We start from the raw sequence: 72089 nt of genomic DNA on the forward strand, positions 1-72089 counted from the left end.
TCTAAATATTATTAATATGTGTTATTAAAGCATAACATTAATACTTTGAAAAACCCCTAGTCAACAATAAACATAAATGAAATGTGAATTATTATCATCCATTATTAATTTTACCCCAGAGTTTTTAAGGTAGAAAGTAAAATTTTCAACATAATATTTAAAAGAACTACTCAAAGAATAATAGATTAGATCTATTGCTTTCTGTGGTATGTGGAAACTAGACCAAAATAAGGGGAACAAAAGAAATAAAAACTGGCTGGTGGAGGGGGGCATGGGCAGGGTGGATTCCATCAAAATAAGGAGAGATCATTGGAGTGGAGGAGAGGGATCAGGGGAGGAGGAAGGAGGGGAAATGGGAAGAACAGTGGAATGAATCTGACCAAATTTTCCTATGTACATACATGTGAATCTCACTTTTAGGTGAGATTAAAAAACCACCACCACCACCACCAACAACAACAACAAACCTACACATGGAAGAAAGATCAGTAGACTTGAAGAAAGGCAACAGGAGGAGAGAAAGGGGAGGAAAGAAGTCCTGGGCACTGAATTAGAGCAAATTATATGTCATGCTTATATAATGACAAAATGAATCCTAATATTACATATAACTAAAATGAACTAATAAAAATGCAAAAAGAATAATAAAATTAGATATTTACATTTGTTTGTTAAACCTTAGGTAAAACTGAATTAAAAAAAATATATAGAACATAAACTTGAGTAAAATAAAATATGCATTAAACATACAGATGTTTTTTGAGATTTGGAGGTGCAGTAGATGAATTTGAAAACCATTGTCTTAGTGCAACAATGTATAAAACATCACTCAGAACTTTTCCTATCATGTGAATTCTTAACACTACTCCTGTTTAAGACCTTTAAAGTTTCTGGGCTTCCATTTGCTGAAGTTATGTAAAAAATGAGGATCAAAATTTTTATTTATCTCATTTCTTTATGTATTCTCTTTTTGAGTTTTATTTTTATGACTGACAAGTTAGAATATAATAATGGAATACACAGGAGAGGGATTAAAGAATGCATTTACATTTCATTGACAGAAAATAGCATTGACCAATTTTAACTTTACTACTAATGTATTTTAAAGTCAATTATTTTCACTTGGTATTTACATGCAGAAAGGAATTTTGGATGAGATACTTTAAGGACTTCAATATATTCAAGTAACTATGAACAAATCTAAATTAGTGGATATCTAATTATGAAAAGAAAATACAGCATAAAATTCTGGAAATATTGAAAGCTAAATTTGACTTTCTTTTATTTATGATGAACTTGAAAATTTCCCTGCATTTCTACAACTTTGTGGAGGTCCCACGACATCTTGGGTTGAACTAGGGCTCTGAAGTGAAAGCTATGATGTATCTTATCCAGGCAAAGCTTGATTCTCTAGATCTGTTGATTTGCATATTATTATGTCAACACAATGAGGAGAGCAGCAAGCAAATAAATGGACTGGACCTTCCCTATCCTCTAGGACTTAAGCATGGGGAAACCTGGGTATGTACTCCTTCTGGTGCTCTAATATGGAATGACAATCTAGTTCACATCCTCTCCTTTATAGGAGAAAAAAACGCCTTTTGTGCTATCCATTCATAGTTAAGTCATGCTGTACCAATTGTACTTAAAACTCAAACATTAAAATATAATAATAACAACAACCTTAAGAATTCCAAATACCAAGACAAGAAAAGCAGTTAAAAGTAATACTGGGTATGGAAAACAGGTCTTGGTGTTCACAGGAAGCTACTTGACTAACAACAAGAAAAAGAAAGTTAGTAGATTAAAATGGAACACACACACTTATGTAATGCACTCATTTTAGAGCTAAGACATTTAAAATATGATTTCACAAATGAACAATTCAGTAAAAAATGGAAGAAGTAACCGTGGTTGAGACCAGAATTTTGGGCCTAAAAATTAAGTGAAACATCTTAAAGCACAAATGATAAGATAATTTGATAAGTCATGGACAAAAAACACTACAGGAATGTGAAAATGATATGCAGAGGCCATTCACAGAGGGACAATTCCAAATGGTCAATAAGAATATGAAAAGAAAGTCAAAATGGAAATTGAAGTAATATCAAATGGACAAGTTATGGCTGGCATTCCTGTAATCCCAAAGACACAGTAAGCTGATTCAGGAGAACTGCAATTTCAAAGCTAGACTCGGCAATTTAGTGAGGCCCTAAGCAATTTAGTGGGACTCTGTTCCAAAACAAACAAAAAAAAATTTAAAAGGGCTTGGAATGTGGTTCAGTGTTTAAGTATCACTGAATTCAATCCCTAGTACAAAATAAATGAATAATAAACAAATAAATAGCATCAGATATATACTAACAATACTATATGTCCCTTCCATAGTCACTCTTTGTGCTATTATTCACTTTATTGCCACCTACAGTTTGTAGGTACTATGAGGTTTGTATGTCTCTATATACATATATATTATATACTTTTTATTCTCTTTTTTTGGGGGGGGGTACTGAGGATTGAAATCAGAGCCACATCCCCAGCCCGATTTTGTCCTATTAGTAATGATCTGCCAATATTTGTTTAGAGCTTGTGCTGAGACATGTTCATATAGTATGGTTTACATTCTTATCTGATCAGTTTTCTTGTGTGTATTGAGGAATGATTCCAAGTTCATGCAGATTTCAGATTCCCTTAGTTTTACATGCTTGTGTCCAAAGTCTCACATTCAACTTGAGAAGACTAGCTCACTAGGCCATCTCCAAAAAATGTACAGTTTGTACATGATCACAGCCTTTCAGACCAGCCCAGCCTGGGTTAATACGATTGTAGCAAAACTCTGGATATTTGATACCCTGGATCTCCATGTTAAAATCCAGGTTTATTCAAAGTGTTTTTGCCCCTGCCTGTTTCATGACCTCAGGTGAGCTCCAACTGAAGCCCTCCTTTACTTTCATAACTGGAATTACTGTCATTTTCATCAGTGTCTTTGTGCATGGAATATGCAGGGTATTTCCCAAGTAAAGTCAATCTGCTCCTTCCAAGAGGGAGAACTACTTTTCTTTGGGGTCACACTGCCCTATTCTACTCTCCTGGGTGGAACATTTTGCCAAAGAGCAGAGAACAGGGGCAGAAATGGGATCAGTCCCTAACTAATATGCCACCACTACCGAATTTTCTTGAGTGAATGTCTCTTGATGTGTTGTATGCCATTGGTCAACATTCAGTATCTTTAAATGGTTGTTTTTTAAGTCTGTCAAATTTTGCATTTGTTTTTTAGTGAAACACTTTGCCAAGCTTCTCAATCAGCTATTCCAGGAGTTCTACTGTTAGTCATAAATTGTTATTTAATAAATTGGTTAAAGAAGCATATTTAAATGCTACATATATTGCCTCTAAAATCCAAATAACTCTACTGAGCAGGGTTGTATGGGTCCTTTATAGTGGCAGGAGTAATAAAGGGGTCATCCTGGTTCAACAACTCACTTCATATTGTAGGCAATATTGCTAGATATTTTAGTAATATCTAGCAATCTACAGGACCCTAGATAAACCTCTGAGATATTGAATAACTGAATTTGGTACTGGTGAAATGGTTAGTCTTTAACTCTCTGACCAATACATCTTACTAAGCTTCATATTTATTGCCAGGCATGGTGGTGTACACCTGTAATCCCAGCAACTTTGGGGAGTGAAGAAGGAGGATGGTAAGTTTGAAAACAGCCTGGGAACCTAAGTCTCTGTCTCAAAATTCCAAAAGGATGGGTATGTTGCTCAGTAGTAGTTTCCCTGAGCTCAATACTCGGTACCATAAACTACAACAACAACATGGTGTTTAATCGGCTTTCAACATAATAGATAAGTATATTCTTCGTGGTATGTAAAAATAATTAAAATTTCCAAAATTGTATAATGTTAGAAAGTAAACAACTGAAATGTCACTGAGGTAAGAACAGAGAAGTTGTTTCTTTCTGCTAGATGGGAATTAAAAGCTTCTGGTAGATTGTGCAAATATATGAATTTGGGTTCTTTCATGAATTTTAAGAATAAAGTCCATCAACACAAAGCTGAGAGCAAAGTAACAGATTTAAAAAAAAAAAAAAAAAAGAAAGCAGAGTTCCCAAAGAGGCAGGGGGTCCCAAGAGAGGGATACCCAAAGAGAGATCTATAGGTTTAAGGAAGACAGACCCTGCCCAATCATGGGTAAGGCATTCAGTGTTCATGAGGTAGACATACAGCCTTTAGTCCAATCAAACTATCAATCAGGTATTTTTCCTTCTTTGGAGCGGCATAAAACCCAGGCACGTAGACTTTTTGGAAGTTTTCAGCAAATATCTGCAGCTGCTGTTATATTCTGTTACCCAGGAGCCCATTTCCCTATCTACCCAGCCTTATCTCTTCCTCCTGACTTCACAACCTAGTGAAAAATACCACCAGTTCAAACGATATGCATTGGATAGATGGAACTGTATTGATTTGCTCCAGGAATAATTCTGGAGCATGAATTCCAGTTGGAATCACCACTTGATTAATTTTTGCAATGATTCACAATCATTCTCCAAAATCACTATGCCTTCTGAACAGGCCAAGCAGAGGTTAAATGGACATTTGATAGATCACTACTATGAATATTTGAACTTTTTATGATGTGCAACTAATCTCAACCATTTCCCCAGTTATGTGATGTTATATTTGCTTTACTATTTTGGTAAGTAGAAAAAGCTGTAGAGGCTTTTGTTGTTGTTGTTGTTCTTTCTATCATAAAAGTTCTCACTTTAAATGGTAAGTAATCAATGTGGAGATTCTGTGATTTTTCACATATTGGTATTTTAGTTAGTCATTCAGGACTATGGAGAATAAACCTGGTCATATGTAAGATAGATTCAATTCAAAATTCAGTTTATCATATGATCTTCATAAAACTCCACTTAGTTGAAATGTTATCTCACATACTTTGTATTTTTCCTTTTTCAGTGGATAGATGTAGTGAATTATCTGAAATATTAAAGAAGATTTAGAGGAAAACTTATAAGTAAATATCTGTGATAGCATTACAGATATTTTCCTACCTGAAACCATTATTTCTTCAATCTAGGCATTACGAGTCTATGACTTTATTAAAGTATATTCTCTGGTCATGAAAGGCAATGAATTTCAGTTTTAGCAACTCAATTCATATTCCTATCAAACATACCTAAAACTTGGAAAGCTGCCCAAGTATTTTCTACAAACATGCCAATTAGCTATTGCCAAATGCCTCTGAAGTCAAAACTTCAGATTGACACTTAATCCCTCTAGTCCCCGATACTAATTGTATACACCATGCCTCTTGTGATTAAGTGCTCCAACTTAGCCTGTGATACTCTGGGATCCCAAAGAAAACATTGAAATTAGGAAGCAGGTATCATTAGTGGTGTTTCACACTATCATTCCTGGACTACAGAGATCAATTTTCACAGACCTTTGTGAGAATACTAATATTCACATCAATAATTTGCACTCATAGGGAGGGAGATACATGCTTTTTCAAGACAACACTGATGTGCTTATTCAGGAAAAAAGCCACTTCAGGGTCAAATATGAGCAGTTGTATTTCTTGGTTCTCAAGATGGCACAAAACAATTTTAAGTATACACAGAAAAATGTTGCATCTAAATTTGTAATACTTTTAAGTAAGTTCTATGAGAAAAGTTAGGTCAAAGTTTTATTAGCAAGATTGACACCTCATTTTAAGATGTTATTTCCTTTTTTCTGTATATTCAGTATAGCTCAATTTGTGTATTAGTAAACCATGAAATAAAATTACTTGCTAATATTTTATATGCATAAACACTTCATTTTTTCCTGGATAAATTATAACTTCATGGCTTTTCTCATAACTTATTTGCACCATTGTCATTATATTAAGCATGGTCTCTTCGAAGCAGAGACCCCACACAACAATGAGAGTTAAGAGTACTTATATTCCATAAAATAGCACCTTTGGAAATAAATTATGGGACTGGGAATGGGACTCCATGGCAGAGCAGTTGCCTAGCATGTGTGAGACACTAGGTTTGATTCTCAGCACCACATACAAATAAATAAATAAAAAAGATCCATTGATAACTAAAAAAAAATTTAAAAACAGAAAATAAATTATAATAAAAAAGCACTGAAGTTTAGGAGCACATCTTCTATTGCTCAATAATGCAATCGATTAATATTCTGCATACATTTTTTTGTCATGAATCCATAGATTCACGACAGGAGCAGTGATTGAAGCATGAATTGGTACTTCCTCTCATATGTTTATGAAAACCTACGATTACTTTAAATTCTACTGTTCACGAATGTATGAAAATGTATTTATTTTATGATATAACACATTATCTTACAAAATATACTAATATATACTTAAGAATAGTCTTTTATTTAGATATCTGAAGTGAGGGAGTTCTGTTAAGAGTAGTTCAGTATGTTAAAGACAAAATTTTTTCATCAATTCTCTTATTATAAACAATTCAATTTATATATTTCATATAAAATATGTATCAAGAATTATAACAATTTATATATATTGTATGTAATATAAATTTCATCATGAATTTCCACTTCATTAACTTTTCTTCTTAGTTTATGTGAATAAGTGACCATTCTGAAAGCCGAAAATCACTCACTGACTTGCCACATATAGATAAGTTATGGAAGCAATTCTAAGATTTCTGATTACAATTTGGGGAAAATTTATCAATGAGGGGATTTTTGTTTAGGTTATCCGGTGTTTACTGGCAGCCTCTACAATAGTACCTGGAATATTATAATCATTTAATAAACATATCTAGTGCACACATATATAATACACAAATGTGTCTTATTTTTAATTTTTTATTATTTGGAAGCAATCTCAAAAAAAAAGTGTAATCAATGTATTTTTCCTTGAACCATTTGAGTTCCTGACATAATGCTTTGTCAATATTAAACAGTTTAGTATGTGTTTTCTACAGTGATATTCTCCTACATGGTCACAATACAACAATCAAGCTTCAAAAGTTAAGATTGAGTTGGGCTCTGTGATATACACCTGTAATTTCAAGCCAGTCTCAGCAATTTAGGGAGAATCTGTCTAAAAAAAAAAAAAAAAACACGCTGGTGATGTGGCTTAGTGGTTAAGGGGTTCCTGGGTTCAATCCCTGATACAATAAATAAATAAAAAAAAAATATATATATATATAAACATTGATACATTTTTGATAACAAAACTTGTGACTCCATTGTACATTTCCTGGTTGTACCTATGTTGTCCTATCTTACTCAAACATTTAGTTTACAATAATATATTGCATTTAGTTAAAATGTCATTTTTGTTTAGTTTTTTTTTTTTATTCTGAAATAGTTCTTCAATTTGTTCTTGGTATTTGTGACCTTGACAAGGTTTACAGATCAGTTATTTTACAGAATGTCCCTTCATTCTTCTCTTGTTTCTTTTTTGATTAGATTTAGATTGTTTATTGTTAGCAGGAACAACACAGGAGTGGAATGATATTCTCTATGTATCCTATCTAGTAGCACATGATTTAGATTTATCTGATTACTGACATAAATGTAATCAATTACAATGGTGTCTGTTAGGCTTCTCTTTTATAATATTACATTTTCCTTCTGAAGTTAATGAAATAACATGTAGGGAGATAATTTGATGTTCTTTAAATATTCCATGCTTTTTCAAATTCTAATTTGTATGTTTATTCATAACATCATGAAGTCATTAGTTCATTCAGTGGGTAATAATCTGTTTCTATCTGTACTAATTTCAAAAGGCTGATTTCCTAAGTACAAAAATCTAGGTGACCTAAAACAAGATATATTTATTTTCTCACAGTTTTGAAAGTTAAATTTTCCAAATAAAGCTATTAGCAGTGACATACTCACCATAAAGGGTAGGGAAAGTTTTTCCCTTCTTTCCAGCTTCAAAATGTTGTCAGTAATTCTCGGTGTTCTTTGGCTTTGTAGCTGCACTATTCCAACCTCTACCTTAATATGAACTTCTTCATTCATAGATCTTTGTTCATCCTCTTTTCATCCTATAAAGACACAGGCCATTAGATTTAGTGCCCACCTTTACCTGTTATGTCCTCAAGTTAACCTAACTATTACATCTACTGTCGGGGTCTTAAGCTCCCTTCTCTTCTCGACCAGCGACAAGGGAAGGGAGCACTCCCTAACAAGGTCAGACCGGGAAAGGGAGGTTCCACGGAGGGCCGACTGACCGCCTGCACCCAGCCTCCAGGCAGAGGACAATCAGGCGCATCAGGGAGACCAGTCACAGCATTTATTGAGGAAGTCACACAGCTTTTATGTAGGGTGGAGGCTAGGAGAGAACCAATCAGCTTAAAGGTCAGCAAGGCACAGGGGGTTCATGCAGGCGACAGTCCCATAAGACTATATGGCAAGCAGGAGCTGATCACGATGGCAGAACTGTTGTTAACCAATCCCTGACGGTGGTCCGATTTATCATCATTAACTTTTGAAACTGCCTTTGAGGCCTTGATCTTGCTCACTTGCCAGGGAGTAAGGAGTCAGCCTGAGTTAGTTAACGTGTCATTTGTCCCAACAATCTACAAAGACTATTTTGAAATTAGGGCAAGGTCTGAGGTAATGACCTTGGTCATTTACCCCACTTAACTGTTCTAATACAGGAACCCATCATTTCTTCCAGGAGCTCTGTTTCCTTTTCATAGAACACAGTATTTAGAAACTCAGATCTGACACTAGATAGGTTAATAGCTATTGAATATCATTGGCTTTTAGGCTCACTAAATGGTAATTAAATAAAAATGTGTGTGTGCGTGTGCACATGCCTGTGCTGGTGTGTTCATGAAGACACTCTCTTCCCTTAGCTTGTGTCAGGTGCACCCACCCTGTCTCCTCTAGTTTGCCATGGAGTAGGGACACTATTCACCAAGGAACTGCACCATCTCTCCATGTAGAGGCTGTCCCCACTACACAGGGCTCCGACAGGCTAGATGACCATCCCTCAGCAGAGACGACCTGCTCACAGTCTGGGCACTCCAGTACCTGCTCTGTGCACCACAGCTTCCTTCCTCCCTCGGCACAGAAAACTACCTTGCTCAGCCCCTCCTGATTCTGTTGAAAAGAATTGTTTAGGGAAAGCAGAAAAGGAAGAAAACAAATAGGAACATGCCTTTGTTTTAAAAAATCTCATTTTTTTCTATTTTATTGAAAATTTAAATGAATATTTAGTTTTGTAAGTCCTCTTGGTTTCCCCTTTTATTCCTATCACCTTATTTCCTCCCTTTGGATTATTTGCTTGTTTATTTTTCAGTAAATTTCTGTGGTTGTAAAATTCACTATTGTTGGCCTTTTTCTTATGAAAATACACATTTTATATAGGATATTTTCCTCTATCCCTATCTCAATCACATACTTTCATTATAAATTTTATTTTAAATACTTTATTGATTATATCAAAATTCCACCTTTTCACTATGGAGGGCCTGGGATTTTGGAAATTTTTTGTTTCTGTTTTTGTTTTTTTACTCTTTATTTTTCTTATGGACTTCTGATTTCATCTTATTATAATCAACGAACCTGTTCTAAAAACATGCTGATTCTTATGGAATTTATTGATTTGTATCAATGTGAAACTGAAAAGAATATTTTCAAATTGATGAAAATAGAATTCTGTATATGTCTCAGATCAGACCAATTAATTACATTATTCAAAGGCACTATTTTTCATTGATTTAATTATCAACAAATAAAATAATTTTATTGTAATTTTCTTAAATTTTACCTTTATATTAACTACTCTTTTTTTCTCTATTAAGTTTTTGTATTTTGATGTCTGTTTAGTTACATTAGGATTGCAACAGTTCTTTTGACTAATACTTATCTTTACACCTTATTCCACATTTTGATTTCAAATTATCTTGTATTTTGTCTTGTATTAACAGTTAAATTTCTTAAATGCTAATTTGATAATCTTCCTTTTTTATGCTTTTTAAAAATTAATACATATTATTTCTATGGAATGGTGAATTTCTTTGTGATGTATTTTTATATACATAAAAATGTAATTTAACCACTTGCATTCTCCAGTATTTCCTCTCCCTTTCCCATCTCCCTCGCCTATCCTCTTTACCCAAATTGTCACCCTTCTACTTGCATATATTCCCCATTTTTCCTATTCTATTCCCTCTAGCTTCCACATACAAGCAGAAACATATATTTTTCTCTCTGAATTTGACTTCTTTCACAAAAATTTATGGTCTCCAGTTCCATTGATTTTCCTGCACAAGGTAATTTCATTCTTCTTTATGACATTTTCCTTTTCCATTCATCTCTGGCTAAACACTTAGGCTAATTCCATAACTTGGTTATTGTGAATTGTGCTGTTATAAACATAGGTATGGGTTTATCTTTAAGTATGCTGACCTTAATTATTTGGGGTAAATACCAAGGAGATCACATGGTAGTTTTATTTCCAGCTTTTTTTAGGAAAATGTTGACTAATTTCTAGAGTGACTGTACCAATTCACTCTCCAGCCAAAAGGGAATGAAAATTCCTTTTTCCTTGCATCTTCACAAGTATTTATTGCTATTTGTATTCTTAGAGAATGCTATTCCAACTGGAGTGGGATTGAACTTTAGTGTCCTTGTGATTTGCGTTCTCCTGATGGCTAAACATGCTGAACATTTTTTTCCTATAATTGTGGCCATTCGTATTTTTGAGAAGTGTCTGTTCAGTTTGTTAATCAATTTATTGATTGGTTTTTGTTGTTGTTGTTGTTGTTGACTTTTTCATGTTCTTTATATATTCCTGATAATAATTCTCTGGCAATGACTTTCTCCTATTCTGTAGGTTCTCTTCACTCTGTTGTTTTCTTTGCTGTGCAGAAGCTTTTAAATTTGATGTCATCTTATTTATTGATTATTGCTCTTATTTCTTGAGCTACAGCAGTGCTATTTAGGAAGTTTTGACTGAGTATATACCCTGGAATATTTCCCCTCTTCTTTTTCTAATAGCTGAATAGATTGCTTTTTGTTTCAAAAAACAGCCTAAGTTGCTGAGGCTGGCCTTGAACTTGCAATCTTCGTGCTTCAGTGTCCTGAGTTTCTGGGATTATAGCAAGCACCATCACTCCCAGTTGATTTGCACATGATGAGGAATTGGGATCTAGTTTCATTATTTTTCATATTGATATTCAGTTCTTTAGGCGCTATTTGTTAAAGAGGTTATCTTTTCTCCAATTTATGTTGCCAACTTTGTCTAAAATTAACTGTAGATGCCTTTTTAAAAATTGAAATTAGTTGATTTGTCAAAAAGTAAACGCATTTTTTTCACCAATCACAGTATAAGACATAGAATTTACTTCTGTCCTTCTTATCACTACTCCTTCACTACTCAGTGCTACCCATGGAAGGGTGGTATTTTGGTATTTAACACTAAAGATTACTTTTGTACAACTTAAAATATTATAGAAACCAATTCAATCCATGCATAGTCTTTCTTCTGGCCTCCTTCTCCCAACATTGTTTATAGGATTTTGAAAACAAATGTTATTATGTGTACTTGAAATTGTCTGTCTTGCTGATAAATTGTATTTACTTGTATAAATATGCTACAATGTATTTATCTACTTTACCTCTGATGGACATTTGTGTAGTTTTGATTTCATTCACCCTGAAACATAATGTAAATTAAAACACTAACAATCAACATCATTCACCATGAAGAAAATACAAATTAAAACTATAATATTATAGCTTTATGCATTCAATAAATTAAGAATGAATGAAAGAATGAATGATTTAAAGATAGGCAATAGCATGTGCTACTTGTAGGATTGCATACTGATACAGTTGATTTGAAAATTTGCTTAGCATTATAATATCTACTAAAGTGGATTGTAATCATAGTCTATGAGTCAGCAGCTGTAGTTGAAGAATATATTTCAAAGAAAAGTATGTAGTCAACCCTGGGTATCTGTGAAGTCCATATCCATGTATCAAACTAAGAACAGGTAGAGCTGTTTAAAAAAAGAAATTGAACCACTATTGAATGTGTGAAGATTTTTTTCTCATCATTATTCCCTAAACAATATACTATAGCAATTGTTTGCATGACATTTACAATAAGTATTAGTAAACTAGAGGTGACTAATGTATACTAGAGAATGTACATAGGTTGTATTCAGATACTTCACCATTTTATAGAAGGGGTTTGCACATCTCTAGATTTGTTACCTTGGCAGAGTCCTAGAACCAATCTCCCCATGGCTACCAAGGGAAAACTGACTATACTTATACACAGCAAAACACATGGATAAGAAAAATAAGAATTAATATTTTATGAAATTCATATGTTTTTTACTATTTTCTAAAATTAACATCATTTCTTCCATCAGAAACCCCTTCTAGGGATCAAGTCACTAGGTTTCATATTCTGTAAGGATTGTTTTTTTCATAGTAGAGGGCTAGCCAGGATTTTTATCTGTCTTACTGTCAGAGGCAAGCAGTTGACTTTTGCTCTAATTACCTTTCCTGTATGGTTAACCTCTATTTTGTCTCTGGCTATTTTAAACATAATTAGTCTTTGATCTTCAAAGTATCTTAATATGACAATATAATATCTTTATTATTCTGCATAAGGTGAATCTTAGTCTATAGATTCATATATTAAATACTTTCTCAATAACATCTATTTCTTTTTCTTTTTCTGCACTGCTGAGCATCAAACCTAGTGACTTGTACCTGTGAAGCATACTCTTGACCACTGAACACGGTCCCCAACCGTCTATTATTCCTTAAACACTGACTTCTTCATTGTTTCCATTCTCTCTTGAGGACTTATATTCAAGTTATTTTTCTCATGTTCTTTTTAACATTTTCCAACTCATCTTTCCTAAACTGTACCTATTAGTTTACTTCTTTTTTGATATTTCTCTTCAAAACTTTTTGATATGTTGCATGTGTGTACATTTTAAAAAATACCAACAATTATTTTTCACTTCTTGTTATTGTCCATTTAAAGCTACTTGCTAATTCCTAACCAGGCCTCATTATCACTCAGCAAAATTACTTCATATTTAAGTACATACTTTATATATGTCATGCATTCAGTTACAAAATTTGCATCCAATAATTCCAAAATATACAGTTTGAGGTAAGGAAATAGAACTTTCATTTGTTTTGGCTGACTAGCTCAAATAATACATTATCTTATGGCTATTGACTATATTTTTCAACTTTTGCTTTATTACAATTGGTGAGTATCCTGTGTACCTAAATGAGGACCAATGGTCTTAGTCCCCGGGAGTGTCTCCACTCATTGCAGAAGTTCCACAGTCTGTTTCTCCACTCAGCAATTGGTACAGTGCTGGGCATCAGGATATTGGGAATGCTGTTCACATCAGTAGTTGTGGTAATGCTACTTCTTTGTGCAGTTTCAGTGATAATTTTGTTGTTGACACTGGTGTGCACTAGTGTAGATGGTGTGTGTGTGTGTGTGTGTGTGTGTGTGAAGAAAAGTCAGTCTGTGGAGAATTCTCTCTCTTTTAATGCTTGCAGTATCTAAAAATATGTGTTCACCAATTAAAAAAAATAAGACTGATAAGGCAATCTTCCAAATAAACAAATGTGAATCAAGGTTGAGTAAAGATTATATATTTAAACAATAAGAGAACAGGTGGCATGTAACAGGAAAATAAACATGAAGATTGTCCATAAAGGATGGAATATTGGTAAGTATTACCCTAATTCAGGCTCATTTCTCCCTCCATGAGAATGTCTTGTATATCACATATGTCCTCTTTATTCTGGTAATTAGTGATTAACTTTACCCTTACCCATTTATTCATACAAATTTAGTTTTTATGGTCTATATAAATCAATGTCAAGTAGGATAATGCAGATTATGTCTGAATGTCTCAGGGCCTATCACTGTTCTTGCCTCTGAAAGCATGAATACTCATGCACTTGACTATCATGCATATTTTCCTCACAAAGTAATTTTATATTGGGTCTTTCACCCCTAGAGTTTATAGTTGTAGACAGAGTTAATCATTGTTGTTTCCCATACACATCCACACAAGGTCAGCTATTTCAGATTAAATAGAAAAGTCTGAGAAATTAAATTATTTTCAGTTATTAAAGATGGGACACATTGCTTCCCTCATGACTTACTTGTTGATAACATTAAATGTCTGGGTAATTTGTTGGTTTGTTTTGTTTCTTTTTTTGTTTATTTGTGAATGAATAACCTTTTGCAGGCTGGAAAACTGGACACTGTCTTTGGCATGATTGTATTGTCATTACTGGCAGACAAATGATTCTATCTCATTAAAAAATTATCATTTTGATGTATGTCCTTTATTTCCATGCTGATTATATTGTACATTATATTCATTTATTTTCCTAAGAGAAAATATCAAATATGGGTTTGGATGTGCTCTACTGTTTAGAGTCAGTTATCTCATGGTCTGAATTCTTTATGTTTGTTTTGTATCATGGGTTTTCTGGATTGTAATATTCTAAGTCTTGGAATTGTTCTACAATGATTTGTGGAGAACATTTCATGATTAATTCAAAGAACAAGTAATGCTATTTTGGTTCAGAACTGATGAATATGTTGCAGCTTTTATCTACTCTCATAAATCAAATCTAAGAGGAAGAAAAAATATAGTCTTCTAGATTTAATCCTAAATTTTTAAATCCTTTACTATTCATACACAGTTTAATTTTTTTTCTTTTAAAGATCATAATTAAATTCATTTATATTAATAGACATGGGCATGGTTATGAGTGATAATATGATGATTCTGAATATATTGAAATAAATCTATGGGCAAGTTTCAAATGTGAAGTTATTTTTATAGATGAGTTTTCACTATAAATATTATAAAGATAAACTTTAAGCCATTATGATTAGTAAATAAACTTCCATATCTTCAATATGATAATTTTTGTAAAGGATTCTAAATGATGTTTTCTATAAAAAAAGTTCCTGAAAAAAGATTTCATTTTCCTAATTTGGGAAAAAGTATTTGTTGTTTTATTTATGTTTTTATTTTTGTCTTTTTTTTTTTATCCATTTATTTTTGTAGTTCTACGTATCAAACCTAGAGTGAATGCTGGAGAAGAATTCTACCACTAAGCTATCATCCCAATCCAAATTTTTCTTTTAATATATTAAAAATTAACCAACTTAGACATGTGAAAATATCCTATTTAATGAATATAGACAGAAAATCATCTTTTAGTACTGGGAGTTGGTTGAGAGTCATTGTAAGTCAAAAGATGAGTCAAATATGTGACAATTGAATGTATTAACTTATCATTAGTAATAGAAAAAATGGTCCGTGTGAACTATTTGTTTGATTTTATGTTTTTGGGGATTTTTTTTTTTTTTTTTGGTATTGGGGATTGAACTCAGGGACACTAAACCACTGTGCCATATCCCCAGCACTTTTTTGTATTTTACTTAGAAACAGTGTCTCACTGTGTTCCTTAAGGCCTCACTAAATTGCTGATACTGGCTTTGAACTCTTGATCCTTCTGCCTTAGCCTCCTGAGCCACTGGTATTACAGGTGTGTGTTACAGTGCCCAACTGATTTTATTTATTTTTCAAAATATTTTTATAGATGAAAACATAATACTCTTATTTTTTAATGTCGTGCTGAGGATTGAACCCAGTGCTTCATGTGTGCTAGGCAAGCACTCTACCACTGAGTCACAACCACAGTCCCTGATTTTGTTTTTAAGCTTTTATACTTCTGGTGATTATTCTTATATAGCTCAATATGAAATCCATAGAATCCAACATATTTTATAAATGTAGGCATTTTGAATTTTTTTTTGTCAGAGATTTTTGGCAAATTGTTATCTCTCTCAGAGATTGTCCTAGCTCTCATGTTATTTGTAGACAGAAAACATTGTTCAATATATCTTATATATAAACTGAGAATGATTAATTGTTTTTATAATAAGGTTCATAAAATTTGCAAATATGTCTTATGACAAAGTGTTGACATATATGTTATAGCTAGTCTAAAAATATGGTTGTGACCACTGTGAAAATAATACACAATAGTTAATGAAAGAAAATATTCAATTAAGTTTTACATATGTTATGCCAAACATGGAAGTGCTAGTATTGAATGCTAATCAGATAAAAGACAAGAAGAAAATAATAATGTTAGAATGTTTAATTTATGTATGAGAATTGGTGGCATTACAATTAGCTTGAGAAATGATGTTTAATTAATCTTATGAATGAATACGTGCTAAGCTAAAAATTCCAAGTAAAACTTTTTCTCTCATGTATTTGGGGCTGATATCCACCTGGGTCTCCCTCTGCTACCCACCATCACTGTCTATGCCTGTCACCAGTGGAAGCACGATGAAGTAGAGTGAATGAGGCACCTGACTGGGGTTTAACTCTATGAAATCACCCAGGGATGTTTCCTCCCAGCCAAAAGAAAAGGCATCACTACCCAGGCATACCAAAAACCTATCAGAGAGTCAATGTTTGAGCAGAGGCAGGTAATATGAGGAGGTAAGAAGGTAGGTATATAGAAAGCAGAGCCTGAGGATCGCTAATCTTTCAGTATTAGTTTTTATTTCATAGATATTGTCTTCACTGTTGATTGGATTGGTTTTCCCCCATTATTTAATATTGCATAATTTATCCAATTTTGTATATTTTAATGTGCTAATTTGATTTATTCTCAATACTTGATTTTTCTTCTTTTTCATTTTTATATTTTCTCCCTCTCCTTTCTCTCCTTCTCTAGCACTTTTTCTTATTCTGCATATCTTCCCTCCCCTCTTTTCCTTTGCAGCTTCTCTCCCTATATTTTTCATGCCCTATATAGTATAATATTAATTTTAATTTCCTTACTATCTAAACTTTTAATCTATTCTAGATATTTCCCTTTTTCACTTTTGAATTAGTTGGGTTGTAGAGAATATCTTAAATGAAGTCTTATGATTTCTGTTTCAGTTAAGTTTTCATTGCTGTGATCAAAATTCTGACAAGAAAAAATTAGGGGAGGAAAATTTTATTTTGACTCACAGTCTCAGAGATTCAGTCCACAGTATGCCAACTGCACTGCCCCTCCAGGCTCAGTGTGAGACAGAATGTCATAGTGAAAGTGTGTGATGGAAGATCCCTGTTCCACTCAGGGTGGCCAGGAAGCAGAGGGTGAGAGGAAGGGACCACAGGAAAGATGGGTCCTTTCAAGGCACATGCCCAGTGACTCACCTCTTCCAACCATGCTACACCTTTCTACAGTTACCACCCAGTTAGTTTATTCAAGCTAGCAAGGACTGATTAGGTTACAGCTCTCCTACTCTACTCATTTCACCTCTGAATATTCCTGCACAAACTATAACATTCTGCCCCTGGCTTCCAAAACTTCATGCCCATTTCACAATTTAAAAATACATTCATTTTCCTCTAAGAGTCCCCACAGTTTTGACAGTGCCAGCATTTCCCAAAGTGCAACTATAAAGTCTCCGCTGAGACTCAAGTCAAACTCTTGGCTGGGAACCTCTGTAAAATTCAGAAACAACTTATATATTTCCAATATATAATGGCACAGAATGCATTCTTATTCCAAAAGGGACGAATAGGGGCACAGAGAGAAGATATGGATCCAAAATAAGACATAAACTGATCCAGGCAAACATTTCCTGTAGCTCCACCTCTGGCATCTTTGGGCACGAGGTGATAAGATATTATCTTCAAAGGACTTGGGCAGGCCCACTCCTTTGGCCTTGCTGGTTCAGCAGTCATGGCCTCTTTCTAACCTGGCTTTCTCCACATCCAGCAGCTTTCCTCAGCAGACAGCTCACATTAGTGGCATCTCTTAATTCCTTGAGTCTTCATTCCAGTTTGGACTTCACCTTCACGGCTTCATGCATTGCCCTCTTAGTGGCAGCCTGTAGGAACTTCAGCATTGCTTTGTTTTGCCTGGCCTCCCAGGTTCTCCTCAGAAATCTCTGTGAAAGTCTCCAGGACCCCCTAACTCCAGTGTCCTGTTTTCCTGTGGAACCAAAGGCAGGAAGGTCTATTCCCAGTTTGTACCTGGGTCTGCTGGGAATCTTGCAGCAGCCTCTGAGTGCATGCATAGCTCAGCAAGGTGAAACAACTTACTAGGTCCCCCTGGAGCAAGCAGGTCACCTCCATGGCCTTTTCTCAAAGGGGTTTTCTCTTCTATATCCTGGATCCTACAGTGAGTAGTCTTGTAAATTCCTGAGATGCCCTTGGATTATATTTTCTATTGTCACTCTGCAAAATACTTAGCATTGGTTAAGTGGCTATAATCTCTTCAATAAACATAGCTTCCTTGGCTCCAGCTTACCAAATACATGTCTGGTCAAGCTTCAAATTTTTAAAATCCTTTAACTCTGTTGTCTGCTCCCTTTTTCAATAGTAAACCTGCCTAAGATTTCCAACAATATCACTGTCTCTAACTGAATGCTCTGCTGCCTTGAAATTTTCTCTACCAGAATAATTAGTCCATCACTTTTAAATTAGATCATTAATTTCAAATTCAGCCTATACAGGTATTAGGATATGGGTAAATTTAGCTAAGTCCTGTGCTAGTATATAACATGAGTAGTCTCTAGTCTAATTCCCAATAGAGTCCTCAGAAACCTCAGGAGGATTGTCTACATTCCTATCAGCATTCTGATGTGCTGAAACAACTATCAAGCTCCACTAACAACATTATAAAGCTTTTCCACATTGCATCTTTAAACTTTTTAAAATTACTCCCACAAACCAGCTCCATGGACTTCTGACCCACGTGGTTAGATTAGTCACAGCAATGGCCCCAGTCTTCATATCAGTTTTTGTTCCCGTTGTCTTTTTCATCACTGTGACCAAAATATAATAAGATGTACTTCATTTTTGTATAGACAGGTCAAATTATACTCTATTTTCATGTATAACTAAAAAGAACAAAAATGAAAGAAAAATGATCAACTTAGAGAAAGAAAAGTTTATTTGGACCCCAAAATTTCAAAGGTCTCATTCCATAGACAGCCAACACTTTTGCTTGGGTCCCCAGTGAGGCAGCACATTGTGGGCAAGGGGTCCAGTGAAGGAAAGCATCTCAGCTCATGATGGGAGGAGAGCAGGAGGTAAAGAGAAGAGAGGAAAGGACTGCAGGGAAGACAGCCCCCCAGATCAAGTACACAGTGATCTATCTCTCCCAGCTGTACCCTACCTCTATGCAGTTATCACCCAGTCATTGCATTCAAACTAGATGAACTGACTAGATTATAGCTCTCAAAATCCAATCCTTTCAATAATATTATTTAATAACATTATTAAATAATTTAAATGTTTTTATAATAACATTATTAAAAATATTACAATAAAGAATATACACCTCAAGTAATAATATAATGTCCAAAACAGAATCCTTAATGATTTTTCTCATTTTATGCAACTACAAATATTCTCTTTTCAAAACCCACAACCATTGCTACATTTTAAATGTATATTAATTACATACGCAAAAAAAAAAAAAAACTAGCAGAAAAAAGTATGAAAACTCCAACTCCCATTATACCAATTTCTATCCTGAGTCATTCCTTAAAATTTTAATATTTTACAAACTTCTACTTTAAGTCTCTGCCTTGGTGATTTTTATAAATCTAAGTTATAAGCTGACAACACTGGTTTGTTTTATTATTTAAATTACATATATACCTATCCCCCACTACAAAAAATGAAAATTTAACTTGCTTTCACAATTCCTATTCAGTTTATCCTTCCATTTTCAGATTTATTTGCTATTTTGATATTTTTTGTTTCATATTCCACATCATAACCCATTTTAACTTTATTCTACATCATGGAACCTGAGCATATGATATTACATACTCCTTCTCATTTTCCACCCTTCTTTATCTGTCTTTATCAATTGTGTCTTTAATTTTTTTCATTTTCAAAGCATAAAATTTTTTTTATTGAATTGTATAATACTAATAAAATCTTAGTCAAATGATTATACAAGTTTGGATCCAAAGAACTTTCTTCTTAATATATGCAAAGGCCACTGTGAGATACTGTGCTGATCTTCCTTTTCACCTGCTTTTAATGTGGCAGGAAGATTGCCCTTGACTATCAGATTTCTTTTGAAATTGCCTTCACAGAAGAAAACTGCTTTACTGTGTCATGGGAGTCTCAGACCTGTGACTGAAGGAAATGATTCAGTAAAATGCTTTATTGCCTCATCTCAATCTGGGACAACTCTGGTACAGAGCTCAAAGCTCCGCATCTGTCTCCCATGAATGTAAACAAGTTGACACACATAGTAGCAGAAAGGATAGTGGAATACAGTTGCTAAGTTGGTGTTCTGACAATGGTCACTGTATTCCCCTGGCGGGAGGACTAGGTAACTAATAGGGCACAGAAGTGGCAGAACAGAAAAAGGCAATTGTTAATTTTTACTGGTAATGAACTGAGATGGTGTGTCTGGAGGACAGAAATATACTACTTGATGTGATGTGTTAGAATTTTGAGAATTATGAGACAGGAAAATGTAACTAAAAGGACAGTGGAATTGTGTGATGGTTGTTAAGATCACTTGATGTTATGTGAAGAACAATGGAAGAGAAGAACAGCAAACTGTTCATTCAAGGTGAACTATGACAACTAGAGGACCTCATTCGACTCACATTAAAAGGCTCTTGTCTACTGTAAGAAGCAAGGAGAGAAAGGAAAGGAAAAGACTAGAAATTTTGTGTGAGTAGCTAAACTCCAGAAAAGAGTATAAGTCTAACCACAGCAGATCTGCTGTACCTAAATGTGGACCCTAGTCAGGAACAGAAGCCTGAATCATGGCATAAGAACATCTTGGCTGATTATTTCCAGCCTGATGGTAAACTGAGAGACAGGAAATTTAAGTAGTCAAATTCACACAAATATTTAGGGCAGGTACTAATATCTGAACCCTTGTTATTCAGTTTAAGCATATGTGAGCTCATAACTAACTCTCCACAAGTACTCCTTGCTTTATTTGCCATTCTATAAAAATCAATTTTTAATTAAATTTAAACATCCTCAAGTATTTATTTACTTTTTACTTAATGTTGTCCCTATTCTTTGTTTTTTTTTTTTGTATGTCTGGGAACTTCTCAAATTCTAAAATGGTAACTTTATACTTTGCAAAATTATTGTTGTTCTGATTTTAAATTTGAATAACTTTTAGTGAGTTCTGCTATCTTCTAAGGATCTTAAAGATAAAGATAATGGTCTTGGAGATCAGGAATCGGTCACTCAAGAAATGCTGAGGCAAGCTTAAAAAGCAAGGTTTATATAAGAAAAGGACAGAGACAGACTTCTTCCCAAAAGAAGGGGCCCCAGAGCTGGGTGTCCATGGTAGGGGGTGTGTCTTGCTCTTTATAAACCCCAGAACCCCTCCCTTTAATTATTGTCTTCTCTTTCTTTTATTTTATTTTACTTTTTTGATTCATTGAACACAAATGGGGTACAACTTTTCATTCCTGTGGTTGTATACAATGTAGAGTCACACTGTTTGTATAATCATACATGTACATAGAGTAATGATGTTTGTCTCATTCCATTATCTTTCCTTCCTCCTCCCTCTCCCCACCCCTCAATTCCCTCTACACAATCCAACTTTCCTCCATTCTTCCCTTATCACCCCCCGCATTATGTATCATCATCCACTTGTCAGAGAAAATAATTGGCCTTTGGTTTTTTAGATTGGCTTATTTCACTTAGCATGATATTCTCTAATTCTATCCATTACCAACAAATACCATAATTTTATTCTTCTTTATGACTGAATAGTATTCCATTGTGTATAAATATATCACAGTTTCTTTATCCATTCATCTATTGAAAGTTGGTTCCACAATCTAGCTACTGTGAATTGAACAGCTATAAACATTGATGTTACTGTGTTACTGTAGTATGCTGATTTTTAAGTCCTTTGGGTATAAACTGAGGAGTGGGATAACTGGGTCAAATGGTGTGTCCATTCCAAGTTTTCTAAGGAATCTCTGAACTACTTTCCAGAGTGGCTGCACCAATTACCACCTCTACCAGCAATGTCTGTGTGCCTTTTTCCCCACGTCCTCACCAATACCCATTACTGCTTGAATTCTTGATAATAACTATTCTAATTGGAGTGAGATGAAATTTTAGGGTAGTTTTGATTTGCATTTGTCTAATTGCTAGAGGTATCGAGTACTTTTTCATATATTTGTTGATCACTTATATATCTTCTTCTGTAAAGTGTCTGCCCAGTTCCTTAGCCCATGTATTGATTGGGTTCTTTGTATTTTCCCTTATATGTGACCAAGGGCAGGGACACAGAGGTTAATTGTTAGCAACCCAGAGTGCCTAGGATCATGATCACAGCAGTTAATAACTCATTGTCCTCTCTGTTTAATAACAAGAGCTCGGTCTCTCTCAGACCCCTTCATTCATATCTATACTATCTGACCTTTGCCCCCGCTTAAGCCAGGCCAGGCTGCAGGTAGATTGTTTTTTGGCAAAGAAAGCATGTGAGGGTTCAGCACAGTTGGCCCATTTTATAGAATTATTCTCTTAACCTCATGTCCCCACTATTCTCATCTATTCGTCCCCTTATAATAAGAGCTAATACTGATTATCCATGAATCCTGTGACACATGGCCCAAAGAATAATGATTATTAACAGTGTCAAAGGTTCGGTTTGTGTTTTTAACACATTTTCTTGACTCTATATGTCCTTTGTCCTTCACAAAAATAAACAGATAATTAAAATAGTTGTGATCTCATTAAAAAAGTCAGTAATTTTTGGATAAACTCATGTGTCTGTATTGCTGTTTCTCTCAGGAGATGAGACATTCTTCTTGGTCAATAGCTGTACCTCACACAGTTGGGTGGTGTGTTTTCATAACTCTTCAGGAGTTTCTTAAGTTGCACTGCCATTTTTTGTATGTGCTGATTCCAGTGGCTTTCCTTAACACTATGCCATTTCTTTATATTCTCCCTTTGTGACTTGCTCTGATTTCCTGTCTCAGGATCATTTTTGTTTTTCTCTCTAGTTTCTTTAGTTCTGGAGTACATCAATTTGATACCTTGATTTCCTTTATACTTCCTACATAATTAGCTAATTTTTCCATGTGTCTGTGTTAGTGGTTGCTTAAGAAAGATGGAGTTTACTTGAATTTCTTTATTCTTATTCTCTACTCCAATTGCTTTATGATTGCTAAAACAAAATTCATCTGAGTTTTTTTTTTTCCATTTTCTTTTCTTAGTTAACCTAGAGGCTATTTATCGTTTTTCTTTCCCTAATTAATTGTTACAAGAAACTGTTAATTCTTTTTTCTGCTCCACATCACTTTTTTCAAATCTGTTCAATGCTTGAAATGAGAATGAGAAAATGATATTTTCACAACAGTGTATCTGCCTAGATTCTTTTCTTTAAGAGTATTTAGTTTTAGTTGTAGGTGGACACAATACCTTTATTTTATTTTTATGTGGTGCTGAGGATCAAACCTAGGGCCTCACGCATGCTGGACATGCGCTGTACCACTGAGCCACAACCCCAGCCCCTCTGCCTAGCTTATTAGTTCTGATCAATCAGAGTCCCTGTGAGACTAAAACAAAGTAGGCGACCAGCAGGTACTTACTTCTATTTCCACCCCTGGTAGACATCTCTTAACCACCCAGTACAGCTCAGGCTCGGTCTGTAGGCACCCCTAAAATCACCAGGCTATTTCCTTTTGGGGTCAAAAGAGCACGACCTCATAGCATCATCACAGGCAGTGACCTCCCCACTAAGCAACGGTATTCAGACAGCAACGTCACTTTTATTATTCCCTAAATCATGGAATTTGTAGCGGCATCTTCAGTTACTATCTGGTTTACTTCTTCCTCCACTTAAAAACAATCACTTTCAAAAACCTGCATAACTGATTCTTTGAATGATATCTACTTTGAAATAAATCCAGCAAAGTAAATATTAAGTTCACTTTGATTTTTCTACTTCTTTCTCCCATTTTTATTGATCTTACTTTAAAATTATTCTGAAATTATTTTTATTTTCATTTATGCCAATGAATATTTATTGTTTTTGTAACTGTAATTAGAAACATTGGCATTTTACATGAAGTGGCACAATCAGGGCAAAAGATACTACAGTTGCAAAAAGATAGCTACCTTTTAAAAAATAAACTATACCGTGTGCTATTTTCAACCCCCTTTAAAAATATTATTTCCACAAGCATGAGTTTATCGTGATGAACCCAACTGCTATGTGTAACTATGAAGCTCTAATAAAAATAAACAAATAAGTAAAAATACTGTATCAATTAAGTCTTATATAACAGTCCTGTGAAATTATCTTCTCAGTGTTAAAGGCAAAGGACTTGTAGCTTATAGGTAAAGAGAACCAAGTTCATAAAGGTAAGAACTGGTGGCTTTTAAGCAGCAGCAGGTTCACTGCAAAGCCTATATATTTTACCTCTAAGAAGAAATATTTGCATAAATTTTCAGTTTTCAACCAATTACTAGTATGCCTCCAGTGTGATTAAATTATATTCTTATTTCATGTAATTTTCTTTTAAATAGCATTTTGAAATGCTAGTATTTTCTTTTCTGACAGATTTAACCTCCTTTTATTCATGCTTGCCTTGAGATGGGGAATAGATCATTCAGCAAAAACACACAGTAAAAACAAAAAATGTCTTATCATGTAAAACTTTTAAACTACAATAATGATGTACCTTAATTACTTCCATGCACAGAAGTCTAACATTACAGTATTTATAAAAAAGTAAACACAATTAAGACTTCTAGGAGCATTTTATAATAATGTAATTCCTGATTTTTCTTAGTAGATAGATCAAGCACCTCCAAAATGTGACTTCCTATACACAGTGAGGACTTTACTTAAAAAGAACACTTAAGTAAATTAAATACATGGACAGCCTTAGGATAAGCTGATATTTTATATTTATATTTATATTTATATTATTTTTTATATATAATGAAAAAGTGTAGTTGCAAATAAAATTATAAAACTAAGTTACAGAAAATATACTGATTTGCTAAAATTAAATGTGATGTATTAACACTTCACTATAAAGAATGAATACCAGAACATTTATAAACAATGAGTCTAAATAGTTTACTATAATAAATGTTGGCTGAATAGAAGTGCATATTGTGAAGTATGATGGGTAGTATATGTTTTGCCATATACCTTTTTACCTTAAGGTAGATAACACATGTGTACTAAATTTGTCATTCATTTTCAGTTGCTGCTGGTATCACACATTTTAAGAAATGTTTACAGTATGAAAAACTGGAAAATACTAAAGAATGGAAAATGTTTTAGAAAAAAATAGATACTTTCATGCAATTATGTACAGTCTCTCACTGTGTAAATTTCAAGGCAAGATTTCTGGTTTCCTGTAGAACAGATCGTTGTTTTATGAGAGAATGTTTTTCACTTGTCATAGTGCATTTCTTTTGTCTCCTTCTGCATTGCATTATTTTGCTCTGTTCTTTTCTGTGTGCAAATGGCATTCCAGTTAAAATGAAAACTATCTCATGTAAAAAAATTCTGGGTTTTAAAAAACAAAAACTAATAAAAATCCTTACTAAATGACACCATCTGATTCGAGTTAAAAAAAAAATGGCTTAAACACTAGTAATAAAATAAAAGACAAACACATTTCATGAAGAATACAAAGAGAAATGTCCGCCGAGTGTTTTAGTTCAGATATTTCAGAATGCTCCTGTATGTTTTATGAGGAATTCAAAGGGGTGATTTCATAGCAGAAAGTGTTAATGTGGCCTGGATTGATTTAAGTGGTGACTCCACTGAATTATGGAACTGTGGGGTGCTTATGGATTCAAGCTGCTTCTTAAAAAGGAACTCTCCACTGTTACTCAGAAATCCTTCCTCATTTTCCCAAGCTTCCCATTCTGTACTGGCTAAGTTTCTAGCATTTCAGTATCTTCTTTCCAAGTAACTTGTCCAAGTAACTGGCATAAGTGTTTTCCTTGTGAACCTGTTCATCCTTGCTGACCTCACAACAAAACTGACTGATGAGAAAACATTCGTCCCTACCACTCATAAACTGACTATCCCAAGAAGATTGGTACAAGGCTTCTAACTGAGCCAAATCTGCCATTCCTTTTTCCTGTTGTTCTCAGCTTATTGACTTTGATATCAAACTTTTCAACTCTACTTGGGACACTGAGCTATTCAAGTCATTTAATTTGTCAACATCAATAGGCTTATGCTGTGAACTAAGTTGAATAGTTACTGCAATAAAGGAATCAAAATCAAGTCCCTGATTCTTTTTCCTTTCTTTTTCAGTCACTTGCTGTGATGCTTCCTGTAGTGCTATCTGGGCTTTAACCAATCCATTCCTTTCACATCTTTAAAATTTATTTTTATTTTTTTTTGAGGTGCTAGGGATTGAATCCAGGCCTTGTGCATAGGAGGCAAGCACTCTACCAAGTGAACTATATCCCCAGTTCCTCCTTTCACATTTTGACTTGCCTTTTTATCAGATTTGTCTTTGCTTTGTTCTTTGCAATTGGAAAGATCTATAATAAGTTTTGGTTCATAATAATGATTAACTTCACTCTCTCTCCAAACTAAATTATCAAAATATGATGATGACCTTGTTTTGTAGTTACAAGTGTTACTGCACTCTAAATCACAATCTTTGTTTTCATTATGATCTGGGTACTGCCAACTTGGCTCAGTTGAGTAATTGGTGTCAAAAGCAGGATCCTCCAGATACTTCTTTCCATCTCCATCCACATATTTTCTTCTTCATCAGTAATATCAGAGTTCTTGGGTCAAGATGAACTTAATTGAATATCAAAGTTGTTATGCATAGGCCAATCATGCTCCAAACAATGACAATCATGGTACATTTCCCAGTTATAAATGTGACTGTTAGTTTCATCCATAAACAAAATATCATACTCTTCATCTTCAATGTGAAAAGGATGGCTTGAAATTGACTGGTCCATTGGAAAAGAATATAAACTCATGTAAGGATGAGAGAGTACTTCCTCTGCTGTCAACCAATCCATGGGACTAAATGTCAAATTTTGTTCCAGGAAATCCAGTGCTTTTCAACTAATTCCTCAAAGCAGCTGAGTTAAAGGTTTGTGTGGCTCAATTCTGTCATTTCTAATATAATCTGGAATTACAGAAAGACGCTCCTGATGAGCTTCCTAAAGTACAACAGGAATAGATTCTAAAATCAATTGCATCTTTTCAAGTTCATGTGCACCTGCAAAGAGGATTTTACCAGTCAGCTTTTCTGCAAAGATGCATCCTATAGCCCACATCTCAATGACTTTAATATAGTTATTAGGAGAAAGTAAAAGACTGTATAAAGTAAAAAAATAATAATAATATAAAAAATAAGGGAATGAGCTCTACCATTTAGTAACCAAACCTTCAGAAAGGTGACCCTTATGGGAATAATGAGGATCCATGATCGGTGAAAGGCCAAAGTTACCTTATCTTTCAGCACCAAGTATTCAGTAGTAATGAAAAGATTAGCTGGTTTGAGATCTCTGTGCTTGCAGAGTGAACATACTTGAGCCCACATAGCAGCTCACACATGGAAACCCTGGCATGCTCTTCCAGTAAAGGACCCTGCTCCAGCACATTAGCCAAGTCTGCCTTCATGTAATCCTGAACAATGTAAGCACTGTTCAGCTCAGTAGGAGAGCCCACATCATCTGTTAACTGGTTTCTACTGGGGTCAAGAATTTCAAACACTTTCACAATGTTATCAGGGTCAAGTCTTCTAATAATTTTGATTTCACAGAGAGCATGTTTGACACTCTGGGGATCAGTAAGGACAATTTTCTTGATGGCTACACTTTTGTCACAGTCATTGTATACAGCAGAAAAATCCAAGCCATTGCCACCACAACCCAGTGATTTTAAGTCCTATACCTAAAGCCCAGATCAAAACTATGAATGTTCATAAGACTTTCAAATTTCTCTGCCATTTTGAAACCCTTACTATTGCCTCTTATAGAAGAAAAAGTAGGTCCAAATCTTCAACTTGTTGGCTTAGGATCAGACTTCCTTAACAGGACTCCCATAGCACAAGAAATAAAAGCAAGAATCAACAACTGGGATAGATTCAAACTAAAAAGCTTTCTCTCAGCAAAGGAAACTATCAGTAATGTGAAGAGAGAGCCTACGGAGTGGGAGAATATCTTTGCCAACCATACCTCAGATAGAGCGCTAATTTCCAGAATCTATAAAGAATTCAAAAAACTCTACACCAAGAATACAAATAATCCAATCAACAAATGGTCTAAGGAAATGAACAGACACTTCACAGAAGAAGATGTACAAGAAATCAACAGATATATGAAGAAATGTTCAACATCCCTAGTAATAAGGGAAATGCAAATCAAAACTACCCTAAGATTTCATCTCACCCCAATTAGAATGGTGATTATCAAGAATACAAGCAACAATAGGTGTTGGCGAGGATGTGGTGAAAAAGGAACACTCATACTTTGCTGGTGGGGTTGCAAATTAGTGCAGCCACTCTGGAAAGCAGTGTGGAGATTCCTCAGAAAGCTTGGAATGGAAACACCATTTGACCCAGCTATCCCACTCCTTGGCCTATACCCAAAGGACTTAAAATCAGCATACTACAGAGATACAGCCACATCAATGTTCATTGCTGCTCAATTCACCATAGCCAGATTGTGGAACCAACCTAGATGCCCTTCAGTTGATGAATGGATAAAGAAACTGTGGCATATTTATACAATGGAATATTACTCTGCAATGAAGAATGATAAAATTATGGCATTTGTAGGCAAATGGACGAAATTGGAGAATATCATGCTAAGTGAGATAAGCCAATCTCAAAAAACTAAAGGACGAATGATCTCGCTGATAAGCGGATGAGGACATATAATGGGGGGTGGGAGGGGTTAGCATTAGGTTTAGGGTTAGGTTTAGGGTTAGGGATAAGGAGAGCGGTAAGAATGAAGGAAAGAAGGACTGTATAGAGGGAAAAGAGGGGTAGGAGGGGTGGGGGGGAAGGGGAAAAAAAATAAACATCATTGCCCTATGTAAAAAAAAAAAAAAAAAAAAAGGAAGATGCGGGACCATAGAAACTGGACACAAACTGTGCAGAAGGACTTAGGCACTGAAGAAAAGGAAAGACATCAGATACCTGAGCCAGGAAAACTATTGGTCCCTAAACCATAGCAGGAATCACCAATTGATCTTGCTTGATCAATCAAGGGATGGTATATGGGTTTAACATGGCCCCTTGCTGTAACAATAGCTCCCAAAACAAAATGTCAAAGTTTTAATCCCCAGCACTTGTGAATATGACTGTATTTGGAAATAGGTCTTTGCAGATATATTTAAGGATCTTTAGTTGAGATCAAATTGGATTTATGATGGGCCCCAAATCCAATGATTAGTGTCCTAATAAGAGATAGAAGGAAGAGATATGACACACACACACACACACACACACACACACACACACACACACAGCAATACAGAGGGAAATAGTCCAAGTGACAAGGGAGGCAGAGATCAGAATTATACAGATTACAAATCAAGGAATCCAAACAATCTCCAGAAACTAGGAGAAAGGTGTGGAACAGACTCTCCTTCAGAGCCTCCATAAGAAATCAACTCCTAAAACACCTGGATATTAGACTTCTGGCTTCCACAACTGTGAAAGAATGAATGATCAACCGGTTATGCCTGCTATGAGCACAGAATTAGGATGGTAGCACATTAGTCATGTAATTGCCCTTTATAACCCAATATTTACATAGTGCTCAGTACTGAAAATAAACAGGTGAATACTGGGGGCACTTAATCCCTGCTCTCCACAAACAGAGTTCAATATAGCACCAGATCTCAGTCATTCTAGGCCTTACAGTGAGTTTTACTTGAACTTCCTTCTAATAAGATATGGATTAGTCACAATAACTTCAACAGGATAGAGATCAGAAATAAATAGTCACAAAGAAAAAAAAATTGTAACATGAGATGGGATGAGAATCAAGCAAACAATTCTACTTGATGTGAAATACAGTGGAGTTCAAGGAAAGTTAAGATTTGATCTATAGCCTTTATTGCATATAAGTTCATTTTTTTAAACAGGAAAATAAATCGATGATGAAGTTTAAAAAAAAAAAACTCTACCCATATTGACTCTTAAAAAGATTACTTTATTCATAGTTCAGGAAAGGGGCAGCAGCTCTGCAGACATTTAAAGAATACACTCAAGAAACTCAAAAGGAATGAAAGGACATACTGTGCACTCAGATATACAATGCTAAATTATTTAACATTTAACAAAATTGTGAATGAATATGCACACAACAGGCTTTTATGAACATTCTTCTTACACTGCAGATGCATTGAGTATAGGACTGGTCCTGAGTAGCATCATTCTAAGGTGCTGGTAAGCACTAGTTCTCTTTGGATTCTTTTCTTCCTTTGTTGCTATATATTTCAACAGGAAGCCCTGGTGACTGTTGATTGACAGATGTCTTTTGTTAGTGATCAGGTAGCTCCAGTTCACCACAATCACAATCAAAGCTACCATCCATCTTACTCTGATACAACGGGTCTTCTCTGACTCAGTGAGGGAGTGTGGGGCCTGCCGACAGCACCTAGTGTTGACTCAGGTCTCCGGCTGTGCTGGCAGCGGCTGCATCTCTGAGACTCTAGCTTTGTTGCAGTTGCTACCATGTAACCCTGACCCACAAGAGAAGTGTTAGCATTTTCTAATGAAAGTCTAGAATATCTAGAATCAATTTTCTGAGATACATTTCCACTACTAAATTAGAATAATAAAAAATAAACATGAAAATAATATGCAACATTAAGTTGTTGTCATTACTCGAACAGGATCTTTTAATCTCCAAATTTCCAAATCACTTCTGTAGGATATTACTTGTTAACTCAGAGGTATTTAAACATGTCTAAATACTTATCAATGTGTTGAATACTTTTTATTGCAGTATAACCAAGGGAAACATCTCAAGTAACAAAGAGGTTAAATTGATGGAGAATGGTTTAAACATAGAAGAAAATATTTTATTTCATTTACAAGCATAGAAGATCAAACCACAAGTAGAATTTCTAGAAATATTTAAGATTTATGAAAACAGATACAAATTAACAGACTTTGAAGTCTCCCTTAGTTGTACTTTTGTTTGCATCATTTAACTGCATTTCTTTCACAAACGATACCTGAATTCTCAGCATGTACCTTCAGTTATTCTAAGTAATCTGCAAAGATGGTAACTGACTTCAAGTTTCTCAGTTATCAGAAAGATGAGCACACAAATAACTTAATAACAAAACAAATGGGTTAGTGATATATGAGCTAGCAATTAAGTGACAATGGAAATCTAGAAGATAATTCTGAGTAGATGGATATAAATATATATATATATATACATATTTATACATATATACACATAATATACATATATACACACATTTATGCATAATTAATAAAAAGGTAATATTGGTGTATAACTTTCAATGATTCATTGATGTTTAGCTCTTAAAAATGTTTTATTTTATGCAAAATTTGTAGTACGTGAGCAATACTTTCTCTGAGTTTACCATACCAAAGGAAGCCAGGAGCTCAGAATCATTTCTCAAAAAATTGCAAATTTTCCTAGATGTAGTCAAGAAAAAGTGTATAGTTTTTGGACCTATTGAGAAAAACTGGAGGCATATTCAAGTAGTCAGAACCATAGAAAATAAAAGGTAGTCTTACATTTTTTCTGGAAATAAAGAATTGCAATTTGTTTTGAAGTATTTTTTTTTAAGTGCATTAAAGAAGCTTTTTAGTATGATCATAGTCAGCAGAGAAAGGAATCACTAAAATACCAGGGGAAGTTTTTTATATAGCAATATACTAATAATTTAAAATTATATTTGATGTTTAAAATGATCTAATAAAAATCTTGTGTAATCCATATTGGATCAAAAACATAAAGTATCAAACTTCACATGATGGTGAAAAGTCACAAAATAAAACATTAATCTGCAATGCCCACATCTTTGATGCTGTCAATTCAAAGAAATAAAACAGATTTTCTGTAAGACTCTGTGGGAAGCTGAACATGAATTGCTTTCCAAGTTATACCTCAGTCTTCCTGTGAGGGCAACAGTTCTTCATGGAAGGCAACTGTTGTGAATATGATTTTGTGGAATTTTATTGCTCTGTATAGCAATCCAGCAGAGTAGGAGTTGATGGATTCTGAGTAGAAACCTTAAAGATAATTGCTTCCTAACACCCACTGGTTAATACATTGCTGTCAATTCTTGGTATATCCTTTTAAAATCTACAGTTCCACTTCATGTTTGAGACTGACATATTTCATAAGGACTGAGCTGTATGCAAACAGTGCTTTCATTGTTTCCCCTAAAACCAGGTTAGTTTTCATAGTAGCATTATCATATTAGTTTTATTTATTGACCAAATTATTTCTCACTCTTACCACTTAGGTATTGGATTCAAAATTTTTCTAATTTTAATACATGATAGAAGAATGTGCTTATTGTAGCTATCATTACCAGTTGCCCTTCACTCTGAAAATCACACTTGGGTGAACATTTTCTGCTTGTAGTCTACCTGGTACTTTGTGTTATCTCTCCTCTCTTCTTTGTTCCATTTTTTTCTTCCTCTTTCTTTTACTGAATAGTGTAAATTCAACACATTCTAGAGAACCAATCCAAATTTTGGTACCTAAGAAACAAAATTCTCTGTTAAAAACTAGAACATTTGGATTTTCCCTTAAAATTAACTAAATAAAATAACACTGATACAAAAACTGCAAACTATATTACAAATATCAAAGTAGTCATTGTTCAAAGTAGTCATTGTATCGAAGTGCACAAATGACTTACAAATATGCAATTTAAAAAAGTATGTGTAACATCTAAGTTTTCACTTATAGTCTAAACTCTGTCAATGTGGCTTTGCTAATACCAGTTCTCTATCTAAAGCATCATTCTTTTTTGAAAAATTGACTCAAGAATAAACCAATCTTATATCCTAGTACACCCTCATTTTCTAAATTTATTTTTTGTCTAACCACCGTATTGTTGGCTTTGAATTTTTGCACCAATATCGTGCTGAATATTATGCAGCAAATTTTTCAATACCTTAAGGGTGTTTGAATTATTCTGGAGATCAAGAGTGATTATCTATGAATCTTACAAGTGGGAAAGAGAAGCAAAACCATCACTCACAAGGAAAGTAAATCTAATCTATTATATATGTATATATATATTTTTTCTTTCTCTTTGTTTTGGGAATTACTTTTTTTTTCCTCAAATAAGATTTTTAGAAGATATCTACCCTCACTGGACTCGTTATGTGGTGTCAGATACTATAGATGCTACCAACTTAAACAAGAACAAACAGGAAAATTATAGTTTATTTTATGGATAACAGCTATATCAACTGTTTCTTATACTAAATTGAATAAAAGTACCTTCAAAGTAAGTATATTTCTTTTCATTTCTGTATTCCCAGTGCATTAAACATTAAACATTGTAGCCTTCAGAAAGTATTAGTTGAAGTAGCAAGTTAACAATTTAAGAGTTAAATTTGTATTAAATATTCATCTCTGATACATAATATGATTTTAATACTGCTACTACTTTCTCCTCCCAACTAAAAACATACTACAGAAAGGAAAACAATACCACCCTGCCCGTTTCTTGACTACCTGTGCACTTATTAATAAATACAATTTTTTTTTTAGGAATTAAGAGCACTATCCACAGTGTCCATTAACAAATTGCACACACATGCTGTCTAGGAGTGAGGAGACTTTCACATTTTTCGTATATCATATCTACATGATCATATATCATTATATGTAAAAGTTATGCAGTACCCTCTAAAATTGTGAAATCCTGAATTGAATAGAGACACATGTTAGTTCAGAGAGAGATTGTAGAGAACTATTAACAAGTCCTGGGAAGCTGCAAATGATGGTGTGTTCCAGAGTAATTTAGGATTGAGGGAGCTATAAATTAGAGAGACATACCAAAGTATTTTTGTTACATAGATTTCCTGTGGTTTGATAAATAGTTTAACCCAATGTAATTAAAATTAATTGTAATTAGAGAAACCTTGTAGAATTTCAAGTCAACCTTAATGTGTGTGTGTGTGTATATATATACACATCAGTGAGGGTAGATATCTTCTAAAAATTGTTAACATAAATCTAATCTATTATATATGTATATATATTTTTTTCTTTCTCTTTGTTTTGGGAAATTACTTTCCTTGTGAGTGACCATATATATATATGGTCAGAAAATCACTAATTTAGATCTAATTTCATCTTATTTGAGTTTTGAAGTTCTGGATGTTCTCTTAAGAAAAGATTTTAATATTCCGAAGGCTAAAGCTTTGTAGAAGAAATTTAGTATTCTAACAAGACATTTGTCTTTGTTTAAGGTCATCCTTACAACTTTGGAGAGAGAACATGCTGACAATTTATGAAGCAAATGTCGTCTAACTACCCACAGAATAGGGCAAACTTACATTACCTGTCAAAGCTACACTGAGAAATTGCAGGGAAAGACAACTGTACAGAGAATGTATCTATACTTTTGTCATTTTTCCCTCTATGCTGAATATGCCACTAGAGAGTTAGAAAGGATCTGATTACTTCTCTGTATAGAAAATTTACAATGAAGACTCTAACAAAGATGTGTGCGTCATCAATTCAATTTATTTGAAAAAAATATTTATCATCAGAAAGCATATCAATTTCAGTCATTAATCATATAATCCAACTGGAAAGAAATAAACCAAAGCACATATTAAATTCAACATATGGAAGAATATTGCAAATGCCTAGAAATGTTCTTGGAGTGCTGTAAATCATCAATAAATACACTTGATTGAATTGAATAGCTGAAACTCTGAGAATGGGATAGGCTGTCCTGTGTGTTAGATAGGTTTCTCCTTACTAGAAGTAACTTTCTATCACTGGAGGTGTTAAAGGAAATTCTGAGTGATAGAATTAATACAGGAAGCACTATATAAAGAATTCCTTCATTGGGTTTGAATTTCACCTAGATTGCTTGCTCCATTTTCTTCTACTTTATGAATTACATTTTGAAGAAAGCTCAATAATTATTACTACCTATTAGAATTCAGTCAGATGAAATATTATGGTTTAAAATATATACATATATGAAAATAGAGAATGAACATATATTCATATATATAATATATATATATATATATTTATTTATATGTATCCATTCTTTTATGATGAGAACAATCTGTATACTGTTAGGTATAACTTTCATGTATTCACAGATAATAAAGAATAGATTATTCATTTCACTTGTAGATAATCATAAGCTGACTATATATGAATAAAAATTTTTTAACCATGCAAGTTGTAGAAAGTGTCTATCTTAAATGTAAATTTGTGGGAAGGAAATTGTATACAGAAGGTATATATACCCACTTAAAGCTTTTGACTACATAAGAGATAAGCCATATTTAAGACTTTTAGCTATGTAAGAAAATCAGAACTCTATAACTGACTTCTGGTTTACAGTTCCTTCCATTTTAGTAGTATTTTTATAATGCATTTAATATATTTTCATTACTTACACTCAACTGTTTTTGGAAAATTTAAATGAGTAAATCTTTTTTGGAAGCATTGTTTCATTAAAATGCTATATGCTGTCTTAAGTGAGATCTTATTTTGATGAAATGAGGCAAGAGGCAATGAGGCAAGAGAGACAGAGAGAAAATATAAGAATTATTACCCAAGAGTTTTAAAAATGGAAAACAAAAATCAAGTGGTGACCTTTTAAATTCAGTAGTTTTTTTTTTTAACTTTTCTCTCTTTTTTTTATTTTTACTTTTTTACTTCATTTTTATTTATTTTTTATTTTTATAGACTGCATTTTGATTCAAAATTCAGTAGTTCTTGAAGAAGACTTACAGCCTACAAAGTTGAGTGGACTCAGCAACTTTTGAGGAATTAAAACTATCTAGGGATGACATGACCGTGGGAGAAATTTTAACATACAGTGGAATCATAAGTGTAAAACTAAGTTCTAGGTTCTCAGTGAATATTGCAATTAAAGTATAACGGAGCACAATTCCTCAAAACTAAACATGAAAGAGGAGAAATACTAACATCATGTATGTTCATTCAATATCAAGTTGTGACTATTGCCACACCAAACACAAAGAAATCTTTTATTTTGACTGTTTATTTAAACCACACCAAGTTAACTATGTAGTTAATAAAGTTTCACAAAAACTTATTGAAGTTTATTATAATGGAATGTGACATTTCAAGGTAAATGACTTGAACCTTACTCAAACATTTTTACCCATCTGTGACTTACCTGGATTCTACACTCTCTTCTCTGGATTTCAGGTATCCCAATGATGTCTAAACTTCCCCCAGTCAAAAAGTTTTCTCTCAAACATTTTTAATTTGTCACGGGTGCATTCCTCTGTCTTTTTTCTGTCTCTGGTTTATTGACATATTGAAAGGATTGGTAAAACATGCATGAAACTGAATATAAATCACTAAAGACTAATAGAAATGGCTGAAAAAAACCAGCATCAAAATCAAGAGGCAAAACTATGTTAACAAACAGAAAAGAAGTAAAATTACACAGAAATTTACAGATGAACGTACAAGGGCAAGGAATTGAAATTGCATTTATGTGATTTTATAACATTTACTCATTGCTTCTTGATTATAGGCGCTTGCTAAAAGTTGCAATAGCATAGAGATTTTCAACATAGTTAAACAGTCAAGGAACAGGGATGAAGTTGCATGCAATGGTAAATCCTCTTAACAGTGGTTACTTGGGGGAAGAAATTTCTGAAATACATCAACCAGCCTTGCACAGGTGTAATTTCATTTCAGGGCTTCACTGTAGACCTCTCATTTCCTATCATAGGCTTTTTCTTGAATATACCTAAGAGACATGAAATCCATTGGGTATTCATGGCTTGTGCAATCCAAAAGTGAGTGCTGCTAATGCCCATGAGGACACCTTTGACCAGTAGGAACACCAACCTCTATTGTACATCAGCTGTACACTTTGCAACTAAACTCCAAGAGCTTACAGTAGTGTCCAACAAGGTTGGTCCTTTCTTCCCTTTCAATTCTCTGGTCCCTCATCCCCCTTCCTTGATGTCACTTCTCAAATAAACTGTCTATCTGCAAGCCTTTTTCTTGAGATTTGCTTTGGGAGATTTCATTGTAAGACTGTCAATATTTATCACCCCATAGTCTTCAATAGGGGTCAGTCAGTCCTCTGTTAGCCGGAGCACCCTTGCCAATCACCTCCAGATGGAAGTGAATCAATTTTTTACCCAGTGCACGTGTAGATGATGTAATTTTTTCAAGTATACCATGACATTAAAATGTTCAGAAGTATAGCAATGAACTATTAATGTGCAGCTTTCTTTTTTCTATGAGACATAATTTACAAAGAACTAACTAAAAACACAACGTGTGCAATTTCATTTCTGAAGACAAAATGGTCTTGGTTTTTACTCTATCCAATTACATTACTAATTTAAAGGGTAATATGACTAACAGAGTAAGACAAAAAGAAATTGAATGTCTAAGGAGCAAAATGACAAAGCATGAACATGAATAAGTTGATAAACCATAAAGCAATCATAAAACATTTGGGAGTTCATCTGCAATGTGGTGTGGATTACCTAATCATTATCACGTGGAAGGACTAGTGAATCATTTTTGCATTTTATTATATATACTAATATGGAAGCATCATTATTATAGCAAAGTGCTAAACCATGTGACATACCCACATTATATCCTGGCACGCTGCTTTCATATTTCTGTCAAGTTATAATAGCTTAAGAAAGTCACTCTTGGGGCTGGGGATATAGCTCAGTTGGTAGAGTGCTTGCCTTGCAAGCACAAGGCCCTGGGTTCAATCCCCAGTACCCCCCCCCAAAAAAAAAGAAAGAAAGTCACTCTTGAATACTTGAGAATCACTTTTGACACTTTTTAAAAGTGTCTTATACATGAAGTTTTATGAAATTGGACTAATCATAGGATGGACCTTCAATAATCCATGAAAGCACTATGTGTTCACATTAGAAACACATGACTAAATAGGTAGTAATAATTTACTATATTGTCATTCTATAGACTTTACAAAATCATTATAATAAAAAAATTGTGCTAAAAACCAGTATATGGAAAGTATGATATGCTGTTTTAATTTTATTTATATTTTAATAAATGCATTTATAAATATTTGCTCTTTGCTTCCATCACCTTTCTTCAGTTCTACTTTTAAGATGTTAGAATGTAATCTCTTTCATGAGAATTATGTTTCTATGTATATCTTCATATTTGTGAAAAATGTTCCAATATATACAATCTAGTTTCATATGACTATTATTTAGACCATCACACCTATCATGATTTCTGCTCTCTGTATGATAGGTGCAAATATATATTTATTCATTTATGATGACATCTGAAAATATGTTAATACAGATACATATTTATTTGTCAATGATATGTATTATAAATTTTGCAAACTTCAAATGAATTTTTTAAACTTCAAAAAAAGAAGTACTACTATGGACTTCCCCATGTCAGAAGAAATTGTTTTGTGCATCTCTCGAAACCCACTAATAAGTGTTTCTTTGACCTTCTTTTCTGGGTTGTGACTTAGAGGGCTTATTCTTGGCTAATCTGGAACAGTATGAATGTGGGATATAGAATCATGAGTTATTATTTCAGCAGTGAACAAATTGTTCTTATAAACAGACGATAGTAAATAATTTAAGTTTTTCCAGCCTTACCTATTCTTTTGCAAACACTCAAAACTGTTGTAGCATGGAATGTTCATAAACAATACCTAGAAAAACAAGGTAATGAGATTTAGGTTTCTCACAATTTTCACAAGTCACAAAACAGCATTCATTTCAAAATTCTTTTCAGTCACTTAAAAATGTAAGAATCTTATCTTATGAGCAACAGGTTGCTGACCTTGTGCAATATGATAAAGAGAGAGATAAATGCAAACACATGTATATATTCATTGAGAGAGAGAGACTGAGAGAGAAGAACAGAGAGAATGAGAGTGACAGAGCACTAAAATCTAGGATTAACACCATTACCATTTTTATCACAATTGCATTTATTTCCTAATATATAACAAATATACAATGATGGGTTTTTTTTGTTGTTGTTGTTGTTGTCCCCCCCCCCCCCCCCGCAATGCTGGTGATCGAACCTAGCTAGGGCTTTGTGCTTGCAAGGCAAGCACTCTACCGACTGAGCTATCTCCCCAGGACTTACAATGATGTTTTGAATGAGAAAGATGAAATAAATGTTTCTATTGCTGATCAGAACATTTGTTCTCAAGTTATGGGAAACAATGGAATCAATAGACTAGAAGAAAAATTATTAGGTACAACTGATGACAACATTAAATCCTTAGTAGAGAATCAAATCATTGAGTATAATAATTCTTGCAGAGTTTTTAAACAAAAAAACTTCAAATTGCTTCAACTTATCTACTTTAGTATGCAATTTCTGAGATGACTTCTACACATCAAAGATCCTCATTTCACATTATTTTCATTAAGCATTCTGCAGTAATCACATGTGTAATTTAGCATTTTTTGATGTAAAGTCAAACGTCTCTATTTTTTTCATTTTTCTCAATTATATCTACTTGCCATCATTTCTTTATTTTGATATATTTCATTTTATTCTTTCAATATTTATTTTGAATAAAGGTGATTCAGCTTACTTGCCACATTCCATAAATTAGTACAAAGAAAATATTAATGAGTGTGTGCTAACTGCCATGTGATTTCTTCAATTTGCTTTCCAGTGAGGTTTTTTTTTTATACAGAATCATCATTGCATGCTTTTTGTGCTAACCAAATTAAATCTCAAACATTTTCCTTTATTTATTACTTGAAAACTTTCTTTAATCTCTATTTTTTTTTTTTTTTAGCTCTGTAGTGTTTTGCATTATTTTCTCTTCTTCTTTTGCTTCTGGTACTTAAGGATATGGTAACCAGTAAGTGATATGGCATGATCTACAACATTCAGACACTAGTAGGATTAATTTCTTTTTTTTTCTTGCTTAAATAAATTTAAATTAATTTCAAGGAGGTATTGAACTTAATAGCAGAAAGTGTAATTCTGCCTTTTCTGACACTTTGTCCACCTTGCATTTCTAATTTCCATAGTAATCTATAATTTCCAAATAATCTATATGCCCCCCAAAATTTCCACTTGATTTCAGTCACTAGCAGTGAGAAGTCTGGATTTTGATCAATCTATGACTGCTCTTATATCCAACTGTCAAAATGTGGTACTATTGAATGCTGATCTTCCAAGTCTTTGCCAGCTGCAGTCAAGATCCTATGTTCTTTCACCCTGCTTGATGTGACCTATGTAGAGGCCTGAGTTATCTTTTATGTGAGACTGATGGCAATAGCAATTTCCCTTTTTCCATGTCAGACTTTGACTCAGGATGTCACCTGAATTCTCAAGAAGATACTCCTTAGAAACCTTTATCAAAAAAATCTTTAAAATGTCTAATTGTCCAAGTTGCTTGGCACCACAGAAATGTGTGTTGAGATAATCACTTGGCAAATTTATGACTGTTATTACTTTTACAAGCTTGGTAAAATCAAGGGATATAGGAATTTGGTTTCCTTTTCTTACTTTGAAACTCAAAGAATTCTCTTCACCTTATCTCCTTTCTCAAAGAAGTTAATTGACTTCTTCCTGGAGTCAAACACTACCAAAACTTCCAAAAAGAGAAACAGGTTAATTTTAGCATTTACTTTCTATGGGTGTGAAAAATCAAAATAGCCTATGAAGCATAAATATGTTCAGCTTGAATGATGTTTCACTAAAGTTGTCCACTCTACTGCTTTTTAATAGGTCATAAATGCAATTCCTAAAAGTAAAGTGACTTTTCCCATTTTTGATCATCTATATTTAAAAGTTAAAAGTTACATCTACAAAAAATCTATATCACAACAATTATACTATTATCTTTAGACCCTTTCTTCAGATCTATTGGTCAACTTATCTATCTTTAAGCTACTATAAAATTTTCCTAGTATTATACCAATTTTAAATACTGCTAGTGTCTGCTAGTGTAGATTATTTCATATCACTTACTGGTTATAATACATTTCAATTGAAGAAATATTTACATTGTGATAGTGAGAAATACTGAGGAAATTGATTTTTAAAGTTAATTTTGTGACAATTACAAAGCAGAAAATTTCAATAAATAATAAAAGAAAATGTTAAAAGAAATAATTTAGTCGTATGACTTTTTCATATCAAATAAAACTCGACTATATTATTAAATAATTATATATAATATTAGAGTTAAGTTATATAGGATTCATACATTTGCAATCTTTATAGTAGAGTCTCATTTAGTATATAATAAAATTAATTCTCATTATACTTCCATTTTAAAAAATGATTGAAATATATGTACAAATATAAAAATGTATGTATGTGTACAGCTCAGTGTTTTGCACAGAATAAAGACATTCATACTAATAGCACTCAAAATTAAGAAGAATCATCATCTATCTACAACATAGTAGAGGTCTCATGTCCCTTCCACTCAATAATTCCAACCCAACTGTAGGTTTTCACTTTATTGACATAACCAATAGATTAATTTTGACTCTTTAATATTTTAAGTAAATGAAATCATGCAATGAATTGCTAAAATTTGACTTCATTCACTCAATTTTGAGTTTATGTATTTCACTCCTATTATCTCATAAAGTTATGTGACATTTTTGTTCAGTGATACATACTATTTCACTTTAAACATGAATCATAATTTATTTATCCTTCCTCCTAATGATAACACATCGTTAACAGTTCTGTGTTATTGCAATTGCACTGCTATGACTATTTCAATACATGTCATTTTGTGAATATGCACAGGCATTTCTGTTGGACATATACCTAGGAATGAATTGTGAGGTATTGTGTGTATGTTCATGTTTTGTATGTATCTAATATTATCACATTTTCTAATATGGAAATGATATCAGAATCCATTATTGGAATCATATTAAGACAATTTTAATAGCTTATATATTGATAAGGTAGTCAATGAATCATAGTAAAGGGTTTAAAAACACCTATTCTTTTGTGTTTGCCTGTTTATAAACACATTTTTAATGTGTGTAAACCAATTTATTTTTCCACCATCAGCACAAGAGAGGTCTGGTTGCTTCATTTCCCATTATCTGCTTTTTTATTACTCAAAAATATATGTAGTGGTATCATGTTGTGGTTTTCATTTCCTTTGCTCTGACACCTAATGAATTAGATTTTTTTTCATATTTTATTGACTACTTGAATATCATCTTTTATAAAATATTCATTCAAATATTCTATACTTTTTTGAATGTGTAATGTTTGTTTTTGTTAAACTGTAGACAATTACACACTCATGATAAGTCATTTGAATAATATGCATACTTTTTAGTATTTTCTTCCTTTTAGTCAATTACTATTCGGTTATCCAAAGGTAATTTATGTTAAATATAACTTCAATAATTTTAATAAAGTTTATCTTTTTCTTTTATTGTCAAAAATAGTGTGCCTTTTTTGAAAGCAATCTTTGTTTATTCCAAAGTCCCTAAGAGGTTCTCCTACATTTTCCCCTAAAAGTTTTATTCTTTTTCTATTTTATTTTCAAAATTTCATTCTGTATGTGATGTGCAGATAGTGAGTCAAAATATCTTCACTAGAAATACCATCCTCTCTCTTCACACTGCATTATTGCCTCTGCCATAAACCATGTGAACACATAGGTATAGTTGAGTTTTTAGACCCTTTCTTCTCATCCATTGACCACCTTATCTATTTTGACCTTATTAAAAATTATCCTAATAATATACCAATTATAAATTTTGGTTATCATTCCCATATTAGAAAACATGACAATTATAATTTACCATGTATATTGAAGTAGAAACAATTTTCTAAATTTGGAAAATCAATTTTATATATTATTTTTAATTTTCATATAAAGCACAATATAAACTACTTTTTACATCCTGCAATGTATACTAGAATATTCTAAAGAAAATTTTAAGTTTAACATTTCTTTTACAATCTTTTTTTAAACGATTTCTATGTATTTCTGATACACTTTAATTCTTTTTCTTCTTTTGAGAATGTCTATACTTCTTGGTGAGATATATCAGGCTCATACTGTAATTTCCTTGTTCAGTACTAGAAATAGACATTTCTTCAAGGAGATCTGCTTGTAGTGGGAGACAAATTCAGAAACCAAGATCTTAGCACGTACTTTATTAGTTACTATTTGGTGCTCTGTGTTCACTCCATTGAACAGAATGAAGACTAGGGGCAGTTTTATTGTTGTTGTTGTTGTTTTTATATATATATATTTCTTATGAGTTCTCTTTTCTTTTTTTTTGAATGAGATAAACATCATTAGCCTATGTACATGTATGATTACACAAATGGTGCGCCTCTACTTCGTGTACAAACAGGGCAGTTTTTATGCATAGCTTCTTTGTGTGTGCATCTGTGCATCTATATACATATACATAGACAAATATTCAGGTGCATAATTATGAATAACATATATGTATATGTACTTCATATGTGCTATATCTATGAATTTCTGTATGCAAAACCATGAGTTCACTCTAATAACTTCAACTTAAACCCAGCACAGCAGTATTCATCTTATGTTTTCTCCTTTTCATATCTGCAACTCCTTTCTCCAGCATTGAGAATCTGTCTACCAATATTTCCAATATGTTTACTTATTTTCTCAATTTCCCTATCTCTAACATTTATCTTGACACCTGCAGCTGACACCTTATTTAGCTTCCTTCCTCACATGAACCTCAAGTCTCACCCAGCCTCCCTCTCCACCTGCATTTATTTCATGTCTTTTGGATGACATTATTAAAGAAAAAGGAAAGGAAAGAAGGAAAGGGTCATCAAGCTTTCCTTTGGTCAAATTTTTGGAGACAAACATAATTTTGCTCTATTACAGAATTGATAACAAAATAAAAATATAAAAAAGGAAAAATAATGGTGTAATATGATTCTATTTCATGAAGAGGAAGAAGATTTTCTTTTCATATTGATTACATAATATTATTCTTGTTTCTGTTAAGGTATGTGACAAGGTTTAACAGTGTTCGCATTTTAGTCTTGATTTTCCTCTATTTTACAGAAGAATATCACACAATTATCAACCTCCAAAACACAATTTACTAAAAAACAGACCATGTTAATGTCCTTTGTAAGATCCTAAAATAAAAATTAAAACATCACAATTAATAAATGGTTCATTGTTATTTTCTTTTGTCCTCAAGCTGGAAATAATTACTACACCTCTGTCTTATAAGACCATACTGCATTTTTTATTGTAGTTATTTTATTTTAGTTATACATAATAGTGGGGTTCATTTTGACATATTCATAAATGCTCCCTTTCAGTTCCCAGTACTTCTTTCCCACTCCTGGTCCTTTTCCTGGAAGGATTGGTCTTCCTTTTGTTTATTTATTTATTGTTAATTGGTTCATTATAGTTGTTATTTTAGTCTTTTTTTCCCTCTCCCGTGACCAAGACACTCTAAACTTCACAATTTTAGAGGTGAAAAAGTTTATTTGGTGTTCACAGTTTTAGAGGTCTCAGTCCATAGATGACTGACACCTTTGCTCTGGGCCCAAAGTAAGCCAGAACATCTTGGCAGGGGAGGAAAGAAGTTGTAACATAGTCACCAGGAAGCAAGAGGAGCTCTCTCTCACCAGGGACAGGACAAGTATAAACCCTAAGGGAATGAAACTAAACCACCTATCCAGCCACACCCTACATGCCTACAGTAAATACCTAGTTAATCCCTACCAGTGGATTAACACACTGATTATGTTAAGACTCTCATAATCCAATTTTTTCTCCTTGAATGTTCTAGTATTGCCTAACACAAGAGCTTTCAGGGGACATATCATATTCAAACCATAACAGTTGTACATAAAAGTGTAAATCACTGTAATATATTCACTCAGGCACATAGTGTAATTTGGTCAATTTCTTTTCACATTTTTTCCTCTTTCCTATCTCTCCTCTCTCCACCTTGATTCATTTCTTCTTCTCCACTGTTCTCCCTTCTCCTTTTCATGAGATCTCCTTTTATATACTGCACTTTTTAAAAACAATTGTTTCATATGATTTCTCAATCATCACTGTAATCACTATTGTTACCTAATGGAATTGTTCCTTCTTTTGGATATTAAATACATAGAAGAGCATTAAAGAAACAGAGTGTGTGACTTCAGAAAGCTTTTCCTCTGCTGAAGTCTTAAATAGAAAGCAATTATTAGTTAGGTTGGCATTAGCTGTTTAACAAGTTGATCCCCAAATGCATTGTGGTTCCAACATAATATATTTGTTCACTTACATATTATTCTGAGTTTCCCTAATCAGCATGGTGACTATTCTTCCCACAATCACTTAGACTAACAGAGTGTAAGACTTGGCTTCCGACTCCACCATGATTACCACCCTTGGGTTAGCCTGAAGGTTAATAGATCATAAAGTACATGCAAGAGGCTTCTGTAAGGTGGGGTTAGAAATTACTATCCTCACTTTTTTTCTCCTCTCATTCCAATATCTATAACTCTGTCATAAGGTCACAAGTAATAGCCAGGAAAACAAAGAAATATGGTGTTGGTGTGTGCTCAGGGAAAAAGAATCATATTCTAGTGAGTAACTATCAATAGTTGCCAGAGAAATATATTAAATGTTTAAAAAGTAAACCTGCTCTTGTTGAAGCATGAAAATGAACCAATATGAACTACCCACTAAGTGTTCCCTCATATCTTTTAAAACACAACACAAATAACAACAAAAAAACCTTCTCTGAATTCTAGATATTCTTAGTACAGTACTTGGACGTTTTTGCATTAAGAAATGTACACATTTATTCAGCAATAATGTTTAGGGAGTTCTGCCCTGTAGAAATAGAAACATAATTCAAAAATAATTTTATTACAAATGTACCTACTGATTGAGCAATCATATTTCTAGGACTTCATCCTACAGAAATAAAAGCATATTTTTAAAGCTATTGCATTAAATATGTACTCATTCTCTCAATAATTCAATTGCTCTAGTTGTACACACACAAAAAAGGAATAGCATATTGAAAAGCTCTGTTCTCAGCATTTTATACACTCTGAAGTATTATGAAAGTAAAAAAAAAAACTAGAAAGAAAGTGAAAACCTTTTAATAGGAAAGTAATAGAAAGGTCAAATAACTATTTTATGATCATAAAATATTATGCAGCTGTTCCTTAAAACTGAATCTAGTGGGAATACAGGAATTTTCACAATGCCCTGATGAGGAAGAAAAGTTCCATACTTACCACTGTATGTCATCTAAGTTCATTTTATCAACATAATGAGAAATCAAGCAATATTTCTAAGTGCAGAAGGCATATTTGTGAGAGTGATATAAATACAAGCATAATGAAAGGCATCACTATGTTTGAACTTGGAAGTCTTCACTTGGTCCAAATTGAGGTCAGGTGAATATTTGATGTAGTGAAATACAAGGCCCACATGTTATATCACCAAGTGTCCAATAAGCACTGATGATATGCTGCCTAAAATTATCAGTGGGATTATGAGAAGATGCTCATGATGAAATAACTGAACAGATACGAACTATAATTATAATTGTAAGAAAACCCACAAAAACCACTCTGGACACAGGAAGTCACATAAGGGAGTTTATTAAGCAAACAGAGTGTCTCCCTGCAAGGTTAAGAGAGAAAATGAGAGAAAAAGAGAAAGGGCACATGCTAGAGTGAGTGGAAAAGCGAGGAGGAGAAAGTGAGTCAGGGGGAGAGAAAACATGAGAGAGAAAAGATGGCGGGGTAGCTACCCTTAAGCAGTTGAATTCCACCAGGCTAACAGAAGACCAATAACGGAGAAGGATACTTGCAAGCCGAATGATGAACCAATAGCTAGCTAGTCTGTTCACAGACTGACAGTAGTTGGGAGGTGGGGAAAATGGCTGCAGCGGAAAGGGCAGGAAAAGCAGCTTTCAGACTGACAAGCTAGGTTGTGATGCAACGGAAAGGGCAGGGAGCAGGGAGTATTACATTTCCCCGTTTCTGTTTTTATAAGAAAATCTTTTGTTCTCCAGTTCTTTTCGAAGTCTTCTCTCTTCTTCCTGCCTAACTGAATAGGGCTGGTTTTGCAGGTGCAGACTGCAGGGGCAGTCTTCAACTTCCAGACTTCCAGAGGCAGATGGTTTTCATGGACTTCATTTCCTCGATTTGACTGATCCCCTGTTTCTACACTAACTGCCTGTCCCCAATTCTGGCTTCATTCACCCTTCTAATTTTAGGAGCTCCTTTACTGCTGTAGGGAAAGGGGGGCAAGGACCGATCTGGCTTCTTCGAGCTGGAAGGGGACAGCGTGGGGCAAGCAGTTTGGAGTTCCCTTTTAGAAATTGGGTTAATTGAGGGGTCCATGGTAGAAGTCTGGTTAGGGAAGAGCAGGTTGTAAAGACATCTGGGGATGGGTGCTTCTATGAGAGAAGAACAAAAAGACGAGTACTGAAATGAGATTAGTACAAGATAAATGTTGCAGAATCTGGAGCATGCCAATGAATATCCTCACCAGGGTGTGGAAGAACTGAGAAGTTGTTCCCATAACAAGGCCTAGCAAAGGCTGGAGAGGACAAGGCCTTTATTTGGGAACTTTAACATTGTCTAGGTTATCAGGAAAGTAAACACAACATTTAAATCTTAATGTCATTAATGTAAAATATCCCTCTATTGGTATAACCTGTGTTTAGTAGAGATCTCTATACTTCTGTTACTTAGGGCTAGATAATCATACTAGCAAACATAGATAAGCCTACCTGTGTAGCTTAGGAAGGTCTGTAGGCCTTAAATTGACAAAAAACTTCTGACTCTGGCAGTTTATGTTGATAGTTATCAGACACATTTGCCTAAGAATTTCTCTTTTGTAGCTTTTAGTCTTTATTCTAGTGGGCTAACACAAGTGTACATCTTAAGTTACATTTAACTATTATTTCTTTTAAATGCCCAAGAATGGCTATATTTTGGTTTTATCTGTTTTGCTAGGTTTTTAACATCAAGCTGATCAAAGTGACCTGCTCCTGTCTGTTAAAGAGTCAGTTGAGTTCCCACAGGGGTCACTCGTAGAGAACTTGAGAGCCTTAGTTTTAGTGCTGTCCGTTAGTGCTGTCAATGAGGTGGCTTCCCTCGAAAGTACCAGGGATGTCTCCCTTTTTCCTTGACCATCCTCTGCAGCAGGTGCACTGAGTGGCTTTTCATCCTCTAGTGGTCTCATCAATCTCCCTGTTTGGGAGATTGTGTGACCCAGAGTTGCAAACCTCCTTAGAGAAGTCCTCTTGTTCCCTGGACTCAGGTTGACTGAGGGCAAGACCCAAATATGGACTTTTCTTGACCTCTGTTTTTAATCTTAAACTCTAAGTTTGATCTTAACCATCAAACAAGCCAGTCTCACCAGTCATAAAGTAATAGTACTGGGCTTTAGCTTCAATGTCTATAACTTTACAGTTATTTACCCACTTTTTTCTAACTGGGGTCTACATTATCTGTCCTATAGGTGATGGTTTACTATTTATTTCAAGTTAATCTACGGTGTACTTCTGCAAAATATTAATCAGGCAACAGTTAGAGTTTACAAGGAAAATACAAAATGGAATCACCAACAGTAAAACATTCAGTTTGTGCAATAGCTGTCTTGAATTTTGGCTGAGTTGTTCATTATATCCCGTATGAGATCACAGTAATCTTTACAACAAACATCAAACTTTTGAACACAACATTAAACGAGTTAAAGTCTGGCTTACTTTGGAGCCATTCTAACGTGCAGCAGGGTTATGAGGCAGAACATTATCTCAGGTAAGGTGGGGCTTTTCCTGAAGCTAATTTTTTCCTCTTTTGCCATGACCAGCATGACCAAATTCTCAAGTTCAGTGAGGGGCAAAGGAGTATTAGAAAATAAAGGTTTATAAACACAGATTTTGAAGATTAAGCTGAGATCAGATGGAGCTCTGTTCTCTGAGGAAAATGCAGATCTAAAGAGTTATGTCAGCAATCTTTATATATGTAGGTAAGCATTATTCTTTGTTTTCAGGAAAGTTACAGAGACTAGGACATTAATGTAATTTTTTTCAGAGCTGCAACTAAAACATGAACCAAAGAAAGGCTGAAAGAGCTTTTAACTTTCCTTTTGTGTGGCAAAGTGGCAAAATGCTTTCATGATATTAACCTCTAAACAAATCAGGCTCTCACTAACATTTAGAAATACATTACACTTAATTTTTTTTATCTCAGTGTAAAAAGTAACAAATTTTACATATACCCTATTGATGACAGGTCCTATAATAGAACATTACATGATAAATTTAAAATTACCATTATAGACAAGTTTAATTTGGAGACTAGCAGCTTGATACATTTTCTGCTTTAAAGGCTTGTATACCTGGAAAATATGAACACATTTAATATACAAAGAATAATGTTTAAGTATGTTACTCCATGAAATAACTTTGTAAATTAATCAGATGTCTCTAACGAACACGTTTGAGTAATCCCATACGTGTCGACTCTAATTCACTCATCTTATGTAAAAAAAACCAAGATATCAGACAAGTGTACCAACAGTATTTGCGGTTTCTTTCCTTTTGAATGTAGGGGGTTATGTCACCTACCATTCCATTGCCTAAAATACAAAACATGTTTCTATAGTATTTTTGATATGGGTTTTAAGTAATGACTCATAATGATAAATACTGTACTCACACTCTATTTGCAGAACATTTTCAAAGAACCTAATTTACCCATGTGGAGATTTTTATTTTTCAGTGTTTGGCCATACAAAGATAATGACATGTATTGTCTTTCAAAATCCTAAGTAATTTCGAATAACATTTTGACTTTTAATGAGGCTCTTTCATCTTTGTTCTATTTGAATTTTTTAGTAAATTTTACAACATGATTTGGTTTCTTTTTATTCAATTGTTTCTTGCATTGAAAAGAGTTATGTGGAACAATCCATAGCAATTCTAAAGCAGATATTCAATGCTTTCTAATTCAATTTATTTTTAAGGAAGTCAAATTTATTTGTCTATCTAGCTATCTATCCATGTTTCCCTCTCTAATATACAAACATGGTATCTTTCCATACAATTCAGTAATCATAATCTAGTCAAAGATATTTTGATGATTGAATTGTATGTGCCTAGTAAGGGACCCACAGGTTAAACTGTCATAGAGACCTGGTCTCAAGGAATTATTTGGCCATTTAAATCAACTTTTGAAACTAGTTTCAGCAACCAGAGAGGTTAGGCTTTTTAAATTGTTTTTGTTATTCTTTCCTTCCTCAGAAGATTCTTTATTATGGCTCTTGTAGATATAAATGTCTTCAAAATGTTATGAAAATAATTCTCCATAAAAAAATGGAAACCATATTGATGTAGAGTCACTCCAATGGTAGTAAGTTATTTAAATACTTCCATTTTTCAGTTGAAGTTTTAATGTAAGTTGGAGAAACAACTTGAACTTTAAGTGTTCAAAGTGCTGTGAAATCTAGGTTAAAGAGAACCTAATTAGACATACAAAGCATATTTTTAGAATTTACCAGTATCTTACTGGGATGGGCATAACAAAAATAATGCAATACTAGCAAAGTGAGACTAATCCTTCCTGCATGCTAAGTTCTAGTAATAGTGATATTGCACATTTGTTTTGTTGCTGCAAGTTCTGGCAGTGAAAGACACTACAAGAGCAGTGCTAATTCACCTTCACAGCCTATGAGGATGGGGGCAGTGGGACATCATTAATTTGGTGTTGGAGCAACAGACTTTCCAAATATTCTGAAAATAACTTTCCCAAAGTCCTATTGGAATCAGAGGCAATAACAGGATCACCATAACCCGGGGTATCACAAAAAGAATAGACATTACCATTAAATAAAGTTGGGAGCAAAATTGTGGACATACTGTTTTAAAATCATGCCACAACTATTTCTTAACTCTGCAAAGAGGGACCAAAACATGTGTCCATGATTTTGCAAACATTAAATGAGTTAATTCATGATATTACTTTACATGATGTGATTTGTTCAAGAAAGTTGCAGGCAAAGGAAGACATTTTGTGTGGTCCTCTGGAGGAAAAGATTTGTATAGAGGGACATGACTTGCCTGCTTAGCCTGCAGACTATTGGTTCAGAGCTATGAATATTTTCTATAACTTATAATATTGGATTATCCTTGATCCTGCTCTTCCAGAATAGCATCATTAAAGACTTAATGGATAAAAGAGCTCAATTTCAATGTAAGATAGACAAACTCACTAGCACTCAAACTTGTATGACAGTACCTGTGAATTAATGTTTACCATTGATAAATTGAAATGACTGAAGAGGAGAGAAAGAAGTTTAACTTTTCTCTACAACTTCTTTCATCAAGGTGATAGAGGATGGCATACACAATTAGATCCTGTCTTCTATATACATCATAAAAAATTGTTGTTTGGGGATATTTTATGCAGTAACAAAAAAGGAAGGCAAAGAAATGGTGAAAAATTGCAATTGTATGAAAATGCATATAGTATTCATAACTAGTGAATTTTAAAACATTCAAAGATCAAAGAATATTATATGAAAATGAACTAACACATTTGAAACCTCATTATAACATTTACTTTTAAAGGTCTGAAACTGGGCACGGTGGTGCACTTCTGTAATCCCAGTGGATGAGAAGACTGAGGCAGGAGGATCACAAGTTCAAGACCAAGCTCAGCAACTGAGTTAGGCCCTAAGCATCTTATGTAGCTCTTGTCTCAAAATATAAAGTAGAAGAAGGACTGGGATGTGGCTCAGTGGTTAAGCATCCCTGGGTTCAATCCCTGGTACCAAATATAAATAAATGAATAAATAGTCTGTAATGGAAACTGTTTGTAAATTGAATTAATTTTTAATGTATTAGTCTGTCATATTATACACATAATCCCCTAAAATTGGAAAAAGAGATTAGTATTTGAAAGGAGGTATATATTGAATTTACATGTGTTTTACATTTATAGAAAAGTTTCCCTTTGTAAAAGATTACAAAAGATAATTTTCAAACTCTGAAATATCTATAAATCAATTAAGTTATTTCTCCTGCAATCAGACAATGTTCCCAGTGAACTCAGTGAACATCTTTCCTAATTCATATATTATGTGTGCTTCCTAGATTATTAATGAAGGGGAGGCAAGGGTGTGGATAGAGGATGAGGTCTATTTCATGTTTTCTGTATTAAAATGCAGCTGGCATTAAGACTATGGCATCAGCATATTTTAAGATATTGAATAAATACTTCAGGAAATGAAGGTCTTATTATTACCTCATCTCTCATGAAGATTTTATATTTTAAAAGAAAATAAGATGACATTCTAATTATTGTTTAAAAAACATAAGCTTAAAATACTTTTTTATCCATTATTTTTCCCAAATTTCATGACTCTTACAAATACGATGTGAGGTTGCAAAACTCACAAATATATGTTTGACTGTTTATTGACTTACAGAGAATCTAAGGAAGACATTCAGGAATAAAACTTACCCCATTAGTTCAGTCTTTGCTATGATGACCCAGTTATGTTTTATCCCACAAAACAGATTCAATTCTTTGTTCTGATGGTTTTACCATGGTCTTCAAACATTGTTGTCATCAATTGTTCCTTCTTTTCCTCAACTCCAAGAATTTACCACATCCAACTGATTCTATCTATAACACTATATTAATTTACTACATTCCACTGATTTTGTCTATAGCAGTATATTAATTTGCTCTTCCTTCCTTTCTTATTATTACTATTCTGGATCAAGCTTAGTCTCCTATTACAGTGCATCTTGGTGATTCTTTGATTTGAATCTCTCCTCTAAACCCAATAGAATTTGATATTGGAAAATGTATTAGCCATTGTAGCATTTATTTTTTCATGTTAAGAAAATAATAGAAATGATCATCTGTCTCATAGGTATAATATAAAATATTACATACATGGGACATATGTAAAATAGTAATATATACTATACCTATAGCAGAGGTATGCTATTAAACATAAAGGACATTGAAATCTGCTGCACACAGAGTTAATTCATAAATATTAACTGCTAACATTGTTGTTATTATTTTCATATACATATTTGATTTTGTCTCTATTCCCTTTTAAAAATTACACTATTAACTTTACCTTTTGAAACTAGTAATTTTTAACCTTTATCCTAATGTGACATATAGATGAAATTACATACCTTAGTCTAACTTTTAAAGACTTCTGTACATGGCAGATTTATAGCTCTGCATTTTGTCATTATTTGTTTATGTTTATTAACCAATAGCTGTGTAAAATTTTGTGTAAGATTTGCAGTAAACCCAAGTATCTTCCACTCTTTCCCTTCAGTTTCTCCATACTCTACCCAAACATTTTTTAGTCTTAGAATTTCTAATTTTTATATTCTTCTCAGATCCTGAGGTTTTATTAAAAGCTTAATAAATGTAAACTTTTATGATTACAATGTATTATCAGGGAAATATTATCTCCACTCTATTAATTTATATGACAATCACAAATTTGTTTTTTTTTTTTAGATACAAAGTTATCTTACCTATCAGACTATAGAGTCTCAATATAGGTCAGATAGATTTTTCTTTCATTGAAGAGTATTTTCTTTCTGTAATTTATTAGAATTCTGTAATTTTATCAGTAATCAGTCTGCTTGTTTTTTTTTTTTTTTTCTCTTTCCTCCAGTAGAATGTAAGTTTTATAAGGATAGGGAATTAGATTATCTTATTCTGCAAGATTTTACCCATGCTAAAAATAAAGTCTGAATAAAAAAAATTGTTGCCACATTTATAATTCTTCCTTTTTTTTTTGCCACATGAAATAGTCTTTGACCAAGAAAACTCAAGGTTTTTCACACTGAGAAAGTCAGGTATCAAAATATATTCATTTTATGCCTCATTTCTCAACTTCTGGTACTCCCAGAGTTAGAGATGGTATACATTCTTTGGGAAAGTTGCAAGACTGGAAATTTTTACTTTATTTGTAGTTATCTCTTTTTGCTTTCTATTTGAAATAATTTTAGACTTCCAGAGTAATTACACAGATAATAAAGAACTCCTCTACACCCTTAACTTGACTTTCTGTAGTTGTAATCATAGTATATTCATCCAAAGAATTTAACAGAAATATAATACTACTGAACTATTGATTCCACCAAGTTGTCTATAGTTTTAGTCATATTTATGTTACTATAACACATGCCTAACATAATCAAATTACTTTTTAAAAGGGTTTGTTTTAGCTAAGTTTTGGAGGTTTCAGACTATGATCTGCTGGCCCCATTACTTTTCTACATGTGTCAAGATGTCATATCACAGTGGGAAGCATGTGGCAGAGTAAAACTGTTCACTTCAGGGCTAGGAAGCAAAATACAGAAAGAGGAAATGGGTAGGGTCCTCCTATCCCCTTCAAGGGCATTCCTCCAATAGCCTGAAAACCTCTAAAACTTTCACCATATTCCAATAGCATCATGGACTAGGGACAAAGGCAATGATGGCCTCTGAGGGACATTCTAGTTACAAACTACAGCATCCACTAATGTCCAGTCATTGGCCCAGGGTACAGTTTAAGAAACTACATTACATTTAGTCATCATGTCTCATGTCTTTCAAATTGTGGAAATTTTTGCCATTTTTCCTTGATTTTTATGACCTAGGCACTTTTGAAGAATGCTAGGTATATATTTTGTAGAATGTCCATCAATTAAGATTCCTCTGTTTTTTCATTAAAAATTTAGATCAGACTGAGGTTATAGATTTTTGGAAAAGATACATGAAAGAAAAGACAGAGATTTGCTTTTAGATGGAATCCAATAAACAGTGCCCTCAGTGAAAGCATTTCAGAGAGGAAGAGTATTCTACCTGGTCAAAACAATGAAAAAGCCACCAAAGTTAGAAACAGGATGGCATTTTTAACATACATAACAAAACTTGTCAATTCTGGTAGATGTTTAAGAACTCAAGGAGCAAACTAAAAAGATACAGTAAACAATGGCATTATTTAAAAAAACCCATTGCCATTAATTCTATAAAGAAATTATTTTGCCATAGTCAAAGTTTCAGAAAATTGTAAAGCTTTCATATATTTCATCATTTAAATAAAATTTCCACTAAAAGTTTTCTACAAATACTTAATTCAAAAATTACATTAGGAAGCTGGGCATGGTGGCTGCACGCCTATAATTCCAGGGACTCCAGATGCTAAGGCAGGAGGATTGGGAGTTCAAAGTCAGCCTCAGCAAAAGCAAGGCTCTAAGCCACTCAGTGAGACCCTGTCTCTAAAAAACTACCAAATAGAACTGGGAATGTGGCCCAGTTGTTGAGTGCTCCTGAGTTCAATTCCTGGTATCAAAAACAGAAGAAAAACAAAAATTACGTTAGGAAATAAAATTTAAATCACACTTTATTATATTTAATAATCAGTAAGCATTATTTTGGTCACTTTTTAAACATTTCAGCAATTGGATGAGTTTCAAGTGCTCAAGATAGGCTAGTTTAAGGTTCACTGCAGCTGCTAACAATTTTTTCCTTATTTGTTTACATTTATTGATGTCAGTCAAATCAGGACAAGATAGACACTATTGATTTTGCATAATTAAGAATTAGTTTATTTCAAATTTTAAATAAGTGGTGACATTTAATTAAATATCACATCGTAAGGTTTTAAAATTACTTTGGAGAAATGTTTCAGAGACCAATTTCCTACATAAGTCTGATTTTATGTAATTAGCTTTTTATTGTATTTTCAGAAAAGACACTTCCAAAGTATTACTTAAATAATATTGTGTATCTAAGTAACCTAACACTTTTAATCAAATCAATTTAAAATATAGACATAATAAATCAAATATACTTTTGTCCTTAGGCAAAAATTTGTTTTTTTTTATTTTAACTATGATTTTCTAAGTCCAGAAAACATTGATTTCAAATTATATTGTAACTTATTTCACAAAAGCACAAATTGCCAATATTGAGATGTTTGCTTCTTGCTAGTTCTATTCACCGATAAATTTCATCAGAACCAGAATATTATTGTGTGCAAATATATAACATGTATATTAATAAATTTCAATTCATTATTTGGTAGTGGCTAAGCTATTTTAAAATTCAAATTTACAAGATTTAAAATTTAAGCTTAGACTTGCAATATAAAGCACTCTGTATCCAGGAAACGTCATCTATAACAGTATTTTTAAAAGAATTTGAAACTTTAAAGACAAGAATCTTTCATTTGAGTGGACTTGGTTATATATTTCTAAATTCATTTTATTTTGCATAATTTAAAAAATTAGGAAACATTTCACAGATTTTTTTCATTAGAGGTTTTTATGAGACCAAACATCTCTAGCTGCAGAATTTAATTTGCCCCAATTAAACAACTTAAACGTACAAAAAAATTGAGGTAATAATCATTATTAGGTAATAATTTAAATAATTGTAATAATTATCAATAAATAACAATATGTATATATGCATAAATATGCACTAGTCAGATATTCAGATTAAGTACATATTATTGATGTATTATTTTACATAATATTGGAATTCATTATGCCATATTCATACATGCACATAACATAATTTGTCCATCTCATTTCCCTCTACTTTCTCTTTCCCTCCCTTTCTCCCTGCCCCAATTCAGCTTACTCTATTAATCTATCATAATTAGAAATAAAAGTGAGATCTATTGTGATATATTATGCATGGACATGCAAAACTTGGTAGATTTCATTCCCCAGTACTTTCCATGTCTTCTTCTCTTCCCTTCCTGTAGATTCCCTTACTGTACTTTATTGTTCTCCCTTCTACTTTCATGAGATCCCTTTTTTATTGCTTTATACAATTTTTATATCTTCCACATATGAGAGATTTCTACCCTTGACTTTTTGGATCTAGCTTATTTCACTTAGCACAATGTTCTCCAGTTCCACTCATTACTAGCAAATACCACCATTTCATTCTTCTACATTGTTGAGTGAACTCCATTGTGTATATACACCACATTTTCTTTATCCATTTGTCTGTTGAGAGACATTCTTCGACTGGTTCCATAACTTGGCTATTGTAAATTATGCTACTATAAAAATCATATGCATTTATAACTGTATTTTGTTGATTTTGATCCCTTTCTACAGGCCATTTCAAACTTTTCCTCTTGTGCACTAATAAGTATTGTATTTAGCATCCACTAATAATAATTTAGTAAACACCCAATTTTAAACACTATCATAATAAAATCAAATTGTTTTACATTTTGCTTTTAATCCAGTGCCTCTTCTTGCCTAGAGTTTCAGTTACTTTCTGAACTTGGTAAAAATAGACACATATCTGAAAGTATGCACAGCTGACAGCAAGAACATAGAACAAAGGTTTTCCAACCTTAGCAACTATGTTTTGATATTAAAACAAACTCTGTGACTCATGATTGGAAATAATATAGGTTGTTATTTTACTTAAAATTATTTTAGTCACAACAAACTATCAAAAGTTTCATACATACTAAAATTTTCAGTTTTTCCTAAATAATAATTCCAAAGTACTTAATTAAGACTAGTCTGAAAAAAAAGTATTTCTTATAATGTAGATTAAAGATGCTTGGGAATTTCCAAAAAATATATATTTGTGTTATACCATTATTTTCCTATTAATATTCAGGTATCACTCTCTCTCACAAGTATACAGTTACTCTTTAGGGGTTACATTATCTGTGATATTTCTACTGGACTGAATGCATAAAATAATATGACCATCTATCCTTTGGCTATAAACCTAGTATTGAAGAAATCTGCAAAATTATAAAGGAATGCTGGTTCTCTCACACAATTATTTGATTTTGAAAAATAAGCTTATTTCTCAGAAAAAAATGTTATTAATTATAGTTTGTAATGAATATATTATTTTCTTTTTAAGATAATTAATATGTTTGACATTTACCACTTTGAAATTCAAATAGAGTAAATATTAACAAATACAGTTCACAAAAACAGAAGCTCTTTACATCCTTCAACAAATTCAAAGGTTATAAAGAATTCCAAGTTTCTGAAACTTAACAACTATTGGTTTAATTATTCATAGAGCACTCAAGTGCTTTATGATTGCCTACTTCTGTCAGTACCTCAGTTGTTAACTTCTCTCCCATGCCTCTCCCCAGGGTCAGGAGACCACTGCTGTAATTGCAGGTATCACTTGGCAGTTATGTGATTTAGCAAAGGTGACAAGAAATTGTTTCCAAGTCCTTATTTTTATAAAAGGGGCAAACCTTATTTATGACTCTCAAAATAATTTATCTTATATCCCACAGAGAAAGTATACATGTCCTTTTTAAATTAAATCACTGTAGAAGATAATCACATGACTGTGGCTGTGAACCAATTGTGAAACGTATCTGGAAAGAGAAAGGAGAACAACTTCCTGGAGTCTATGACCATTTGGAGGGTGACCACTCACAATAAATAGGATACTAAAAGCAGGAAAGAGATTTCGAGAATGAATTTTTAAAAAGAGGCTATATTATTTGAACCAGTTGTGCTGAATTTATTTTTAAAAATCCAAGAGGGATTAGGCACTCTGACCTTCTCACATGTAACTGACCATGTCTTTCTCCAACCAATTATATTCGAAGATTCCTGAGATTCTATGTTGAAATTTTTATGATAATTAGTACTTAAAGTAGTAAATATAGCGGGATAAACAGTTAAGTGTTTTTTTTTTAAAGATAACTTGGGACAATTTGTTTAGTGGTAGATGATCAAACACAAAAATGGAGTTTCAAAATAAAGGAAGGCCACAGATATCAAAGAACATTCAGTGTATTTTAAAAATAATATTATATTTCTTCCTTCATAAATACACATTTTTCCATACACTAAAACACTTCAAACCCGTTTTGTGTGTTCACCATCTACAGGGCCATAGATAACAGCAAATAGTTCCCTAGGGATGGATCATAATTGGCCTCAGTCAATCAGTGTTTTACAGATCATTTACAATAGTAACAACTTTTATACTTGCATATAGTTATTAATTTATTTATATTTGCCATACTTTGTTTTGATTCTGGAGCTTCAAATAGCAATGGATTTTAATGTTGGTGGTTTAATCTGATCCTATGCTAAATTTCTATGACTGTCTTAATGTGAATTTTCTGATTTTCATTTTCTGGTTATAAAATGATTAAAGACAAAAACTGACAGCAGAGGTACTCTGAGATAATCAACATTTACATGGATATACTCTTTCATATTTGCAAAAGTTATGATGTCTTGAATTTAATTTCTTGTGTGATTCATTTTGTTTGTAGCAAGAACTTTAAAGGCTAAATCTGCTAAGGAAATATTTTACACACCTGACACAAACTAACATCTCTGACAAATTCACAGGAATTTAGTAATTTTGCTCATTTTAGGTATGAACAAATTCTTGCCTGTTAGTAATTAAAATAGTTTTATTAATATTTGATATTTTTTAGAAAGTCATGATATTGGTTTTAGTTTTAGAATAAGGAATTCAAAACATGTACATTGCTCTTTTAACATTCTCACTTTTTAAAACAAAATTTAAATTAAATGCTTTTAACACAATTTCAAAATGACTTCAAAAATATTTGCTTATATGCTTATCATATTATATTTGAGAAATAGTACTGATTCACCTGCTTTAAGTGGATTACAGGAATAATTGAGAATTCTTTTTTGGTAGCCTTATAGTTTTTTGTAGAACTCACATGCATTTAATACTAAGACATAGTATATTAGAATAAACAAAATATTTTAATATTCAAACTAAGTGTCAATTTCCATATTTGGAAGTATTTTAGAGTACCTCCAAAAGTAACTATGATTTTTTTCTATTTTGATTTATAATATCTTCAGACTAGTATCTCTATATATGTTTTTGTTATTTGTTTTGTTTTTGTTTTTGTCTTGTGTTGTATTGAGAAATAATTTGACTAGAAACAAATAACATGAAAATCTGACATCTAATTTACATCTTTCTTTGAGCAAGTATACCACCAGATAATTCAGTTCTAACTTTGAACTGAATAACAATTATAAGAATTTACTCAAATTAGCCAACTTGGTTGTATTTGGTGGAGCAATTTATGGTTTTGCCCATAAATATGAAGTTTCAATTTGTGTTAAATGTGGTCCTCCACCTTCTTCTGTGGAGAAGTTGAGGATGGCAAGTTTATATCACCCTTGTCTCTTAGGGGAATTAGTTCAATGTGGTGATGCATCACAGTAAAATTAAAATTAAATTTCTGTTGTCTTATAATAGTTTTTCATAATTACCTGACAACCTAGTTAACACCACCAACATATTTTCTGTTCTGAAAACCTAACAGGTGTTTGGTGGATTCTCTTCATCTGTTACAAATCAGAACTGATTCCAACTGGATATGTTCCACTCAATAGATGGACATATTTTATACTTGTAGATATTCTGCACCTGTTCAAATACTATCAGTTCCAAAACCGTCTTCCTAGTTGAAGCTGACTATTCTGTTCTTGACATCTGGCTTGTTTGATCCACAGCATGGTCTGTATAGAACAGATTTATTATACACATTCTATTGTACCTGTCTCAAATTATCTAAATCTGTGTCTGTGTGGTCACATCATCGTTTTCAGTAAAGTTGTGAAAGAATACATTGACCCATGTTGAGTCATATTTTTGATTCTTGGCAATATTATAATTCAATTCTTTAAAAAATTATCAAATTACAACTATGTTACCATCCAAAATAATGTTAAGCTGAGGATTTTCTGTCTGATGAATTTTCTAACTTGAAGAGTAAAATAGATAAATATTAAGGACTATTAGATTAAAATGTATTCATTATAGATCTCCTTAAAGGAAGGTTCATTTTCAGTCTTCAATTGACTTGGCACAATGAAGGTGGGAAGTTTTGTATAGAATTGTTAAGAAATCAAAAGCATATGGAGGTAGCTTGGTGATTCCTTAGGGATTAAAAAATCTCCAATTATTAAATATCACCCAATTTTTTTCTTTTTTTGTGAAGATCATTCAGAGAGATCTTGGTATTTCCCAGGAAGACATTAAAATGCCTCTGTCCTAGGGAATTAGGGAAAGTTTTTAAGTTCATACTTCATTTCCTCACTGACTAACAAACCATCCCTGTTTGTTGAATTTGTGATGGTCTGAGTGTCTTTATACTAAACTGTGACAAGAAGAGTTCAAAATCACTTTTTGATGGCTAGCATTTCTGAAAAGAATGGAAAAAACATTAAATAATTTAAAATTTGTCTGGTATTTATTATTAATTTTATTGATGCTTAATAATTATGGAGTAGTGGATTTTATTGTGGAATATTTATACATGAACATAATATAATTTGATCAATTTCAATCTCTAGTAGCTCCTCTTGCCCTTTCCTCCTCCTGGTCTCCTTCCTCTATTCTTTTAGTATCCCTTCTATTTTCATTAGATTCCTTTTTTCTTTTCTTTTTTTTTTTAATCTGTAGCATCTACACATGAGAAAAATATATGACCCTTTACTTTCTGACCCTGACTTACTTTGCTTAACATGGGTTTTCCAGTTTCATCAATTTCTTGCATAACATCATTTCTCCTTTTCTATGACTGAATAAAACTCCACTAAACATACCCTATTTTCTCTCTCTGTTCATGTGTTAATGCACGCCTAAGCTGGTTCCGTAATTTGACTACTATGGATTGTACTACTGTAAACATTGTATAGAATGCTGGCCCTACTTCTTTATGCTAAATAGTAAAGTGTGGTTTATCTGATCATATGCATTTCCTTAATCATTTCCTTTTCAAGTCCAGAGAATGGTGACTGCTCCTCAAAGGAAAAAAAAATATTGAGTTTTATCTGGTCTTTATGAAGTTTCCCTTATTTATATTGAGTGTAAGACTCTAACTTTTATCCAAGCAATATTCAAAATCTTCTCTACCACTGTCTATCTTAATGTTTTATATCCTTGTAATAGTCCCTTTCACCCAAACACTGGAATTTATACCTGAAACATATTTATTTGACACAAGCAAATCTGAAGAGTTCTAATTTTTGGTAGGAGATTTATGTATCGTTTATGATAGTCATAAAATATTCATTGTATTTAAATATTCATTTATGTGGTTTTATGTAGTCCTTAATAATCATATTGATAAACTGTTTAATTCTTCAAACTTTAACAAAATCAAAATATTGTTAATTACTATTTCCTTGGTAGAAGTATTGTTATATGTAATTTTATAATAATACCCTAGGAAATTTAGTTAACATAAACTTACAATTCAAAATATTCAGATGAAATATTTGCTGGTATTTATAAAAATACTGTTATGTTTTCTGCCAGATATCAATATTAAAAGACATAAACTTATTTTTAAAATTATATTTTACCTGATTGTCAAACTAGGAGTATAAGCTAGTAAAAAAGGGAAATGCTAAAATTACCTCCCATTTCTAGATTTGATATTTAGTAATTATTTAAAATTTGGTAAAAATTTACACATCAGTTTTGGTCAATTCAATTATCAAATTTGATTAGAAGTTTATTTTCTATCACATGGAATATTGGGGATAAAGAAACGTGTTAGTTCAAAGTACAACACTACATAAAGAATGTTATTGATCTATTCTCACAATCTTTTCTATGTATAAAATCATTTATCTTTCCTAATGTTGACATCATAGTATGTGTTTTGTAATTACACTTATGTGTGATGCTGGGGATCAAAGCCAGGGCTTCATGAATGATAGTTGAGCCCTCTACTACTTAGCTGCAGCTCCATTTTCCAAAATATTTTTAAAAATAGACTTCATAGGTATATTTTGGTTTATGAGGCTATAGTAGTATAGCTTTACCAAAGTCATTGTGTGAAAATGATTTGTCTAATCAGATAATTCGATTACCTAAGTAAAAAATTAAGTATTCTTCTCATTGTTCTAAGTATTCAATGTAATGAATATTATAAAACAAGTGTTTCTGTGACATTTTTCTTTGAATTTTCCATGAATTAAACATGTACATGTGTTATGGTTTGGTTAAAAAATTATGGCATGAAGTTTTTTTTTTTTTTCTTGCCAAATCTGCCATAAATTTGCACAAAACTATTCATGTATTATCATTACTTTTTCTTTTATAAATTGGTTGCTATACATTGATAAGTTGAATATGGTATTGTGAATTTATTGGCTATCAACATTTATGTTTAGTTAATACCTTTTGGGGTTTCTCCACATATTTATTTTAACAGTGAAACTTGTATTTTAACTTTTAAGTACAAGTTTGCACTAAACGAACATGTACTTATATTAAGTTTATATTTAGTGTAAGGCTCTGAATAGTTTGTATAATTTTCCCCCATTCTAGAGTTTGTCTCCTAAGTTGAATGTTTCCTTTGCTGTGCAAATCTCTGGATTTACTATGATATTGCTTGTTTTTACATTTATTTCCTCAGTTTGGGGGATCTTCTAAAAATAAAATATAGCCTATATTAAGGTTTTGTATTTTTTCCCTAATGAAGAAAGAAAACTTAAATCAACTTGTGGTTTGTCAGTCAACATCCACACCTGGACTCTTTACAGTCACCCAGAATGTCCTTGGGATAGCACCAAGACAAGATAAAAATGTAAAATGGTCATCTCAAGGAGCCTCATTTTGTTTGGAACAAAACACTCTGAGCTAGTGGACCAATAAACTTAACATACTTCTAATGCCTGCTTAGCATAAATATTGATCTAGTGGACTATGAAGTTAACACTCTTGTGATGTTTGGTTAGTGTAGGTAGTGAAAGATGATTTGCCCAGACCAGCTTAAGCCTCTACACTAGAACTTTTGAAAGAAAACCCTCTCTCAGGACCACTGCACTTGTCAAGAGTTGTTTCGTTTGTGTTCACCCTCTGTTGCTCATGGTTTTCATTCTTCAAGTTTGCGAGACAAGATCCTGAGAAAAAATTGTTAGTGGTCTGATGCTCAATGGTGACAGCAGCAGACATTGCCTACTGTGGAACTAAAAAGAGCTGAAACCCAAATGATCCTGAACTATAACACAAACAGGCCCTGCCCATCATGATCACAAAAGCAGAAATTTAATTTCAATATGTTAGTAATATAATACATGAACATCAACCAAAATCTACTCAAGACTTTACTTTTATATTCTCTGAAACATGTCCTTAGAATCCTAATGAGAACTGCAAATCATTCCCCCATGGAGCTATTCTATTTTACCATCCAAGGTTTATTTCTGTCCAAAGTATTTATTACCTATAGGTACTCAAAAAATATTTGTTCAATAATTGGTTTGATGCCTTAATCATTCAAGCCTGATCTACAAGGCACTGCAATCTTGTGTGCCTGTTCTCTCTTTTCAACCTTATCTGTGCCACTATTTTTTTTTTTTTTCTACAATCATCCCCATCTATTCAAACTACATCAAAAGCTCTTTAGCATGGATGGAAATGTGTGATCACCCATGGTTCAATTTTGATGTCACCACCTCAAAAAATCTTTATATTCTAGTCCATTAATAATAATTTTTTTACTCAAAACCAAAAAACAATCCCTTATCAATTATCATCCTGTCTTTAATGACCCTTATGTCAAACTGTCAATTTTTGCATTGTGTCTATACTTTTTAATCTCTTTCCTTAATATAATATCTGCTTTTGAAGGGCATATGTTTTTTGTCATTTATCTTTAATGATAATCCTAGGACCTGAAATTTAATTGGAATGAAACTTTTAGAGGGAAAGTATCATGCAGTCTCTTTATCAGGGATTATTGGAGACATTTCTATAATAGTACTTACATTGATTTTTCTGTACTTAAAACACACTACTAAAATATTTAAGCATTAAAAAGAAATTATGACATTGAGTATAATTATAATTATAATATCCCTTTTCTTTTTCTGAGACTTCTTCAGACTACGAATATTTGGGGAAAAAAGTTTCTAGAGATTAAACCACAGTAAATGGGTTAGATTCACTCTCAAAGAAAAACCAGCTATGGTGATGTAGAGAAACAAAACTCTAGCAGACCTCATTTCAGGTAGAGGCCTTGTATCTTTTGTCTTTCTAGACTTTGTTAATTAATACAACTTTAAAAATATCCACTATGTTTTTATTTGGTCCACATTAATTTATTTCATTTGTAATTGTAAATAAAGCATTCCAAGGTACACTCTGGAAAAGAAGCTTCACCTTCTGATTTGAAATGAGATTCCCAGAACTATACCACATTTCCAAGGAGTTTGGCAGAATTTCTACAAGGGCGCTTCTGCTCCCTTTTCTTTTGCTTTGTTTTTCACCTTTTGTTTTGTTTTCTTTTCTTTACTTTACTTTTATTTCTGTCTTTTGTGTGTGTGTGACAAGGACTAGTGCCTGTAGATGTTTGGTGGTAGCAAAGGGAAAGCCCCTTCATCAATATTTTGTCATATGAAGTGACAAATCTGAGACCCCCAATTAACTTGCAAGGAAATATTTTGGTTTTTCGCACAGGCTTCATTTTTCTCTTTAGTGACCTTCTTTGTCCTTCTCATCAGTATTTTCACCCTTTTATGCAAGTTATCTTCATGACTCAATGTAAGATTCTTACACTGTCTTAGTTTTTGCAGATTTCATAAAATCTCATTCTTTAAATACTATTGCTAGTTCCCATTTCACAGTCTGATCTTCATGTGTCCATTCTGATGTTCCCACCTATTTCTCAGACATACCTACTTGGAGAGCTCACTTCCACTTTGTATTACATATGACAAGAATACAATTTCCATTCAATTTTATTTCATTACAAAAACACGAAAAGACAAAGAGGTAAAAGGCACTCTTTGGTATGGAGTTCACTTTACTCCTTTTGAAAAAGACAAATGCTTTTGTGTAAGAGATAAAAATATAAAATAATTTATTAATTTATTCATATAATTATATTGAAAACTAAGAGGATTAAATTTTACTTCATTTTATATGCAAGGAAAAATTTACATAGCTATCTTTTTTCTTTATGTGCTGGTTTTCGAATATAAAATATTCCACTTATGCCATTCATTGCATACAAAATGGAGTAAGATCATCAACATGCAGTTTGAATCAGTGTGTCCAAAGAAATGGTAATACATAATTTTATGAGCATCAAATTTACTAAAAGAGTTTTTTTCCCTCTATTAAATTTAGCTAGATTTTTTTTGAACAGTAGAAAAACAATTGATATAGATATGTTTCAGTTGAAATAGATAATAAAATACCTGAATTCTAGTTCATTTGCTCATTCAACAAATTTGTTGTTTGGTTGAATTGCTTTTTTTTTTAATTTATTTTTATTGTCAACAAATGGGATACACTGATTTGCTTTTTGTTTCTTTGTTTTTTATTTTGTTTTGTTTTTATTTTGACTACTAATGCTCTCAGATACTGAGTTACTATGGATGCAAACTGAGCAAAATTCAAAATTCTTGACCTCATTTTGGGTTTTTTTGTTTTAACTAAAATTCACTTATTTTATTTATGTTCAATATATGTCATAAGCAAGTTATTTGGTGAAGACCTGCTTTGGCAAGAACTGTGAAAGACCTGACATTTTGCTCTTGTAAATTAACAAAAAAACTAATATTTTCATAGATGTTACCAGAAAATATGAGACTCTTACAATATGGGACTCAGCCAAAAGACTTACAGTTCAAGACACAGCAAGTATTTTAAGGTTTATGTTTCCATTACTTTCCGCTGACTCACATGTGTCCCAGACTATGTTCCCGTGGATAGTGTACCACCATTGGGTTTGTGTCATAGCTGAGAAACCCAGAGACTTGGAAACCTCTGATAATTTAAAGAGAGTAGTAACAAACTTGACTGACATTTGTCTAGAAAGAGACATTTCTATATTGACCTAGTATTAAAAAAAAAATCTACCCTTTGCTTCATAAGGAAATAATATCTTTATTTTCCAAGGTCATTTGATCATTTACTGTACTCATGAAGAAAGCCCAGAACATAAGCTGAAATAAGACCTACAGAAGTAGCAAAAAGTCTTGTTTCCAAATATAGCGTTATAAAGATATGTTATGTTTCTGGTGCCAAGCAACTCACAAATTGGTAGATGTGAAAGACATGTAAAAATGAATATAAGCTAATGACACTTTTTCCTGAATTTTATGTGAGTTTAAATTACGTGCTTTCTGAAACTGAAGACAGTATTTATGTACTCAAACCAACTTTCTTCATGTTATTTTATTTTATTTTTTTTAGTTTTTTATTGAAAGGTTTTCCTCTGCAGGCTAAGAGTTCAGGAATATCATTCACATATCTAATATTTTGTTCAGATTTACAATAGCAATAATATATTCATATAACTTGTAAATGTCAGTTGGAAGATAAATTCAGGGAATAGAAACAAAAGTGGGGATAGATATGTGTTTTATTTATAAAGACATTATTAAAAGTATAATTAATATAATCATGTGCATGAACTATGCTTTTAAATATAAGAATTTAATGAATCATTCCTTTATGTGTAACATATATTGGAAATAGCATAAAATCTTACAATAAGATATAGAATATCTATAAAGCTTAATTTCATCATATTTTAATCAAACATTTAGGCAAAACACAAGGAATTATCCATGTATAAGTCTTTCAAAAACCTTCAAAAGCATGGGAAGGAGTTCAGAATACTCCACACAAACTATGCCAAACTTTCTATATTGACTCTTGAGTTCAAAACATGTGAAAAGTACAGATGGAAAGATACCCTGATCTATCTTGCTTTCTTTTTTGGAGGAGGAATGGAGGATTGAACTCAGGGGTGTTAGACCACTAAGCCACATCCCCAGTCTTATTTCATATTTTTTTATTTTATTTATTTATTTTTTTTTAGAGACAGGGTCTCACTGAGTTGCTTAGTACCACACTGTTGCTGATGCTGGCTTTCAAATTGAAATCCTCCTGCCTCAGCCTCCCAAGTTGCTGGGATTACAAGAGGCATGTGCCACCTCACCCGGCTGCCTCCTTATTCTTAAAAATTCCTTTCTGAGATTACCCTCCCTCCACGAAGAGAAAGGGAACATAATTTTGATCAAGAATTATGTGCAATGGGAGTCCTGCTAAGGAAGTCTGATCCTAAGCCAACAAGTTGAAGATTTGGACCTACTTTTTCTTCTATACGATGCAGGGTCTCTGGTCTGATTCCAAGGTCCTTGATCCATTTTGAGTTGAGTTTTGTGCAGGGTGAGATATAGGGGTTTAATTTCATTTTGTTGCATATGGTTTTCCAGTTTTCCCAGCACCCTTTGTTGAAGAGGCTATCTTTTCTCCATTGCATATTTTTGGCCCCTTTGTCTAGTATGAGAAAATTGTATGTATTTGGGTTTGTGTCCATGACTTCCATAGCACATAAAATAAAAACAAGAATCAACGACTGGGATAGATTCAAACTAAAAAGCTTTCTCTCAGCAAAGGAAACTATCAGTAATGTGAAGAGAGAGCCTACAGAGTGGAAGAATATCTTTGCCACTCATACTTCAGATAGAGTGCTAATTTCCAGAATATATAAAGAACTCAAAAAACTCTACACCAAGAATACAAATAATCCAATCAACAAATGGGCTAAGGAAACGAACAGACACTTCACAGAAGATATACAAGCAATCGACAGATATATGAAAAAAATGTTCAACATCTCTAGTAATAAGAGAAGTGCAAATCAAAACTACCCTAAGATTGCATCTCACCCCAATTACAATGGCGATTATCAAGAACACAAGCAACAATAGGTGTTGGAGAGGATGTGGGGAAAAAGGTACACTCATACATTGCTGGTGGGGTTGTAAATTAGTGCAACCACTCTGGAAAGTAGTATGGAGATTCCTCAGAAAGCTTGGAATGGAACCACCATTTGACCCAGCTATCCCACTCCTTGGCCTATACCCAAAGGACTTAAAATCAGCTTACTACAGAGATACAGCCACATCAATGTTCATAGCTGCTCAATTCACCATAGCCAGATTGTGGAACCAACCTAGATGTGCTTCAGTTGATGAATGGATAAAGAAACTGTGGCATATATATACAATGGAATATTACTCAGCCATAAAGAATGATAAAATTATGGCATTTGCAGGCAAATGGATGAAATTGGAGAATATCATGCTAAGTGAGATAAGCCAATCTCAAAAAACTAAAGGACAAATGATCTCGCTGATAAGTGGATGAGGACATATAATGGGAGGTGGGAGGGGTTAGTGTTAGGATTAGGGTTAGGTTTAGGGTTAGGGTTAAGGAGGGTGGTAAGAATGGAGGAAGGAAGGACTGTATAGAAGGAAAAGAAGGATGGGAGGGGTGGGGGGAAGGGAAAAAATAACAGAATGAATCAAACAACATTACCCTATGTAAATTTATGATTACACAAATGGTATACCTTGACTCCATGTACAAATAGAGAAACAACATGGACCCCATTTGTTTACAATAAAAAAAATAATAATTAAAAAAAGAATTATGTGCAAAGAGAATATAATTTCTCTTTGTGCAAAGAGAACTTGTTAAAGTCTTTCATATCTTCTTTAGCCTCCACATCTATTTTCCACCATTACCTCTCTTTATTCAATCTGGTACATAAATGCATCTAAGAAATACATCTGATACTGTTTCTTTGGTTCTTCACTTCATTACAAAGGTTCTTTCACCACATAAAATTATATTGAATACATATATATACTTTCCTCCTAACAATTTGTCTTATAACAAATTAATTCTAAGGCCTAGCTAGAGATATTAAGATGGTAAATGTAAAATTTTGCCTCCTCTACATATAAATACTCTGCATTTTTATATAATGGGGAGAAATAAAATAACTGAAAAAATTTTTTAAAATTATATTTGCCCATTTTATGTTTTAGTATCTGTTTCTGTATATTTGTCTGATGTCCTTAATTTGTTGTGCACAGGAGCACAGGAATACATAATTATATTTCTCAATTTCAGACAGATACATTATTTTTCTTAATAACTGACTTTACATCCTTATATCATAATTTAAACCTAGCTGAAAGAATAAGAGAAATACATTCATAAAGAACATTGATGCAATGCAAATCAATATGAATTATAAAAACTATTCTGGGAAGCCAAAAAGTGACTTCTAGTTTTCATTTAGTATAAATTTTAAAACATTTCTTTCCAACATAAAGTAATAAAAGATAAAAGTAAGTTACTTTTGAAACAATCAGAAATATTTCTAAAGTAGATTTTATCTTATGATTATAAATATTTTACATTGTTTTTGAAAACTTCAAAAATATACAGAATTTGAGAGATTAGTGCAGTGTTCTTTCACTTGCCCATCAATGACAACAGCCTTATCTTTCCCCTGTTCACTTGCCTACTGAGTTGCTACCTAGTAAACCCTGTGTACACTATCAATATGTCATATGATTGATTCTGACCTATTTAACCTATTTTTTAACTGGGATGGCAAAAATGATAGTAAATATTGTTGAGGTTGTTCAAAATCAAATACTCTCTCAAAATAATAACATAAAAATTAATCTGACAATGGAACTATGAACACATTATAGTATATACTAACAAAAATTTTACTAAGGCCATAGACTCTAAAAAATGTTTTATGTATTTTGGGAAATGAAACCCAGACAAGTTAATATAAAAAACTTGAACTAATGAATGAGACGGACTCCTGGATGAGATAGTAGGGTGATCCATAATTGCTTGAAGTACTGTGTAACGTACTTTAAAGTTCACAAGGGGCAGGCTGGTTTTATCAGTAGGAAAAAGGAAAAGAAAAGAGACAACAAGTAACATTTGCTAAAGCATCAGTGGCATTTTTGGCATAACTGTCAGAATTTTGCCATTATTAATCATTAAATTCATCTTAAATTGTACTCCATTTAGTTTTTACCACTGTTCTAATTCTCACTTAAAAGTCTTCTAGAAATTTTGACCTAAAAGTTACTACCAAATACATGTTAAGGATGGGATTCTGGAGTTGTATCACTCTTCATGCAGTTGGCAATAAGGATTTCATCACCTGGTACTCGAACACTTTATGACTAGGATAATATTGCTCAAATCTACAGTATTGTGGTTATATGAGCATTAAAGTAGGTTTGCATTAACATGCACAGATATCCACATGAAGCATTTATATTCGTGTGCAAGATTTCTAGCATGTAAGATGTATGGGGGGAAAAAGAAGGCTTTTCCTAAACTGTGAACACAGAAAACAGGCTAAAATCTGTTAATGACTACTGTCATTACTTGTTTTAATTATTACTAATTATTACTAAAGCAGTGTGAGAGCCACAAGGTCTTCTTGGAAACACTTAAGGAAAAATCAATCCCTTGTAACCAAAAAGATAACTTAAAACGAACCAAGGGATACAATTTTAAGTTTTGCAGAATTTCACAAAATGTTGAATTACTTCTAGGAACATGACTTCTGCCAAAGGAGGTACCTGGGTAGTTTCACTAAGGAATCTCTACTGCTTAGATTTTTCCAAATCTTTTCATCTAATCAGTTGATCAATGCACCATGGTTAGAGATTATCTTTGCCTGAAAGTGTCTGTAGAAACCTTGATTGAGGCAGTGTCTTATATGTTGAAACTTGAATTTCTCAGGATTTTTCCCATTTTCCACCTTGGCATAAAGTACAATAATAAAGTCAAATGCCAGCATAAGTTAACTAGTTAGGTACAGAGTATTCTTAGAGAAAAAGAGAGATTGTATGCTAATGGAACTGTGGCACCTGGTTGACATGAAACAGAACAATCAGTCTTTGGTTAACAAGATAGTTAAATCTA

At 33.0% G+C, this 72089-nt stretch overlaps 1 non-coding gene and 1 pseudogene across 1 annotated transcript; one reads left to right on the plus strand and one right to left on the minus strand.

Moving 5' to 3' along the window:
• Window positions 1-25752: 25752 nt before the first annotated feature.
• Window positions 25753-28031, minus strand: LOC124993402 (mitogen-activated protein kinase 6-like; annotated as a pseudogene).
• A 9931-nt stretch (window positions 28032-37962) lies between these two features.
• Trnaa-ugc (transfer RNA alanine (anticodon UGC)) lies at window positions 37963-38035 on the plus strand. The gene has a single exon. It is a non-coding gene; the product is annotated as a tRNA-Ala (tRNA).
• The last annotated feature ends 34054 nt before the right edge of the window (window positions 38036-72089 follow it).

The sequence above is a fragment of the Sciurus carolinensis genome, chromosome 9 (assembly GCF_902686445.1).
Source record: "Sciurus carolinensis chromosome 9, mSciCar1.2, whole genome shotgun sequence".
Taxonomy (NCBI): domain Eukaryota; kingdom Metazoa; phylum Chordata; class Mammalia; order Rodentia; family Sciuridae; genus Sciurus; species Sciurus carolinensis.